The sequence below is a fragment of the Asparagus officinalis genome, chromosome 3 (genome assembly GCF_001876935.1).
Source record: "Asparagus officinalis chromosome 3, Aspof.V1, whole genome shotgun sequence".
In the NCBI taxonomy this organism is placed as follows: Eukaryota; Viridiplantae; Streptophyta; class Magnoliopsida; order Asparagales; family Asparagaceae; genus Asparagus; species Asparagus officinalis.
Window position 1 is genome coordinate 20,939,319 of NC_033796.1, and position 72,089 is coordinate 21,011,407.

At 36.6% G+C, this 72,089-nt stretch overlaps 3 protein-coding genes and 1 non-coding gene across 6 annotated transcripts; 2 read left to right on the forward strand and 2 right to left on the reverse strand.

The window, feature by feature from the left end:
* Positions 5,684-5,767, forward strand: TRNAL-CAA. The gene has a single exon. It is a non-coding gene; the product is annotated as a tRNA-Leu (tRNA).
* On the reverse strand, positions 6,421-17,721 carry LOC109833314 (formin-like protein 11). Of its 3 annotated transcripts, none has more exons than XM_020400943.1 (7): positions 17,181-17,721; positions 10,437-10,938; positions 9,750-10,362; positions 9,486-9,673; positions 8,888-9,120; positions 7,308-8,187; positions 6,421-6,813 (listed from the first exon to the last, which is right to left on the reverse strand). In XM_020400943.1, the coding sequence occupies exons 1-6, from the start codon at positions 17,313-17,315 to the stop codon at positions 7,327-7,329; spliced, it is 2,532 nt and encodes an 843-aa protein (XP_020256532.1). In that variant the 5' UTR covers positions 17,316-17,721; the 3' UTR covers positions 6,421-6,813; positions 7,308-7,326. The 3 variants fall into 3 exon arrangements, with proteins under 3 accessions (XP_020256532.1, XP_020256531.1, XP_020256533.1); XM_020400942.1 differs by having other exon boundaries at positions 10,437-11,022; XM_020400944.1 differs by having other exon boundaries at positions 10,437-11,022; positions 17,173-17,721.
* Positions 23,540-26,725, forward strand: LOC109833315. The gene is made up of 2 exons (XM_020400945.1): positions 23,540-25,044; positions 25,919-26,725. The coding sequence occupies exons 1-2, from the start codon at positions 24,327-24,329 to the stop codon at positions 26,539-26,541; spliced, it is 1,341 nt and encodes a 446-aa protein (XP_020256534.1). The 5' UTR covers positions 23,540-24,326; the 3' UTR covers positions 26,542-26,725.
* On the reverse strand, positions 34,170-40,982 carry LOC109833316 (50S ribosomal protein L24, chloroplastic-like). The gene is made up of 4 exons (XM_020400946.1): positions 40,804-40,982; positions 35,104-35,142; positions 34,746-34,976; positions 34,170-34,610 (listed from the first exon to the last, which is right to left on the reverse strand). The coding sequence occupies exons 1-4, from the start codon at positions 40,903-40,905 to the stop codon at positions 34,410-34,412; spliced, it is 573 nt and encodes a 190-aa protein (XP_020256535.1). The 5' UTR covers positions 40,906-40,982; the 3' UTR covers positions 34,170-34,409.

Below are 72,089 nucleotides of genomic sequence, written 5' to 3' on the forward strand. Positions count from 1 at the left end.
GCTCGTTCACTCAGATGTGTGGGGACCAACAACCACCGCGTCGATTGGTGGGAAACACTACTTCGTAACTTTTATCGATGATCACACTCGGAAAGTATGGGTCTACTTTCTGAAACATAAGTCAGAAGTGTTTGAGGCTTTCAGAAGATGGAAAGCCTACTTTCTGAAGCATAAGTCAGAAGTATTTGAGGCTTTCAGGAGATGGAAAGCTATGGTCGAAAATGAGACCGGTCTGAGAATAAAGAAGCTCAGGACCGACAATGGCGGTGAGTATGAAGACACCGGATTCAAGAAGTTCTGCTATGAGCACGGGATCAGAATGGAGAGAACCGTGCCCGGCACGCCTCAGCAAAATGGTGTAGCTGAGCGGATGAACCGAACGTTGACAGAGAGAGCCAGAAGCATTCGAGTACAATCAGGCCTACCGAAGCAGTTCTGGGCAGAAGCGGTCAACACAGCAGCTTACTTGATCAACCGAGGTCCATCGGTTCCATTGGAGCACAGAATACCAGAAGAGGTATGGTGCGGAAAGGAGGTAAACACAGCAGCTTACTTGATCAACCGAGGTCCATCGGTTCCATTGGAGCACAGAATACCAGAGGAGGTATGGTGCGGAAAGGAGGTAAAACTCTCACATCTTAAAGTTTTCGGTTGTGTAGCTTACGTGCATATTAGTGATCAAGGCAGGAATAAGCTTGATCCCAAGTCAAAGAAATGCACTTTCATCGGCTATGGTGAAGATGAGTTCGGCTACCGCATTTGGGACAACGAAAACAAGAAGGTGATCCGGAGCAGAGATGTGATATTCAACGAGAAGGTGATGTACAAGGACATGCACAAGACTGACGACTCAGAGAGCGAGTCCACATTTATAGATGCAGATGATGTCCCGAGTAACCTCTCGGAAGAACCCAATGCAGAGGGTCCTCAGCAAGAAGAGCCTGTTGGACAAGATGGTGCGCAGGAGCCCGACGCACCAGCTCCGATATTAAGAAGATCTTCTCGTCCTCCTGTACCCAACAGGAGATACATGAACTATCTGTTGTTGACAGATGGTGGGGAGCCTGAAAGCTTTGATGAAGCTTGTCAGTGTGGAGATGCGAGCAAGTGGGAGATTGTAATGAAAGATGAGATGAAGTCTCTCATATCAAACCAGACGTGGGAACTAGCTGAGTTGCCCACGGGTAAGAAGGCACTCCACAACAAATGGGTGTACCGGGTGAAAGAGGAGCAGGATGGTTCCAGAAGATATAAAGCCCGGCTAGTTGTCAAAGGTTTCCAGCAGAAGGAAGGAATTGACTACACCGATATTTTCGCTCCCGTGGTGAAGCTAAATACTATCAGGACCGTGATGAGTATTGTAGCAATTGAAGATCTTCATCTCGAGCAGTTAGACGTGAAGACGGCGTTTCTTCACGGAGATCTAGAAGAGGAGATATACATGCACCAGCCAGAAGGTTTCTCAGAAGAAAAGAAGAAGAACCTGGTGTGCAGACTCAAGAAGAGCTTGTATGGCCTGAAACAAGCCCCAAGACAGTGGTACAAGAAGTTTGACGGCTTCATGCACAAGGAAGGTTTCCAGAAGTGCAACGCCGACCACTGTTGCTACTTCAAAAGATATCAGTCCAGCTATATCATCCTACTGCTGTATGTTGATGATATGTTGGTTGCAGGAGCAGATATGGAGGATATCAAGAGTTTGAAGCAGCAGCTGTCAAAGGAGTTTGACATGAAGGACTTGGGTCCAGCGAAGAAGATCCTTGGAATGCAAATCACGAGAGATAAGAAGAGAGGTCTCTTGCAGTTATCTCAGACGGAGTACATCAACCGTGTTTTGCAGAGATTCAACATGGGCGACGCCAAGCCTGTGAGCACACCCTTGGCCAGCCATTTTCGTTTATCGAAGGATCAGTCTCCTCAGTCAGAAGAAGAGAAAGAGAGTATGGCTCAGGTTCCTTACGCCTCAGCTATCGGAAGTTTGATGTACGCAATGGTCTGTACGAGACCAGACATTGGCCATGCAGTGGGAGTGGTCAGCCGTTTTATGTCGAATCCAGGAAAAGCTCATTGGGAAGCGGTCAAGTGGATTCTGAGATATCTACGAGGCACCACACAGAAGTGTTTGCACTTTGGTAAGGGAGAGGTAGAAGTGCAAGGGTACGTAGATGCAGACTTCGGCGGCGAAGTTGATCACCGAAGAAGAAGCACCGACTATGTATTCACCGTTGGAACTACAGCTGTCAGTTGGATGTCACAGGTACAGAAGATCGTTACCCTATCCACTACAGAAGCTGAGTATGTTGCAGTGACTGAAGCCAGTAAAGAGATGATATGGCTTCAGGGTTTGTTAACAGAGCTGGGATTCAAACAGGAGAAGAATGTTTTGCACAGTGATAGCCAGAGTGCGATACACTTGGCGAAGAATTCAGCATTTCATTCTAGAATGAAGCATATTGCGCTTCGGTACCACTTCATCAGATCCCTGTTGGAAGATGACGTGTTGAAACTGGAAAAGATTCCAGGAAGTAAGAATCCAGCAGACATGTTAACAAAGACAGTGACTGTTCAGAAACTGGAGTTGTGCGCAACTTCAGTTGGCCTTCATGCATAGATGATGAGGGCGGAGCCACACAGGAGAGGAGCTTGATGGGATAGCCTGTTGACGTCGTTTTGGTCTCCAAGTGGGAGATTGTTAGAATTGGGGGTGGAAACCAAACCTCCGACGAGCTCCGACGAGCTCGAGAATGGCGGAGATGACGCAGGCGAAGTCGACGAACGCAACCCTTACAAATCCCCGTCTATAAAAGGAAACCCCATCCCTAGGGTTTCGCCTGCTGTGCTTCTCCTCCCCTCCTCCGATTTTCTTCCTCTGGCGGCGGCGGCTGCTCTAAAATCGCAGAAGCGATTTTTACATTTCCCAATCTTCAACAGTAGAAGAGGAGATTTAAAAAGAGAGAGAGGGAATTAAAAAGGGTTTTTTAATTGTGGGGTATTTATTCTCAAGTGAGAATTGAAAGGGTTCATACCCTTTAATTATTAACACTGTAGCTACAGTGTTTAATTGAGAGATCTCATTTTTGATCTGCTCTTATAATTGTAATTTCTTGTTTGATTAATAAGAAATTATCTGTGTGGCTCCCGAGGACGTAGGCAGTTGCCGAACCTCGTAAATCTTGGTGTACTTTTTCTATACTGCGTTTCTGTTGCATTAGGGGTTTAGGCGTTAAATTCCTAACACTCTCCGGAGACAATTTTCTTCTTATAGACTCTACATCTTGCTGAAGAAGCTTGAATTTAGTGATTGATCATACTTGATTGCATGAAAAGTTCCTTTATAAGAGCTTGCTTGTGTATTCCCATGAAATTTTTATCCTTCAAAATGCAATATAAGCTTGTTTACTTATTATCTACTGTTAAATAAGAAACAACTTGTTGGAAATACTGCTCAAACGTACACATAATGTTGTGTTCATGTTCTCGCTCATGCGCATGCACATTAGAAACTAAAATAAGTAGCCAACTCTTCGACGCTTTTGCAGCCACGACAAAAATATAAACCAACGCAAATACAAGGCTATAATGCATTAGCAATTTCAAGAACCTAACTCAAATTTTCCCATGATAAGATACTAGTTCTTACACAGGTAAGTAAAGCTAGTTGTTTCTCTGCCTTATGCTCTCATTTTGCTACCTAAGGGTGTAGAGAAAAATTAGCAATATGGTCATCAAACTTATCTGAAGGAAAATAATTTTGTTAATTAAATTAGTTTGCAGATAGATCAATTCCTAATGTGTTAACGTTTCTCAACATGAGAGGGAAGTTTGTAGCATGCTAGTGAAAACATGGATTGGAATGAAGAAGACGGAGGCTTAATGGAGTTATGTTAAGTTTGGTTGAGCTCACCAAAAGGGACTTATTTGAGAGAAATTAAAGATTTTGATACGTTAGATTTGTTTGCGCATGTGGCTAAATCTGGAATAAAACAGATATAAATCAGAGAGAACTGAAAGAAAGCTAAAGTGCTATATTTTAAAACCTTTTCAAGTTAGTTGTTGTGCGTTTATGAAACGTTATGCTTAAAGCAACATTTGTCCTACTTCGGTGCAAGGATCCCAAGGCCAAACTGTTTTCAGGAATAACAGTACAGTACAATGGTGTGCGCCAACCAAGTACTGTCAAAATCTCCTCGATCTATAAGACCTTTCGGTCAAGGCAACGATCTCCTCGATCTGTTAAAACCTTTCGGTTCAAAACCTTTCGGTTCAAACAAAGATTTTTTTATCTGTAATAACCTTTCGATTCATGCAAAGATCTTTCGATCTGTAATAACCTTATGGTTCAGAGCTATGTTCCTTCGGGCACAGACTAAAACTTGCACGCTTTTAAACTCTGCAGCAACAACATAACAGCTTAACAAATTCAATCTGTTCAAGTTGTACAACACTTCATTGTGTTTCCTTCTTTCGAGAGCTGCCTCAAGGGGTAATATTTATAAGCCTCTAAGGCCAGCTCAAGGGTCACCCATAGTCAATTTGACTGTTACAAATCATAATGAAAATTATGATTGTAACAGCAAATGACTTAATTGCTGTAACTGTTGCATGCAGTAACGCCTGAACGCGGAGATCGTATTTCTACGCAACGCGAGGGTCGCATCGTGCCTCGCGAACACGAGGCTCGTACCCTCGCGCAAACGCGAGGGTCACGTCACGCCTCGCGAGGGTCGCACCCTGGCGCGAGCGCAAGGGTCGCGTTCCCTCTCGCGAACGCGAAGGTCACCTACGAACATGACCACTGTGGTAGCCAACGTGGCGTCACGTAGCCCCGATGCATCCATGCGAAGTGCAAAGTGCGCCTTACAAAGCGTCACTTAGCGCCTCAGCCCGATTAGTACGGATCCCCTGCTCATTGGCCCACGGTCCACGGCCCACGACCCACGACTCACTAGTACTTATGAGGGATTAATTGATTTATTTAAGACAAAACAATTCTCGACTCGCGGTAACGAACTAAGGACCTTTTGAAATACCAAAACTTTTACTCCACTAAGCTACTAAGGATTTCTAAAAAATACCAGTAGTTAGTAACTATATAGTTTAAAAACTTATTATAGAAAGCAGTTTTGACCAAAAAATCCAACAAGATTTTAGGGACCAATACAAGAAAACCCCTCACAAATCACGATGAATTATTGTTTGTATTGGCTTTTGAGTACTTGCTAGAGTGTAATAAAGGAGTTTAGTACTTAATTCTCTTCCCATAAAGTGAGGTCAGTATACTAGCATTTTAAAACACTTGTGTTAGGGTTAGGGGGCGTTTGGTTCCATTTCTATAAACCATAGAAAAAGGAAAACACTCAAAATATAGATTTCCTTGTATTTCTTAAAAAAATATAGGCGAAGTTTTGAGAAATCAAACAATATAAATTTCCTATTTTCTTGTACTTTGTTTGTTTGATTCAAAACAAGAAAATAAGCCTATTGCTTTATAAAAATAGCAAGTTTTTTTCTTCTTTTGTTTGGTTACATATAAAAAATTTATAGAAAGGTGTCAACAATGTTGTTAATCACTTTACAAAGACTAGTTTAACAGCTAGTTGGAAGAAATTTGTTTCTGGGAAATTGAAAGCGGTGATGTCAGAAGGAATGATCATATAAAATAAATTAACCGCTTAAAGCAAAAGTCAGGATGGCCGAGTGGTCTAAGGCGCCAGACTCAAGTTCTGGTCCTCGTGAGAGGGCGTGGGTTCAAATCCCACTTCTGACATTTCGATTTTTTTTTCCTTTCGACATTTTTTAAAATTGAATAGTGGGAAATAGAGGAAATTGAATTGCATTCTTTTCCAATAATTTTTTTGTTAAAATTTACTAAAGCAAGTAATTATTTCTTTTATATCATAACATAGAGTCAAACCAGGTTTAAATGAATGTAAGAGATACAACTTCGTAGAGGAATATTGGAGCTTATAGCACTAAATTTAATTTAGTATATTGCCTCCATCTTTACATAGAAGTATGAGTTAAATTTAAATGTACTATAAAAACTTTCGTATATCTTATTTCATAATAAAGCATAATAGTTGTTCTTCCCATGTCTTACTGCTTATGCAGTACCTTGTGTTTTTGTCATTTAGAAATTTTACTAAGATAAAAGCAAAATGTTTGGCGCGGTCCAATGGGTCATATGACATGACAAAGTCGTATTGCTCCCCTGTAGGGGCGCCTAGATTTGATTCCCATATACGCCAAAGCCGTGGTTGTTGGTGTCAGTGTTGTTAGTTGTGGTTGTTGCTATTGTTGTTACGCGCGTCAAAAGATTATTTTCCTTCTTTTTAAAGCAAAATGTTTGGCAGCATTCGCGCGTTCATGAGTCTAGTGATTATAGACGTCCATTTGTTGTGCTGTATTCAAAACTCAATATGAAAGCATAATACACATTTTCCTCACAAAAATGGAACGCGTTTGTACAATAAATCAACCAATCTAACACTTCATTCACAAAATGGAGTCACTCTAAGAAAAAGAGTATTAACAAAATGGGTAATAAGACCCCACTGTTGACAACGTTAGATCTCTCAGCCAACAATTGTTCCCTTTCTGAATACTCCACCAAAAATGCTGGATTTGGTCCCGTGCCAATCTTTCCATGGCATCAAGAACCACAAACGTTAGTTCTTTTGGGTTATAAACAAGCAAATATATTGACAATGATGCGCAAAAGTAGCGCAAGATTGGTCTTTGATGCCATATATCACAGTTCCAAATAAAGGCGACCACAGGCTGATGGAAAGCTGCAGGAATCATTTAGTTTACCTGAAAATTTTCACCAAAAGATCATAAGAACAAGCATGTTTCAAACAGTAATGACCCTTATCAGCATTGACTCAAACTACAGCATGAACATCAAACTCAGATGATCCTTGCAATTCGCAGACAGAATATTGGTCATTAACACAGTTTTTATGCAAATAAAAAAATTCTCTTTTTGAGAGGAAGGGCATAGAAGAATATGACCTTGAAAACATGTCTTCAGTATTTGGTGAGCAACAGAAACATTGAAGACTCAAAGTGCTTCTAAAATATCAAGATAAACATATTTTCATAGAATAAATAATGTTCAATAATTTGGTAGCTTAGAGTAGTAAACGAAGGACAGAGAACGCTTTTCTACAATGGTATTAGAAAAATATTCTCCTCAACAAATTCATACAACTTAGTCCTCTAGTTACTATCAGCTGCAGTTCTAGATATCCGGATCAAACAAATGATGTCAATAAAATTTTCCACAAGTCAAAAGGAATATGTACCTCTTCAAGCTAATTTTCACTAGTCGTCATCATCATCAGAACCCGAATCATCCATTCGCCTATCCTTGATTGCAGGGAAAAGAAGCTGCCGTGGATCTCTAGCAGGCGACATTGCTGGCGACGTTGCTGGATTTTCTTTACTTCTCTGTGGTTTTGAATCTTTTGATGCTGGCTTCGGCAATAACTTCACTTCTCTGCATATTTTATCTATCATAGCCAGAAAATCCCTAACAATAACAAACAGCCTTAACCCCTCATCCTTCCCAGAATTCCCATGAAAATAGTCAGTAGTTTCCTTCACCAACAATCTCACCGTTCTCTCTTTCTCTAGTAAAGAAGTTACATCAGCCTCAGCATGTTCCACAAAACCTCTAAGCGACTGAGCAAACTGGTGCTCGTCGTGACAATTCTCCATTTTAGTCTTGAGAAACTCTCTTGTCCTTAAAAGTCTCTCACCAAGACTTGCCACTGTGTGTGTTAATTGATCAGCATCCAAACATGCAGCTTTTTTGACATTCTCAAGCTCACCGCTTAAGCCTGAGACGACTTTAAGGCCAAGGCTACGATAATTATCTCCAGAATCACTAGGGAGGTCTTCAAAAAGATCTTCAGAGGTTATGCTAGAAAAGCTGCATTGACTTTCTCGGGCTGCACGGACAGCACGAACACCTTCTGCCCGGATAATTTCTAGGACGACAAAGTGCAAAAGTGTTGTTTTTCCGTCGGTTCCTTTAACATCTGCCAGCTTTAGTAATGTATCAAGCTTAAATGCTTGTGCACCTCCACGATATGTACCATCATTCATACGATTGCCTGTTTTGAGAACAGCTTCTAATAGCTTTAAAAAAAGCCGGCTACTTCTTAACTCCTTGCATGCTATCTGGAAATAGATGAAGAGCAAGATAAGATTGTTTTCTGTCCTAACTTTGCTCAAAAAAATTAGGCACTTTAAACTAGAATGAAGTGGATTAAGCATACAATAGCTCAGGTTGAAGTTCCACAATAAAATAATATGGTTCCAAACAGATCGAAAATTTCCATAATATTCATATTGTAAGTGGTAAGAACTTTGGATCAAAGGTAAGTGTTTTCAATTGATTTGAATGAAAGACCCCTAGCGTCATCTATTTATGTACTTTCTTTTAGAAAAACTGCAGATAGGCCGCTTGTAGTGTAGTATCACTGTTTTGAAAATAATACCCCTGTTTTTGCAGATTGATAAACCGAGTGTATTCTTTTTTGATTCTATTTATGCAGTGTTCCTGTAGTTTCTTTTAGTGTGGTATCAAATGTCTTTGTTGACATTGATCTTCCTAAGTCAGAAAAATATTGCAATATATGGACACAACTGCCAGCTTACCCTATTTGAATGGCCATACATAATGTTAAAAATGTTACATCGTACTCTTACTTTTGCTTCAATCCAAATTCCAGAAGGCGAAATCCTGCTTCTTTAAACTCATTTTATTCATAAAATGGGAAGAAAGTAAAATCTAGTTCTAATTTTAGTTGTTCTATAAACTAAAAATAATAGAAAGGAATAAAAGAAAAAATAAATTGAGTCTGGGATGAATACTTGCCTCTAGAGTTGAAAAGGACTGCGAAATACTTGAGGCTTCCTCTGGCAGAGAACTCATAAAAAGCAAAGCTTCCATTCGTGGATAAGCAAACGGAATGTCCACTATGGCTCTTATAAATTGTTCTGCAGGGCCAAGCTGAGATGGCTCATTAAATGCCCGAATCTTCAGTTCTTCTTCAGTTGTAGGTGCCATTTTCAATAATATATGGAGTAACTCTGCTGGAAGCTCATTCCCTGGTACAAAAGAAAATATTAAAATTCTATATAAATTTTAGGATTAATTGTGTATAGACCCTCTGTTGTATTCCCAAACTAAACTTACTACCCCTGAACTTCTATTGCTGCAGATAAACCATGAGTGAAAATCTATTGTTGCATATAGACACCAAAAAAGGGTAAAAAAAAATTCATTCAGGAGGTCTATCTGCAATAGTAGAGCTACACAAGTAGTAAGTTCAGTTTCGCGATACTACAGAGGGTCTATCCACAAAAATCCTAAATTTTAATATCGGGAAGCAATTCCAAGATGTTCTCAAAAGGATTTTCTTGAACAAAAAATTATGTATACTATTTCATGAACACAATAAGATGAGAAATACCCTCCATAAGCGCATCACGAACCTCCTCTGATCTCACACTCATCGCCTTCAAAGAAATAGCCAAGTTCTGCGACTTTTTAGGATCAAGAATCCTAACAGGTGCAGCAGCATCCTTGTTTGACATAATCTTTTCCCCTCCTTTGTTATCAGTGTAACCAAATAGGCTTTCAATCATCTCCTCATTAAACCTAAATTCAAAAAACATCTATTTAACCGCCAAAATGAGATCTTAAGACCAATCCTAGTTCATGTAAAAAAGCTTACTGAAATGAACCAGCTTTTAGCTGATCCCAGACCATATCCTGATCAGGTTTTCCCTGAACCTTGTCCCAAAAGAATGGCTTAAGCTTTGTTTTTGTAGCATTTGCATTGTCTGTAGTTGCTCCTCCGAGGGCCTTTGGGGCAAGCGGTGGGCCCTTACCAGGTCTTGCGGGGCCTATTTTTGGTGGGGGTCGTGGAGCTGCACCCTTTGGTGGTGGTGGAGGTGGAGGACCTGATTGGGCCTTTGGTGGAGGTGGTGGTGGTGGGCCCGCTGGAGGATTAGCAGGTTTTCTCACAGGAGGAGGCGCTGAAGGAGGAGGAGGAGGTGGTCGTCGTTTAGGTGCAGGAGTTTCTTTAGTTATGCTACTTGGTTCAGGAGAAGAACTCAAATTTGAAGAATCAGAACTTGAAGAATTGGAATTTGAAGAGGCGGAATTTAAAGAAGCGGAATCTGAAGAAAGGGAACTTGAAAAATCGAACTTTTCTGGATTTACAGACTCAAGCTCAGCTGAATCATCCGAGCATGAAACGTGAATACTTTGGCTTGGATCAGTTTTAAGAGGCTTTGGTGGGGCTAATATACTGTTTGGAGTGCTAACAGATCTACGTGAAGAACCTGGATATAGAAGAAAAGAGATTAGTGAAAAACAAGCTTGAAACAACGATATCAAATAAAAAGAGTTTTTGTACCAGAGAAGCTTAGACTCAGACTCAGAAGTGGCCTGTCGTCCCTCATTGAATATCCTCCAGTGTAATACGTCTGACTTTGCCATCTAAAATAGCAGATAAATACAAGGGTGACGGTTACAGCAGTAACTGCTGCAGTTAGAGCAACAGCGATTATAACTGCATTATTATTGTTGCCTTGCGGAGGAGCTGGAAGTTGAGTTTCACTAGTATCATCAGATTTTTGTAGGGTAACTCTTCTATTAGGAGGTTGATCATCAGAAGGCTGGGCAGCTAAATCTCTACTTGAAGAACGGAGCTCACCGAGTAATGACTCAAGATAACTATGAAACCAAATTCTCAGGCTTTCTTCTGATGAATTAGGAAGGGGGAAGTTTTGCCTGATCAAACAATCGATAAAGCTACTATTAACTTCAGGTGGCAGAAGATTGAGGGCTTCTTGTATGCTCTCCTTCGCAAGTAATTCTGTTCTTAGGCTGTCCTCAGTGGAATCAGAAAGTGTTTCCTGTGAAAGGCAAGAAGCAGATTTTTGTACTTCTTCTTTGATAGGAACTAAATCAACACCACAATCTAGCCACATTTTCTCCACCTGTAGCCATCTTCTTGCATCAAATAAGTGATTGAAAAAGTTTTTTCCTTCTAACAAATTTAGTAGAAGTGCTGTTTCATCATCATGGAAATAATAAACACCGCAATTGCAAAAGGAGCTTTTGGGAAAAATGAGCAAGTCCTTAGTGTTAGAATGTGTCCTTCACCCAAAAAAATTACAACCTTAAGTATGTATTGAAAACTATGAAGTTTGCATCGAAGCTATAGTATTATAACCAAATTTAACTTTATATTGTGAAATTGGCAGCTCTAACACGACATCAGTTTTCTGTATGATTACTACACATCAAGGAATGAAAATGGCTATGATGATTGAAACTTGAGAAAATGACCGTGTGGGAGTAACCAAGTGATAACTGAGCAGCATATGTCAGCAAAAGCAAACTTCACCATTTATGTTGCAGCGGAGGGGCTTGACAGACACAAAAGATGTCTATACAAGACTGGACAAATAGAAAACAGCACACCAGTATTTAACGTGGTTCGGTCAGTATGACCTACGTCCACGGGCGAGAACAACAGAGAAATTTACTAACCACCAAAAGAGAATATTACAAAAGAGGAGACCACTCTCTAACCAGAGACTCTCACAAAGAAAGGGTCAAAACCTTTCTATCTCATTCTCTTCTCTCTCTATTTTCTTTTTCTGATTTCTTTTTCTCTCCGACTAATGCATTAAACCCTCTCCCCTCATCCCCCTTATATAGTCATAAGAAAATAATAAAATATACAAAGGGGTTGGTGAGGCTGACAAATGGGCTGTTAATTTTAAAAAGCAATCCCAAATTAGGCAGATGAAGACATTTTCAAAGTCACGTTTCTCACAAATCTACACATTGACTTTGAAAATGAAGATCTTCTCTTTACTCTTGCTGTCTCGCCAGAAGCCCCTTACGGGCTTAACCTCCGCTTTGTTGAACTCCAAGCAATTCGAGACAATGCTCGAACTTGCGCGAAGGTACGAGCTTCGTCATCATATCTGCTGGATTATCTGCAGTACCAATCTTCTCAATCTTGATGACTTTAATTTCTCTGATAAAATGATACCTGACATCTATATGTTTGGTTCTTTCATGATACATCTGATGCTTCGTCAAATGTATAGCACTCTGGCTATCACAAAATACTGTAGTAACACCTTGGTGTAATCCGAGATATTCAACCAAACCTCTCAACCAAATAGCTTCTTTCACTGCTTCTGTCATTGCCATATACTCTGCCTCTGTAATAGACAAAGCAACTGTCGACTGTAGAGTCGCCTTCTAACTAATGGCACTACCTGAAAGAGTGAATATATAACCTGTCAGGGATCGTCTCTTATCCAAATCACCCGCATAATCTGAATCAGAATAGCCAAGTATTCTGCAATCTGAGTCTGTGTTCCTGCCAAAATACAAACCAATATTAGCAGATCCTCTCAAATATCTAAGTATCCATTTCACAGCCTGCCAATGGTCCTTTCCAGGCTTATCCATGTACCGACTCACAACACTGACTGCATGTGAAATATCTGGACGGGTGCAAACCATCGCATACATAATGCTTCCAACCGCACTCGCATAAGGAACACAAGACATGTACTGCTCCTCCTCCTCAGTCTGAGGTGACAAATCTGCTGAAAGACGAAAATAAGCGGCAAACGGAGTCTTCACAGGCTTGGCATCAAGCATGCCAAATCTCTCCAACACCTTCTTGATGTATTTCTCTTGAGATAGGAATAAACTTCCTTCTCGCCTGTTCCTGTGGATCTCCATCCCTAAAATCTTCTTTGCTGCTCCTAAGTCCTTCATCTCAAACTCATGTTTGAGTTGAGATTTCAACTCGTTGATTTTTGACATATCTTTAGCTGCAATCAACATGTCATCAACATACAAAAGCAAATATACAAAAGAACCATCATTGAGCTTTTTATGATAAACACAACTATTATATTTACTCCTAAAATAACCATGCTCAATCATGAAAGTATCAAATCTCAAATACCACTGCCTCAGAGATTGTTTCAACCCATAAAGAGATTTCTTCAACCTGCACACATGATCTTCTTTACCTTCAACAATGAACCCCTCTGGTTGATGCATAAAGACCTGCTCCTCATGCTCGCCATGTAGAAAAGTTGTCTTCACATCAAGTTGCTCAAGCTCCAAATTAAAATGAGCAACCATGTCAAGCAACACGCGGATTGAGGTGTGTTTTACAACTAGAGAGAATACTTCATTGAAGTCCACATCTTCAGTCTGACTGTAGCCTTTAACTACCAAGCGTGCCTTGTACCTTACAGAATCTGTATCCGGAGCTCATTCTTTCTTCTTGAAGACCCATTTACAGCCAACGATCTTCTGTCCCCTTGGTGGCTTCACTAGCTCCCATGTCTGGTTCTTATGAAAAGACTCCATCTCTTCAGTCATTGCAACAGTCCAATTTGCAGCATCATTGCCACTAATAGCCTCCTTGTATGTAGAAGGCTCTGGAACCTCAATCAATTCTGCTACACTCAAAGCATAAGCAAGCATGTCTGTATAGCGTTGAGGCGGTCGGATCTGCCGTTTTGTTCTCCCGGTGGTAATATTATACTGTTGCTCTTGCGGTGTATCAGCATCTGAAGTTGAACCTTCCTCAGTATCAACTGGTTCAACATGAGTGCTCTCAAGCACTCTCTTTGAAGTTGAGCTCTCTAGCTCCACCTGCTTGCTAGACTCCTTTTCAGTGCCTGTAGTATCAATAACAAACTTCTTTCTCGGGTGAAGTATGAATTTTTTATCAAAAGTAACATCTCTACTAATAATAAACTTAGGTGACTTGGGATCAGAACACCACAATCTATATCCCTTCACCCCAGTAGCATATCTTAGAAAGATAGCTTTCTTTGCTCTGGGTTCAAGCTTACCATCATTAACATGAAAATAAGCAGAGCAACCAAATACTCTTAAATGAGAGTAATTAGCAGGGACAGCATACCATACCTCTTCTGGAGTCTTGAAATTAATTGCTGTAGAAGGAGATCTGTTTATTAAATAGCAAGCTGTATTGACTGCCTCGGCCCAAAAGTCTTTTGACAAACCAGCATTAGCATGCACCGAGCTCTCTCTAAAAGTGTTCTGTTCATCCTTTCTGCAACTCCATTTTACTGTGGTGTATGCCGAACTGTACGATGACGCACAATACCTTCATTCTTGCAGAACTGATCAAACTATGTAGAACAAAACTCCATCCCGTTATCGGTTCTGAGACGCTTCACTTTCTTTCCTGTTTGCTTCTCAATCATAACCTTCCATTGCTTGAAGGTTGCAAACACATCACTCTTATGCTCTAAAGGATACACCCAAACTTTTCTGGAATAATCATCAATCAATGTTAGCAGAAAACGAGCTTCACCTTTCGATGGAACCTGAGAGGGACCCCAAACATCTGAATGGATATAATCTAAAGTACCCTTGGTTCTATAGACACCGGTACTAAAGAATGCTCTATGGTGTTTACCGAAAACACAATGCTCACAAAAGTCTAATTTGCTGGTTTTCTGACCACAAAGCAGACATTGTTTGCTCAATATATCCAGTCTTCTCTCACTCATATGGCCTAACCGCATATGCCACAAATGTGTAGTGTCTGAATCTGAATCCTCTGAGGATGATACTACTGCAGCACCTGTCACTGTACTACCTTCAATGATATAGAGGGTATTTACCTTCTTTCCTTTCATCACAATAAGAGAGCCTTTACTTACTCTCAAAACTCCTCCTTCAGCCGAAAACTTAAAACCATTTGAGTCAAGGGTGCCTAAAGAAATAAGGTTCTTCTTTAACTCTGGAATATGACTAACATTGCTCAATGTTCTAACAATACCATCATGAGTTCTAATCTTAATTGATCCGATACTAATAGTCTTGTAAGGCATGTTATTTCCCAACAAGACATTCGCACCATCGATAGACTGATATGTGACAAACCAATTCCTATGTGGACACATATGGTAGGAACAACCCGAATCAAGAACCCACTCATTTTGTGAATGAGTATTAACACTAACTAAAAGAACTTCATGTGAACTAGAAGACTCTTCAGTTACAGTGGCAACTGAAGGTTTCACCTCCTCAGATTTCGACTGTGAATTATCCTTTGCTTTGAGCGCTGGACAATTAGGTTTTATATGCCCATATTTGTGACAGTAATAACATTCAACATTTTTTCTTGGCCTGGACGTTGATCTAGACATGTTTCTAGATTTGCCTCTACCACCAACACCCTTTTCAGGACGACCACGAGCGAACAAGCCTTCAGCTTGATCCTCTCCTCCTAAGACAGACACTTTCTGCCTTAACTCTTTTGAATGTAAGGCTGGTTTGACATCCTCTAAAGAAAGTGTATCTCTACCGTATAACATGCTATTGACAAAATTTTCATAGGAATGAGGTAATGAACATAACAAGATGAGTGCTTGATCTTCTTCATCAATTTTAACATCAATATTCTTTAAATCCATAAGAATAGTGTTAAGTTCATCTAAGTGGTCTTTAATTCGCATACCTTCTTTTATGCGAAGGGTGAAGAGGCGTTGCTTCAAATAAAGCTTGTTCGTCAGAGATTTCGTCATGTACAAGCTCTCCAACTTGAGCCACAAGCCGCCGGCGGTATCTTCATCGGCAACCTCCCGCAGGACCTCATCGGCCAAACAGAGCTGTATGGTACTATGCGCCTTCATCTCCAGCTCTTCTTTCTCATCATCGGACATAGATTCCGACAACTTAGCCTTTCCGGACAAGACATTGAACAGTCCTTGTTGTACTAGGAGAGCCCTCATTTTTACTCTCCACAAACTGAAGCTGTTTTTCCCAGAGAGCCCTCATTTTTACTCTCCACAAACTGAAGCTGTTTTTCCCATCGAATTTCTCCACTTTGTACTTCGCAGAAGACATCTTGAAGCCAATTGGAACAGTAACTGTATTTATGAACAGTAATCGTATTTGCGAACAGTAACCGTACGTATGAATAGTGACCGTACGTATGAATGATGACCTTACGTATGAATAGTAGCATTATTTTTTAACAGTACCGTACACGTGAATAGTATCTAATGCCTTTAAAGAGTAAATGATAATCTAGCTTATTTTCTAATGTGGAGGATCCACTTTTAGTGGCAGGCACAGAGCATACGATAAGCAGATACACGTACTCTAAGCAGGCTCTGATACCAGTTTGTTACACCGGAGGGGCTTGACAGACACAAAAGATGTCTATACAAGACTGGACAAATAGAAAACAGCACACCATTATTTAACGTGATTCAGTCAGTATGACCTACGTCCACGGGCGAGAACAGCAGAGAAATTTACTAACCACCAAAAGAGAATATTACAAAAGAGGAGACCACTCTCTAACCAGAGACTCTCACAAAGAAAGGGACAAAACCTTTCTATCTCATTCTCTTCTCTCTCTATTTTCTTTTTCTGATTTCTTTTTTTCTCCGACTGATGCATTAAATCCTCTCCCCTCATCCCCCTTATATAGTCATAAGAAAATAATAAAATATACAAAGGGGTTGGTGAGGCTGACAAATGGGCTGTTAATTTTGAAAAGCAATCCCAAATTAGGCAGATGAAGACATTTTCAAAGTCACGTTTCTCACAATTTACAAAGAATTTTTTTAAAAATAAACTAAAACTATCATTACACCGATGGATATAAAATGAATGAATTAGCCATTTACAAACATTAGCACGAACTTGCAGCAAAATAACAATATGACAGTACAATCTTCCATGGATATGGTTTCTGATGCATGCATAGACAATTTTGGGGAGATAGAATGAACCCAAAAAAAAGATGCACATTGTTTTCGTTCTTTACGAGAGAGATATCATACCACAAAATGAAGAAATAATTTTTATTTTATTTTTTTGCGCCCCCCCGGGGGTTGGTTGGTGTAGAAACTTGAGGGCGCATCGTTGTAGATATGGTATATAATTCAGCCAAGAAGGCAAGAACTCCACAATGCAATATCCAATTTAGTAAGCAGGCACATTCAACAATTTCATTGCCAAAAATCAATGTTAAGGCCAATAAATTAAATAAAAAGAAATGATAATATACCATAATAATGAAATTACAGAGGAGTAAAAAAGATGAAAACCTTATTACCGTCTGCTCATCAAAATTCGATCCCAAGAACGAACGAACATCCATACCGTGCCTTCCCGCCAAAACTCTCAAGGTCGCCAAATGCAATAACATCATAAATAGCCCCAAAAATCCACTTATTTTCAAACCCATCATCTCTCGAATCAGCCCTCCTATTCATTTCACCAAAAAGTTCCAATCTTCGGGATCATGAGAACATTACCCTTCGGAAAAATTTGAACCAAATTGGGATTTTCTCCAGATAGCGGATAAATTCAAATGAAAACGCCAGCTGAATAATTAGAACATAACGGTTCGATTTTTTTGGGAGAAACGTGAAGAAACCAGAGAGATTTCTTAGGTTTCTCCCTCTTAGGCCGGTCCAACTCAAATGGGGCAAAGAGATAGGAGGGCGCCGCCTTGCGACCAAATTTGGGAATTTAGGGTTTCTATTTTTTTTTTTTAATTGGGGGAAATTTTGTTGAACAGAGATGTAACGAAACGCGGGAGAAATTGGTGCAAATGGGACGGACCGTTGAGTCTCCCCGCATTGGTGTAGAGATTCTTGTGCTATTTTTGAGATAAAAGGATATGAAAATGATACTTGGGTCTATAACTCTATAATTAGCATCAAATGTTGTGGCACTAAGATTTATTTTTTCCTCTTACTTTTTAACTCCTTTTCCCTCCTCTTTGTTGCTGAAAATATAAAAAAAAAACAAAAGATTCTTAAAAGCATTCATTTTCTAGTCTAATCTGGATTTAATGTATAAAATTCCATGCTATTGTTATTACTATTCCAATGGTAAAATCATAGCATCTTAATAAGTGATACATGAATCACTTTCCCCACCCTTAAATCAGAGGAGAGAAGGGTGCAACTTATATGGTCAATAATTTGAAATACGGAGGTAATAAAGTTCTCCATGCTATCTTATCAAATGGAATTGATACATGAATGCGAGTTGTAAAAAAAAATACACACATTTTTTACCTCTGCTTCAAACTTGACAAAATATAAACTCGTCCACATCAACGACACACATTAAAAAACATGCACAAATGTTTTACCTCCCTATTTTAAACTTGACAAAATATAAACTTATCTCCTCCAACAACTCGCATTTGTGCATCGATTTCATTTGACAATATAACATCTGCAGTTGTACATGTTATGTCATTCATAAATGTATTTACTTTAAATTTGAATTCACAATTTTTCCAGACAAGTTTGTGTTTTGTCAACATAATACTAAGGTAGGCTGGCTGTGCCAATGCCTGGATCCAGCTGACTACCGCAACCTAAAAGCCACTGTAAAACCAAGAGGGATTAACAATATGTCAAGAAAAAAAATAAAAGAAATTCCGTTCATCTTCAAGAACAATTTCATCATTTATAAACTAGGACAGCAGTGCATGAAGTTTCGGACAACAAATTATTTTCTTATTCTATTTTTGGGAGTGAAATCACATTATAAATTGGTTATTAGCACGTTGATGCTGGCACATCTCTGCTAATTACAATAATAAACTTTACCAATGAACCGGATTTTTTGGTACATAATTGGGACCGATGCAGCTCCGATATCTAGATGACCTAATAATTGGGCTCCTGCTGCAGTGAGTCCATTCATAACAAAATTAGACAAAGATTTGACCATTGAAGTGAGCGATTAATTGACACTTGCTTAGAGACACCAATTTAATTCGGGTCTAATAATGCTGTGTTATTTACGTTTTAAATTCAACCCAGCGCCTCGTAATCTGCTCAACTCACCTCATGACCTCGGTCTTTGGCATGAGAGGTTAACAAAGTAATTTCATTTTAGCTGGCCCTTTGCCCAAACGAGGATCTAGAGGGCTGATGAACGGAGAAATGAGCTTATTAGCTCCCATCACATATAATAAGGAAAATAAGCAAGAATTGATGATTGTGATGATAAATGTCAGTAAGACCGTCTCATTGTAACTCTATAATTTTTATTTTTAACCTTTTTATGTTATTTTTATTTTTATTTTTTTGGAAAGTTAAAAGGACATGGATGAATAATTTTCAAATATTTCCTAGTTTATTTGGCCATGAGCGGAGGTTAAGAGAGCTAACCAGAGTAGAACGACTCATGTAAAAGATTTTAATTTTAATTTTTAAAACAAATGTCTTCAATTTTTTTACCCACCTATTTTAAGTTATAAAGATGATCGTATCCCAAATGATGTATGGTACTGAGGGAGATATATGGAATATTCTCACCATGACATAATCTCATGTTGCAAAGAGCTATAATAATGGACTTTAGCCCATATTGCTTCTCCGTAAATAGCTGATGACGTAATGAAAATATATGGTTAGGCATTAAGTGAAACATGGTTTTTTTTTTCTTCTTCCCTTTATTGTTTGTTTTCACCCTCTCAGATGAACCATTGAAGACAGAACTGTTAAGAGTGGATTTTGTTCGTCATGTGAGAGTTTTTGATTTGTCCCGTGAGAGTAAAAAGGATAAAGATGTAATAAAGATTATCCAGCATAAAAGAATGAAAAATACCTTAGGGATCCCAAAAAAGGAGACCCTGAGTGGGACAGGTGAGGTGTCGCCTCCCTGTCCTGTGATGCACTGTCATGAACAGTGCATCACGGGATAGGGAGGCGACACCTTACCTGTCCCACTCAGGGTCCCCTATTTTTGGGGTCCCTGTAGCAGCACTCTAAGGGCCTGTTTGTTTCACCAATTTTATGGAATAGGAATGGTATTTGGACCTGACAATGGCATTTTCGTAATTAATGGATTCCAAATGAATCCTAATCTTGAGTTTGGTTCAAAAAAAATTTATAGAATTGCTAATCTATAAAGTGGCTCAAACAGTGTATATTTCAGGAAATCCAAATCCAGTGCATTTGCTAGGAATTGGGTGGAATTTCTGACACCTCTCCTCTTTTTTATTCTGATTCCTAATCTTATTCCTAATTCTTTGGGTGAAACAAACATAGAATACAAAAAAAATGGGATTCCATAAAACTAAAATTTGTCTATAAATTTTTTATGGATTATGTTGGAATCCATAAATAAAATAGGATTCCTAATCCTATTCCTACCCTCTATTGAACCAAATAGGCCCTAAAAGAATAGATGAATAAAAGGATTAAATTAATTATTCATTATCTACAAACTTGGGGAAACTTAAGAAAGGTCAATAAAGTGGTAGTTATGGTCAAGTGTTGAAAATTTGCAATTATTTATGAAAGGTCAAAGATGGATTAGGAAGCGGAATGAGTTTAGAATTGGAAAAACAAATCACTTAAGGGCCTGTTTGGTTCGCTATTTTGAGCCGTGGAAATGTTTTTCTCCTCCTGACACCCGCTCCACATTGACAAAACCCATTCTAGGGTTTTCGTTTCCTAGCTTTGGTTCGCTTCTCCCTCTCGTCCCTCCAGCCCCGGAAATCCCCTCTACATCAGACTTTTTTTTCCGCCCCATTTCCTTCGAAAAGGAGAGGAAATCGCCCCCGATCTGTACTATTGTCAGATCTCGGGTTTTTGGGGGGAAACGGAGCTGAGGGCTAGGGTCACCTCCTCTTTTCCTCGCTTTTTCACTCTTCGCGCCTTGGTTTCTCTTCGTGGCTTGCGGGAGTTTTATACTGTTGATTTTATGCTTGATTTCTATAGAAGAAGGTCCTAGTTCCTATTTGTTGGTGTTTTTGCTGGATTTTGCTAAAAAATCAGCGCCTTTATTGGGAAAAATTTCGGGTTTTTTGCCGACTTTGATCTTCCTGGAAACTGATTTTAGACCAAAGGTATGATTCTCAACTCAGAATTGATTTGTTGAAAATTTTGTATGATTTGAATTATTATGATAAAATTTTGCTATGATTCTCAACTCAGAATTGATTTGTTGAAAATTTTGTATGATTTGAATTATTATGATAAAATTTTGCATTTTCTATAGTTATCTAAAAATTAACTTGAAAATTTTGTATGATTTGAATTATTATGATAAAATTTTGCATTTTCTATAGTTATCTAAAAATTAACAGAAATTTATCTGAAAATATAATTGTAATTAACTAAAAATATTACTGTAATTAACTAAAAATTATATTAATCATTATAAATATAATTGAAAATATTACAGAAATGAACTGAGAATTATCTTAAATGGTCTTAAAGTAACTGAAAATATTAACTGAAAATTAACTTTAGATCTTGCTATGCGTCATTTAAGTTTTGATTATTGACTTGCATATGAATGCTTGGTAGGTATATTAATTATTTCAATTTGATTTTTGCATCGTAGATGGATGGTGATGCTTGGTAGGTATATTAATTATTTCAATTTGATTTTTGCATCGTAGATGGATGGTGATGGGGATTGTACTGATGAACAAAGTGTTGTTAATGTGGAGATGGATGGTGATGGGGATTGTACTGATGAACAAAGTGTTGTTAATGTGGTTCAATGTGCTGCACTATCCGTTCTTGTTATAATAATTACATTCATAAGGAGAATGCAAACCAAACACAAGAAAAGTAAATACATTGGTTTCCCACCATTTTTTTGTGCGAACCAAACCAAAACAATCTATTTTTTGGAAAAGTTTAGAAAACTAAAAACTTGTGTTTCTTTACATGAAATTACAATTCCCTATATCTAGGAAACGAACCAAATAGCCCCTAAATTAGGTTGTACTGTGTATCTTAGTAATAGGTCTATACTGTGTATCTTTTTTTAGTGAAAATAGGGATTTCCCTATCAATATATAACTGAAACCCAGAGTCAGGAGAGATTACAAAAGAAGATATCTACTGCTGATTATGGCGACGTCTCCGAGGTGGAGAAAATGCCAAATCAGTAGTAGATGTCTTGGAAAGAAAACAGAAAACAATTATATAACTGCAGTGGTTAGCCCTCTAAAAACAAAAAAGAAGCTAGGAGGCTATCCACGGCCCAAAAAGGAGACCAAAAAGATCCAAGAGAAGGAACAGTGACCAGCTGGAAGTCATCTTCGGCTCATGTCGTCGAGTTGCTGTCCTTACTCGATTCTAGGATATCTGAGATACCCACGGCTTGAATCAGCTTCTTAATCTTGATCGACTTCTTGGAGGTGGATGCCCCTGCCCACAGGAGAATGAAGTTAACAGACTTCTTGATAATGCTATGAGGAGAAGACGAGATGTTGGAGAAGATAAGGTTGTTGCGCTCTTGCCACAGTACCCAACTGATGGTAGGGAAGCAAACACCCCATAATAGGCGGACAAATGCTTGGACTGAAGTATCTGAGCATAGAGCTAGACACTGTTCTGTGCTTGCTGGAAGAGAGGCAATACCTAATTTAAGAAGAAAAGGGGACCAGATTAATTGAGTCCCGTGGCAAGAGGAGAAAAGGTGGTCGTGTGATTCTTGCTCTGAACAGTAATTGCAACTTGAGTCTGCTAGCCACCCTTGAGAGACGAGTCTATCTTTGGTCTTCAGTCTAAGGGAACTAAGAAGCCAGAAGAAGATCTGAACTTTACTCGGCAAAAAGTTGTTCCATATAATTTGGAGGAAATTGGATCTCAATCCTCCATCAACTAGAGTGAGGCGAAGGGAATTAACTGAAAAGGATCTGGAGGTGGTTAGCAACTTGAGTCTATACTGTGTATCTTAGTAATTAAATTATCAAATATTGTACTCTTTTGTACTCCAGCTAAACTAGGCCACTCCAAACCTATACCAAGATTTCCTAGCTAGTTACGCCTTTACTAACTCATGTACATACCTATCATTTTCATGTAAATATAAAGCAAAGTTAGTAACTTTAACTGCTACATTTTGTTCTACAGACAATAAAAGAGCCCAGTGTGTGTTGGGCGGTCCTAGTACACGAGTTGCAAAAGTGGGTATCCTTTCAATGTGTGGGCCTAGCCTAAATTTGGGCCTCTGATCTGACACAGGGAGCTAATTTCCAATTTAGGCTCATCAAATTGGACCATCTTAATCAATAGACCCTAAACAAGAGGAGAGCTACAAAAATTGTGCATCATAATAACTCCAGTGCACCTATCAAAGATATGCATTTATTCACATGTGGACCTTAGATGGGGTCTGAATCAAACTAATGGGTCCAATCCTCCTCCTCCCCTCTCTCTCTCTCTCTCTCTCTCTTCAACAGCAAAGGTGGGTTCACCATAACTCTATATTTTAAATGCAGAAGGGCATTCTGGGTATTTTAAAAGAGCAGATATGCTCGGTATTCTTCACATTGAGAAGGTCATTGGATATTTGGATGATGGAGACGCAGCTCTGAAGTAAGTAGGTAATTCAATGCAATTTATTGACTGAATTAAGGGTGTAATAACTTCACATTTCCCCCTTTTTTTCTGTTTAATAATAATCAGGTCAATGTAAAAAGGCAAGAATAATCAGATGAAATAGAGGAAAAGGAAAAGCATGGAATGGGTGATAGTGTAATTTAAGTTGCTAGCTCAAGATAATAACAATATGCCACCTGGCGTTACTCTTTTGTTGAGACCTCCTTAGATTTCTGCTACAAAAGCTCCTATAATTTGCATGCAGCCCCTCTCTCCCCCTCTCTCATATGGCGACAGGGTCAGAGTGCAACCATTAATTAATGCGTATGGCCAATGTTTTCTTGTAGGTTCTCATGGCTCAAAGAGCAAAAGATTCCATCATTTGAATGCCCATTAGTCTTTTCTTTTTTATTGAGTTTAAAATCAATGATAATATATTTGGCTTCCTTCTCCCTTTGCTTGTTGTATTTGGTTTTTGCTCTTTCTGGGTCTCTTTGGCCTCTTCCTTTGAAGCCAAAGCTTGTCTCTTTTCTATCCTGAAAACCTTCGTTTAAAATCCTTCCTCCTACATTTGATTTTGCTCCCTGTAGGCTCTTCTCTGAGTTGGATTTACCTTCCAAGATAGGATTTTTCTGAACGTTTTAATCCTAGTCCCCTGTTTCTCCTCGTATGGGTGGCTTGTATGGAGTTTTCAAAAGAAAAATCTTCCTAATGACGGAAGGGTGTCAAAGGTGAAGCTTTTAATGGTGGCTAGCATGGATTTGGCAATGGAGAGTGATTGTGCTACCAGAAATTGAAAGACTTGTAACAGAGAGAAGAGTGAAGAAATAAAAGAAGATAAAGGGCCACACAAAGAGAGCAAAAGAGATAAGAGGAGGAGAAAAATGCCAACAGTTTGGATCTCTTTGAAGAAATCTCTCCACTGCAAATCTGAGCCCTCAGATGTAGTTGATCCAAAGTCCAGAGCCCATCATCATCATCAACCTCATCATCATCATCCTCATCTTAGCTCTATCTTAACAAGGAAAGCCCCAAGGTCTGGTTGCTCAAGATCCATAGCCAACCTCAAGGATGTAGTCATTCATGGGAGCAAGAGACACTTAGAGAGGCCTGCAAGTTGCAGTCCAAGATCCATTGGTAGCAGTGATTTCTTAAATCCGATAACCCATGAAGTTATCCTTAGTGGAAACTCAAAGTGTGAGCTCAAAATCACTGGATTTGGAGCTTCTTGCCATGAGAATGATGAAAACGGTGGCAATGGGCTTTTGGGCTCTACATTTGTGGGGACATTGAGGCCAGGTACTCCTGGGCCTGGAGCCCATCTTGGGCTTCAGTATAATCCTTCTGTTCGAGGAGCAAGCTCTGGCCATGCTTCTTCTCAGAGGAAGTCTCCTCTGTCTGGGGAGAGAGTGGGTTCTTCTCTCTCTAATGCAGTTTTCGGTAATGGAGTTGTGAAGAGTCAGCAGAGCTATGTAATGGCCAGGGCATCCCTCGAGGGTGGTGCTAATGGAGGTGGCTCTGCTAATGTGAGCTGTCATAGGTGTGGGGAGCAGTTTAGCAAGTGGCAGGCCTTGGAGTCTCATCATCTCTCCAAACATGCAGGTAACGATTATTCAGTGTTTGTTCCTAATTATAGTTACTAAGCTTTTACTTAGGTTTTGTTGGGTGATCATGTGGGTGGTCTCTGATATCAGTTTTTGCTCCTTGGGTATTTCTTTTTTTTTTTGTGAATTTTGTTTCTCTGTTTATTTAGTTCTGTATTAGAAGATCGTGTGTTTTATCATTGAATTGGGAGTGTCTTTTATCTATCGGAAATGTGTTCAATGGATTCATCTATATAGTTCCTACCCAGATTTTTATTTATCTGCTTATTTTATAAAATCTGCCAATAATTGATAAGGGAGTGAAGTACTCATTTTATAATATAACATCCTATGATTGCTAATGTTTCTAATGACTTGCCCCTTTGGTTAAAGCTAGGAGATTTTAGGAACCATTCTTTTACTGAAGGAATATCCATCAACACAATTGCTTGAGTTAGCAATAGAGCTAAACTTGAACAAGGGTAAATGGTTAACAAGTGATACTTGACTAGAGGAACTATGGTGTTCTAAAGTATTGTCTATCGGGTCCTCAATAATTGGGCAAATCATCCAAATCCCCTTTGTTCTTCAACTAAATGGTTTAGTTGCACTTTTTGTAAACAATTCAAAATATAGTTCTGTTTGACTCTTTGCTTGTCCTGAATCAAGTTATCATCAATTGAAGACTGGTAGAATTTGATTGTAAACAATTTAGGATTGATTGTAAAAATACTACCATTCTTCCTTTCTATCCTGCTTGAATCAAATTATACCAAGGTTTCAAATTGACATCCACATAATATTTTCTGTGACTGCAATATGTTTGCTCCTTTAGCACGTAATTCACACGCAGACATTGTTGTTAACATACTAGTTCTTGTTCATCTCCACAGTTACTGAGCTCGCCGAAGGTGACTCCTCCAGAAAGATAGTAGAGATAATATGCAGAACAAGCTGGCTAAAATCTGAAAGCAACTGTGGACGGATTGAAAGGGTCCTAAAGGTCCATAACATGCAGAAAACCCTAGCCAGGTTTGAAGAACATCGAGAAACTGTCAAAATCAAAGCCAGCAAACTCTCAAAGAAGCACCCTCGTTGTCTTGCCGATGGCAATGAGCTCTTAAGATTCTACGGCACGACAATTGCTTGCTCTCTAGGCATGAACGGCTCCTCAAGCCTTTGCCTATCGGAGAAATGCAACGTCTGCAGAGTCATAAGGCAAGGGTTTTTGATAAAGAAAGGAGAGGTCGGAGTTTTCACAACTTCAACCAGTGGAAGGGCATTTGATACAATTGAAGTTTATGAAGAAAACCCTTCTGTAAAAAAGGCTTTGATGGTCTGTAGAGTGATTGCTGGAAGAGTTCACAAGCCTCTGGATAACTTTCAAGAATTCACCGGCCAGTCCGGGTTCGATTCGTTAGCAGGCAAAGTTGGTTTATATTCCAACATTGAGGAACTCTACTTGCTTAATCCTAAGGCTCTTCTACCATGTTTTGTGGTAATATGTAAACCCTGAAGAAAGTTTATCCAGTTTGCCTTCTTCTGTAATTTTTTTTGTTTAGGACTGGATTCTTCATGACATACAGTCTAAAAGATTTTGATGTCTTATGTAACAACTACAAATTGTTTTGATGTCTTCATGGTTTGTACTGTTCATCTTATCAACTACCGTAACCAAACGCAAGCAATATCCGTGTTCATAGAGAAGCCTGTCCCATCTCTATCCTCATTAAATGATGGCATGTGTATTGGTGTCAGCAGATTTGAACTAAAGTGAGAAGCTTGTGCGCTGGCTTCTTGGATTCCTTACTGTTCTACAACTGTTCAATTTAGGGCTACACCCACCTCTCTGAAGAAAAAATTTATAACTTCAGTGATGTGGGGGAGCTTGAGTTTTTACAGTCAACTGTTCAATTTATTACTGCAGTAATTTGGTTCTCGGGCAAGTCTCTGACTGAAGGAACAATAGAGACGTCTAAAGGTATGAAGAATGAGGATGGCAAGTTATGGTCAAGTTTGTTAAGGCATCAATTTTTCTCAAAATTTATATTTATTACGTATGCTCTGGTTTTTGGTGGGAGATCTCTTTGGCATGTTATGCTAATTATTGGGCTTAACAGTCTTGTTTTTCTAGAAGCCAGCTAATGTGCTCACTAGTAGAGATAATGAGTAGTCTTTGATTAGCAAAATCAATATCTTAATGTCTAATTAAATATTATGGTCATACATTTCTCTCAAAAAATATTATGGTCATACATAAATGTGAACTAATGGAACTTGTACAATCATAGCTACCGCCTGCACTATTTTTTGGCTAAGTTGCACAAAGTTTCCCGTTTTTGGTACAAAAAATTACCATAAAGTTTATAAAATTTTAATGTTACTGCCATCGATCATGCAAAGGTAAAAACTTTCACCCTGAATGTTTCTCTATAATACTTACATGCTGATTTTAGAGCTTTTTAACTAATAATATTTGTTAAATCTGCTATTAAATCAACAAATTTTCTTTTTCAAACTTACGTTAGTTCTACTTCAAATAGAGTTAGGATATTTCTAATAATTTTTTTAACAAATGTTAATTGTTAAAACTCTAAAATTTGTATGTACATAGAGAAACATCCGAGTAAATTTTTTTTAGTTTGCATGATCAATGGTAATAATGTGTAAATTTTAGAAATTTTATGGTATTTCCTTTTTACCAAAATGCAACTTGTGGTTGTCTTTTTTCCAGGAATTTTTCCTTAAAAAGGAAACTTTATCACATTGTTGTGCAATTTGGCCCTATATTTCCCCCCTAGATTCTGAGATAGAGAGGAGACAAGACTGAAAACGAGGGACTTTAGAACTCATCAATGCAAATTTGAATTCAGTGTTGAGATGGCCACGAGCATTTGTTTAGAGCTAAATCTTAAACTCAGGGTTCCCTACATGCACTTGAATTCCCTGGGAATTGAGTGAAAAAATGTTTCAGTTCAGGAAGTGCAGAAATGAGGTAATTGTGGGGTCAGGTGTACATTAAGATAATATAAATATGACAAGATGACACTTTCTCTATCTCTCAATGAATATGGTATAGATATTTCTTGGTTTCTTCTGTATAAGTTAATACAAAATGAATTGTGTCACTTTGTTTTTCCCCTCTCTTTTTTATTATTTTTCTTTTAAGAATAGAACATTGGTGTTTGTTGTGCGCGGCGGAAGCTTTCTAGGGCAACACGAACAATAACTTGAACTAAACCACAAACAATATGCAAACCACAATCACAGCAAGAACAAGAATTTACGTGGTTCGGCAAGTTGCCTACGTCCACGGGGCAGTGGCGGAGCCACGTTGTGTTTGCCCTGGGCAGCTGCCCAGGGCAAGAAAGTGCAAAGCTTGTTACTAAGAGCAAGAAAGAAGCTGGATTGGGAGTTGTAGATTTGAAGGAGTTCAACATTGATCTAAATGGCTATGGAAAGCAAATGAGCATGGACTCTTTGGTAGGATCCGTTCCATCTTCTCTACATTCAAATCAGCTTTCTACTATCCAGTCTAGCATTGAAGCGCATCTCAGTCAATGCTTTGGAATGATTTTTTTATCAATTAAGGATGTTTTTCTTAATTTCTACTACTAGAAGCTTTGCACTTTCGCCCAATCGCCGATGTGTTCCCTCCGCATGCACAAATTTCTCGACAATGTGTTCCTCAAACATAGCTTGACGGTGCTCGACACAATTGCCAACATCGACCTCCTCTACTTCCTCTTGCTCGATACAATCCCTTTATTTTTCGCCCAGGGCAAAAAATAATCCTGGCTACGCCACTGCCACGGGGCAAGGAGGGGGGGAGTTCTTTCTACTAGAAATTAAGAGAATACAAATAGGGTTACAAATCTCTCAGACCAAACCCTAAAACAAATCTCTAGATCTCTCAAAGCTCTCTCACAATTGGATGCAATGATTCTCTCTCTTTGGCTGCTCAAATTCGTCCAACCTCTACCCTAAACAAACAGGTTTAGGTATATATAGAACTTACAAAACGAATCGGGTCGAAAACCTGAAAGCCCAGCCCAAAACAGCGTCGGTCGACCGGACCGGTCGACCGCGATCAATTCTGGTCGACCGGCGGCGAATGTTTCCATCAAAACTGAGCCGACACCAAACCATCCAATAGTTCCTCAACAAGTCCAGGAACAATACTCGAGCTGAAACACGATCTCCCCCCATCTTGATCAACTGATCAAACCGGCTGCATCTAAAGACTGCCTACGTATCCTCTTGCCCAAGGAATCAAGCCGAACGTAGTTCATACTAATGGCCTCCAAAGGCCTCAGCACTGAAGGATGTTCAAAAGCTTCAAACAATGACCAAATTTCACTCCTGAAACAACTTTGGTCAACATATCTGCAGGGTTGTCATTTGTGTGGACCTTCTCCAATATGACATCTCCATCATCCAAGACGTCCCGTACAAAGTGGAATCTGACGTCGATGTGCTTCGTGCGCGCATGATAAACCTGGTTCTTCGCCAAATAGATAGCCGACATACTATCACAATATATCCGAATAGTCTCTTGAGTGATCCCCATGTCCTCCAATAATCCACGCAACCATAAAGCCTCCTTAATAGCTTCAGTAACTGCCATATACTCTGCCTCTGTAGTAGAGAGAGCCACTGTGGACTAAAGCGTGCAACGCCAACATACAGGTGCACCTGCCAATGTGAAAGCATAACCTGACGTAGACCGGCGTTTGTCAAGATCTCCAGCATAATCTGAATCCACATAACCAATACAAGCCTGCCCGTCCTTCTCATCCTTCTGAAACACTAAACCAACATCCACGGTGCCTCGAACATACCGTAGAATCCACTTCATGGCCTCCCAGTGACCCTTCCCGGGGTCATGCATGTATCTCGATACCATGCTCACGGCTTGTGACAAATCTGGCCTCGTACACACCATCGCATACATCAAGCTACCTACTGCACTGGCATATGGGACCTTCGACATATAATCTCTGTCCTCAACTGAAACAGGTGATATCAACGCTGAAAGCTTGAAGTGGGGAGCTAATGGTGTGCTAACTGCTTTTGCATTGTCATCAAAGCTGAATTTCTTCAACATCTTCTGCAAGTAACTCTTCTGTGTTAGCTTTAATTTCCCCTTCACCCTGTCTCGCTCGATCTCCATACCCAATATCTTCTTTGTCTCTCCAAGATCCTTCATCTCAAACTCGGATGATAACTCCTCTTTTAGCTTTCGAATAGCCGAAGAATTCCTGGAAGCAATAAGCATATCATCAACATATAAAAGCAAATATATGAGCTCACCATCCTGTAGCTTGTGCATATAAACACATGGGTCATATGGGCTCCTCGTGTACCCTCGGCCAATCATAAAGCCGTCGAATCTCTTATACCACTGTCTTGGTGACTGCTTCAAACCATAAAGAGACTTCTTTAGCTTACAAACCAAATCTTCCTTTCCTGCAGCTTTAAAACCCTGTGGTTGTGTCATGTAGATCTCCTCATCTAAATCACCATGTAGAAAGGCTGTCTTCACATCCATCTGGACCAAGTCCAAATCCAACTGTGCCACCAACGCCAATAAAATCCGAATCGACGAATGCTTCACAACGGGTGAAAATACCTCGTTGTAATCAATGCCCTCAAGCTGTGCATATCCCTTGGCAACTAATCTGGCTTTGAACCGAATGTCCCCAATAGAGGATCCCTCCTTCTTCGCATATACCCACTTGCAACCAATAGCTTTCTTACCCTTAGGTAGCTGTGCAAGTGCCCAAGTGTCGTTCTTCTGAAGAGACCGCATCTCCTCCTTCATAGCTTCCCTCCACCTGATCGAATCGGGGCTAGACTCTGCCTCCCTGAATGTGGCTGGAACCATATCATCAACGACCTCCACTGATAATGCATATGCGACCATGACATCATTATACCTAGCTGGCCGACGAATCTCTCTCCTCGGTCTATCTGCTGCAATGGTCCTCTGAACATGACCCTGTTCCTGAGTCCCATGATCTACTGTATCCTGTATCTGCCCATCTGTCATCTCATCTCCTCCCAGTGTCACCTCTGTAGGAGCCTCAATGGATACAGTGTTCTCTGGAGTGGGTGGAGTCACATCATCCTCCACCTGCTGCGATATCTCTCCTGTCTGGTCTCCCTCCACCTGCTGAGGGGCTCGAGGCCTCATCATGTACGCCTCGTCAAATGTGACATCTCTGCTAATAACTATCTTCTTGTCCTGTGGATCCCATAACTTGAAGCCTTTGACTCCATCCCTAAATCCCACAAAGACTGCTTTCCTCGCTCTCGGATTTAATTTGCCATCACTGACATGATAATAAGCTGGACACCCGAATATCCGAAGCGACTCATAGTCACTAGCCACCGAACCAAACCAACGCTCCAAAGGAGTCTTCCCGTCTATCGCAGTGCACGGCAACCTGTTCACAAGATGGCTCGCATAAACCAACGCCTCGGCCCAAAAAGATCTAGGCAATCCACTCTGCGTCATCATACACCGCACCTTCTCCAGCAAGGTACGGTTCAATACGGCAACCTATTCACAAGATGGCTCGCATAAACCAACGCCTCGGCCCAAAAAGATCTAGGCAATCCACTTTGCGTCATCATACACCGCACCTTCTCCAGCAAGGTACGGTTCAATCTCTCAGCCACCCCGTTTTGTTGCGGTGTCTCTCGAACTGTGAAGTGTCTTCTAATGCCGTGATCCCGGCAAAACTGCAGAAACGGATCACTCTTGTACTCTCCACCGTTATCTGAACGTAGAGTCTTCACCTTTCTACCTGTCTGCAGCTCCACTTTCTTTTTCCACTCCACAAAAATATCCAGGACCTGATGTTTATGCTTCATCGGGTATACCCAATTCCTCCTGGAATAATCATCAATGAAAGTGACAAAATAGTTGGCCCCACCAAGAGATGTGTTCTTGGAAGGACCCCAAACGTCCGTGTGAATATAATCCAATGTACCTTGGGTGTTATGAACAGCGGTGCCGAACTTCACTCTAGTCTTCTTCCCAAGTACACAGTCGACCGATCTCCTTGTGCACGAATGCGGTCGACCGGACCGGTCGACCGCCGCCTGGTTTGCCTGATTCTTCTGAGTTTCTGTAATTTCTTCAGTGTTCTTGTTTTCCCATAAAGAGTCCATCCATGCTTGGAGGATTTAATTTTTTTTTTCCCTAGCTGCTCAAGATAATTAGAAATGAGTACAATACAATTAAACATTTACAACTGATATTTTCCTATGGAACTGGAAACTAAAACTCACGGCTTCATAACATTTTTTTCTTTAAACATCATATACAATTCCTCAAGTCGCAGAATTCAATCATTTCCAAACATTACTATAATAATACATAATACCATAAATCTTTGATTACAGTCGGTAGAGAAGCCAACTTGATATAAACCCAGTCATAAATCTACGAAATTCAACCGAGTATTTTATTGGAAATATTAGACAACATGACAAAATTATTTTCTCTACACAAACTTTCAATAGAAGGTAACCAAACAGCGTTGACATAATATGTTCAGTGGTACATGATGCCTTGTCCTACCAAACTTAGAAACAGACTTCAATGTTGTTTTCTTCTCTTTTCTAAATAAATAGAACTCATGGGATGTTTGATTTCAATGATTAGCGTTAGATTTTCCTTCTTTTGTTTGACGTTTAACATTTGGGTTTTTTAAAAGGCAAAAAACAACCCGAATAATATTGAATGTTGCTTGCTGTTTACCAACAACCATATGTCAGTGAAGTCAAATCTTCTACAAGTGTATATTAATTAAGAAAGATGCGAAGGACATCTTGTCTTATTACTACTTCTGAATCCTCACAGTTGTTGAGCAGAGAAGAGCCCAAACCAATCAGAAATATAACAAAACAGTGTTTTTGTGAGTGTGTATGAGAGAGAGAGAGAGAGAGAGAGAGAGAGAGAGAGAGAGAGAGGAGTAAACCAGATTAATGTTAATATAGTTGTACTTGGTCTATAGATAATTAAGTATAAATTGATTTTCATAGGATTAGTTTTAAGTTAAACCTAGTTTGGTTACTGTTAACTAAAACTGGTTCAGAACTAATATATATGACCTTTTTTTATTTGATTCAAGTTTGTGTTAAATTCAGTTTGGCTGTTTTTTTCCCCTTTCCTTTTTTCTCTTTCTCGCAATATTTTTCAGACTAGACATAATCCTGTTTATTTTAGACCAGCACCCCAAATTAATTCTGGTCTAATTATCGGCCAAAATCAGACTAGGTTTAAATTAGGTCCAAGAGTAGAAATTGCAAAATTAAATTAAAATTGATTTCAGGAAATTGGTTCCACTGCAGTTGCAGAACTTGACCCTTTTGATTCTCAAATTTCTCCAACATTCATGTCATTGTTGGGGAACATTCACTTGTGAAGGGAAATCAGTAGGCTATTGAATCCTTCTACTTGGTTAATGCTTTCCTCTTCCTTTTTTCTTTTTCCTTTTTCGGTTGTTTGGGTTTTTTTTTCTTTTTTTCTTTTTTTTTACTTTGTATGTTTGTAAACATGGTGATCTACATTCAAATGTTACCACCAAAAAAACTCAATATCCATAGCAGCAAAAGAAATCAGTAATAAGAACCCTCATTAGTCCTCTACCAGTGTAATAAGCCTACAAGGGGAATTCTTAGGGTATGAAATTATAATCATGATGAATCAACACTTACGCCAAATTAGTAAGAGAGACAACGAAACAGCCTTTACCACCTACAAATATAGCAGCTCTAGAAAGCATATTGAAGAAACTTCAGGCATCAAAAAGAAAACAATAGCCTGTTGTATATTGTAATGTTTGATTTAGCTATCCATGCCGATTTACTCTTCACCAAACAGTCATTACACTAATCATACTAGAGTTTCATTTTTGCATACTAAGCTTGCAATCTTCAAGTCATCATTATCCCTCTTTCAAGTATCATTCTCTCAAATTTTCAATCAATGTTAGCAATAGAACCATATAACGAAGTAAGTTATAACGAACTTAAGTCTGAAAACTGAATTCGAGTTGCATATTCTTTGAATGTGCACAAAAATTATGTCTATAGAGATCAGAAAGTTATGGCTTGTATGCTACAATAATATTCAAAAGGATAAAAATCGGTATGATATAATTTAAAAAATATAAGACTTTAGCGAGCATCGACATTAGTAAGATTTCAAACATGAGCTGAAGCAGTAGAAAATGCATGCTCTGGGCAAAAGCTACAGTAGAAAACAAATCTTACGACGTGAAGCCAAAATTGAAACAAAGAACGACAACACAGATATCGTCCAGAAGGGATTAGATGTTACATACATTAAAGCGATGAGTCCAGTTGAGTTCAGGTTGTTTTTCCTTCTTTCTCTTCCTCTTTTTCTTTGTGGACCTTCTTCCAGTTCTCTGCACTATCAATTATTTCACCAGTCTTGATGAGGTACCGCACCCTGCTTCCGTTATCTAGGATTTTATGGCCTACTCGACTTGCTACGTCTTGTTCTTTTGAATACAGCATCACGTTTGAACTGTGAATGGCAGCTTCAATCTGTCATTAAGGTGATATCTTGTAAGCACTAAAAGCACTGGAAATCAAAGATATTCAATAATGAATTTCATGACATTAAAAAAATATTGAATAAATATTTAAAAGAACAAATTTGACGATGGTGATGATACCCACCTTGACAATCTGTCCTGGTACATCGTCCTCTCTACTCTTCATATGCTTTGTCTTCAAGTTTATGTCTTTCACGATTACACTACTATTATGTTTGAAAAGCCGAGTAATTTCACCAATTTTACCTTTATCACGGCCTGAGATAACTTTCACTGTGTCTCCGAGCTTGACGTGCATCTTGTGCAGCACAGGCAGACTGTTTGGTTTACATTCCTTTCTCTCCCATCGTTTAAGCTGCATTAGAAGATTATATTGATACTCTCAGTATTATTCAGCAGAAGTCTGTAAATATTCTGCAATAAAGAAAAAAAACGACCATAAATGTTTTCTGGGGTGCTTAAAAGGAAACTGGCAGACGAACCTTCATGACTATAGGACATGGCTTATCCACAATTGTGACCTGCAAGATAATCAGGAAAGAACTCAATAGTTTCTCCCTTAGAAAACGAAGTGTTAAATGAAGACAATGAGGAATGCTAACTAATGAGCAGATTGAAATTTATGATGTGTATGGTGCTTAATCATCTTTAAACACAATCTGTTACTGAAACCCTCAGTCAAACCTCAAACTGTCAAACTTATGCACAACTTCCATCATGATTTTATAAACATGGAAATATTATCTAGGAGAAACTACTACCTTCAGTAAAATAAGCACAAGCACAAACCATATGTTTGCTCACTAGTTGACAATCGATTACATCCAATTACATTTTAAAAATCACATAATAACACCATGAATTTAAGTGAATTTAGTCACACTTATATATTAGTGATATAATCGATCTTTACATACGATTTTTTTTACATTCTAAAGATGCACTACTAGTTGCATGCATTATTAGAAGCTTCAACTCTAGTTGGTTGTTTCCACCTTAACTGGCATGAAGCTTCTACTACCCATAGCTTCTAGTACCAATTTAAGAAAAGTTATCTGTCCAATGTAAAAAAAAAAAAAAAAGATGTACTCGGTTATAATGAGGTACATCTATACAGTAGTTGAGATAAACTAACTAAAAAACATAGTAAAACAGATTATGACAAAAAGGAAAAAAATGAACGAAACAAAATCCTAGGCGTCATGATAGAGCTCAAAGCATTCTCTACCTACGAGATGCTTCATGCCTTCCAATCAAGGTAGAAACAACATAACTAGAATTGAAGCTTCTAAAAATGCATAAAATTTATAGTGCAACAAATTCTTTACGAACCCTTTGAACCCCCAAACCGCTAGTTTCTTGTCGTTCTAAATTTGAGGTCCCAATGACCAATGGCAAATGACCATCATGAGTTTATAAGAAATCTCTAACCATGCATTCAATCTCCAAATTATGTTAACATCGTCTGACTGAATTTACAAGGAATCCCAAAACATATATACAAGCAAGAAATTTCTTGTTAGACGTCCATTGGCACTGAGTTCCACCTTATTCATTCAGTGTTATCCACATAGTATATAATAATAAATCAACCCTCCTCTTATTTGCAGAAAATTAACAACGGCATTTACTTCCTGGCCTTAAGTTGATGATATAAACCACAAAGGAAGAAAACATTGATATCAATTAGCCTGCTAGAGTTCATATCCCCATTATAGAAATCACAGGCAAAAGGGTTGAACAAACCTCTCATAAGTAAACACCCAACTGTGTTTCTTGTTGGTGGTACCAACAAGTTAGTAGACCCTTACAAGAAGTAGAGGCAATAACCTGCATATACAAAGAAGACTAGTACTTCGAAACTGTTGTGCGCGGCGGAACAAACACAAACGTCGTGAGAGAAAGACCAAACAATCCAAATATAACGACACCAACTCAAACACAAAAGTTTAACGTGGTTCGGTAAATTGCCTATGTCCACGGGGCAAGAAGGGATGGGTTTCCACTATAGAGAAAGAGAGTACAAAGTAGATATTACAAGATCACTCAACTAACCTCTCAAACAAATCTCTTAAATTTCTCAAAAATAAACCCTCAAACAATTGCTCGGAAATATCTCTTTTTTCTGTGCTCAAAATCACCTTCAAGCTACCCAATCAATCAATATAAAACCTTAAAAAACATGGTTGCTATTTATATCAAATAGCAAACCCAATCAGAACAGGAAACCAAGCTCAGGCCCAAAACCGCATCGTGGTCAACCGCCGCGACAGTCACAGTCGACCGTGAAAATGACAGAAACCAAAATTGCATTACAGGGTCTCGCGGTCGACCGCACATGTTGCCGCGGTCGACCAGCTCGAACTGAAATCTTCCCTTCGCTGTTTCTTGAACTTCGCTGTTTCCTCTTCAATTCTCCACCTTGGTGAAGTTTTTCCAAAACTGAGCCGACACCAACCAAATCAAATGTCTCACTTGTTGTGTCCAGTACGAAATGAAACAAAATCACGATAACGGACTCCATCCATAACAAGTCAAGACCCAAATGAGAATGCGAACAAACTCCAAAACGTCGGTATCAACCCATCAAATCGGTTGTATCAAAACTGACTGCCTACGTATTCTCTTGTCAAAGGAATCAAGCATTCATGTAGTTCTCCAAAATGACCTCCAAAGACCCTCAATCAAATAGAAAAATTATCAACTCTTCACCAACAAATATGCGGCTGATAGCTCTCCAATTGGCCCCAAAGTGAAACAAATCAAACACTTCCACCAGAGGTAAACCAATGGTCGTATTCAAATCATATCCACCAGCTGTATTCGAATCAACCAACTCATCATCTGCACCCAAATCCAAATTATCCCCTTACTGTGTCACCTCAGCTGGAATCTCAAACGATACAATATGATCTAGAGTATGTAGAGTAATCTTCACCCAATATGGAGTAGCATCACTCTCCACCTGCTGCGATACATCTAAGGTCTGTCCAAAACTCTCCACCTGCTGAGAGTCAATTAGCTCCCTCATCGAAGCCTCAACCAAGTGACACTACCAGACCAAACATCCAATGGAGTTTTACCTCCAATCGCAGTAGTCGACAACCTATGTCCAAGATAACCTAAATATGTCGAAACCTTAACACCAGAATCAATGCTCGACATCAAACGTCGGTCCTCCTCCAGCAATGAACAGCTTTACCAAATCTACCATCTCATCTCGTTATCTTAAGATTTTCTTTTCACCAAAGTGTCTCAAAATACCGTGAGCTCGGCTCAAATGCAGAAACAGGTCCCTCTTGTATCTCCCACCAAAATCAGAATAAAATACCTTCACCTTTCTGTCAATCTCACACTTCTTCAATCCGTTGGAGACTACTAGGACTTTATCCAAAGGGGATTTGATTGCAATCCAAACATCCCTAGAACAGCCACCAACAAAGTAAACCAAACATCTATTTCCTCCCAACGATACTTCTTTGGAAGGCCCCCAAACATTCATGTGAACTCCATCTGAAAGATCCTCTGTGCGGTAAATAGAGATGTCAAACTTTACCACGGTCTTCTCACTCACATCAAAGTGTTCACTGGATTTCAAGTTGCAGGTTGATGCACCCATCTCCAAATCAATACTGGAATGACAAAGCCCCAAATGCTTTAGCCTAGACGAATTAACAGAAGTCGTCATCTCTCCACTTGTCACCGAACTTCTAATCAAATAGTACAGGTTATTCCTCCTGACATCATTCATCACAATCAAAGAATCTTCCACGATCTCGAGAACCATGTCCTCAACATGAACCTTCAGACCCTCTCCAACCAAAGCTCCAATTGAGATCAAGTTCTTCCTCAAGAAAGGAACATATCTCATACCATATAACTCTCTAACAGTCCCATCAAACATCTTGATGCGAATTCTTCCTATCCCAAGGATCTGACATGCACAGTTGTCTCCCATGTATACCACACTATTTTTCAGTTTCTCAAAACTAATGAATCATTCCCTTCTAGGGCACACATGATAGGTCGCACCACTATCCAACATCCACTCGGATTCCTCCGAATAGCTATCTGTAGGACTGATAGAAAGCGAATAAATAGAAGAATCAGAAATATTACCATCCGATATAACGATGTTTGCTTCTGATGATGGTTGCTTTCCTTTTCCCTTCTGCTTATTCTTCATTCATTCATCGAGCTTTGGACAATCTTTCTTTCAATGACCAGTCTCATTACACTAAGCACACTGATCTTTTTCAACTATAGGATACCCTACTCTAGACTGTGACTTCCAATTCTTTCGGTTTGGATTCTTCCCTCTTGCGACTAATACCTCCGCTACTGTCTCATTCGAAATCTCCTTATCATTCTTTCGAAGCTGATAATTCACAAGTGCAGCGGTGACCTCACTATACGAAAAAGATAACTTCCCATTAATAAGAGTAAGGACGAAGGTCTCATATTCCTCGTCGGGTAAGGAACTCAACAATAACAATACATTATCCTCATCTTCAATCATCACATCTACATTCGTCAAATCTGTAAGAAGCTTCGTGTAGTGGTTCATGTGATCACCAATGGAGGTTCCTTTCTTTAATTGGAAGCGATAAAGCCTCATCTTCAAATGCAAGCGATTCTCTACATTCTTGGTCAAATACTTGCTCTCAAAGATCTTCCAAATCTTCTTAGCTAAAGTCTCATTGATCACATCATACTTCAAATCTTGTGTCAAATAAGACCTAATCACACTACACGTCGTTCTGTTCATCTTTTTCTAAATCTTCTCATCAATATCATCTGACTTGCCATCCAATTCTAAAATATCTTCTAAATTTTGCGCGTTTAGCGCATCCAATACTTCACATCGTCAAAGTCCAAAATTGTTAGTGTCATTAAACTTCTCCACGTTTATCTTCATAGAGTGGATATTCAAACTTTGGACGGTCTTCACACCTGAAGTACCCTCTACAACTCCTCTTTTCCCGATCATAATTCCTCAAAGCACCAACAACCAAAGCGGAACAAACGAAGAATAGATCCAAAACTTAAAAAAATAGAATTTTTACCAAAAAGATCACACATTTAACTCCAAAACGAAGCCCTAGCCGAACTTCCAAAGTGATCTACTCCTCCAAATTGTCCAAACATAGCCCGAGTTCTGATACCACTTGTTGTGCGCGGCAGAACAAACACAAACGTCGTGAGAGAAAGACCAAACAATCCAAATATAACGACATCAACTCAAACACAAAATTTTAACGTGGTTCGACAAATTGTCTACGTCCACGGGGTAAGAAGGGATGAGTTTTCACTATAGAGAAAGAGAGTACAAAGTAAAGATTACAAGATCACTCAACTAACCTTTCAAACAAATCTCTCAAATCTCTCAAAATTAAACCCTCAAACAATTGCTCAGAAAGATCTCGTTTTTCTGTGCTCAAAATCACCTTCAAGCTACCCACTCAATCAATATAAAACCCTAAAAAACGTGATTGCTATTTATATCAAACAGTAAACCCAATCAGAACAGGAAACCAAGCCCAGACCCAAAACCGTATCGCGGTCGACCGTCGCGACAATCGCGGTCGACCGTGAAAATGACAGAAACCAAAATTGCACTACAGGGACTCGCGGTTGACCGCCGCGTCACTCGCGGTCGACCGTAAAAAGTCCAGAGACTTTTCCAGGCTACGTGCACTTTCGCGGTCGATCGCACATGTTGTCGCGGTCGACCGGCCGGAACTCAAATCTGCCCTTCGCTGTTTCTTGAACTTCGCTGTTTCCTCTTCAGAAACACCACGGCGTGCAGACTCTATATGGAATTTTTAAATATGATGTACAGGATAAGAGCTCTAGACAAACCCTCTTTTGATTAGAACTAAACCTTACTACATACTAAATAAAGTATCAAAAATTTCCAAGAAATCAACAAGAATTGAATTGTGATGCTGAATATGGAACTAAAAGGAGCCATTCAGTTCAATCCGAAAAAAAAAATCAGAAGGGTTTCCATAGCCCAATTGGAGATTACAAGAATATGCACTCCTCTTACACTCATCTGCAACTTACCCCTCTTACATCAATAAGCAACCGAATACAAACACATTTTTACCTAATTAAAGAATATTAGGATAACCCACTAAAAATTTATTCAGCATAAAATGAGAATTGAAGGCACTAACCAATGGTGAGGCCAGAGGACGGAGAAAGGGCTGGCCCAATAACGAAGACGAGGAGAGAGAAAGGCCCGCCATTGAGCTCTGAAGCGCCAGCATTGCTGCCATTCCCCCCTTCAAAAGCTCTTGCTTCGCTTTTGCGCTTTCTCGGATAAACTACAAACTGAAGAAGACTGGCCTTATCTTCATGAAATTGGGGTTTTGCCATTTGGTCTTTGGAGGGCTTATAGACGTGTACCCGACCCATTTAGCTATCGGTTCACGTGACAAAATAGCTAACCTTATTAGGAGTTAGATGCATGTAGTAGCGGATCTATATGTTTTTTTTTTGTTTTTTTTTCGGTGGTGCTGGTGGTCAATATCAAAATTACATCGTAAGATCTTTCCAAAGTTGCAATATGCCCCCATACTTTAACAAAATTTGCACTGCAATAGAAGATATATATTAAACTTTTATTTAAAGTGTTAGCCCTTATGTTTTGATGATGTTCTTACAACCACCATTATCGGTACTAATGGCTTATTGAGTGTAAATGTAGTAAATTCATTTATCAAGCTCGTTAGTGCCATAAATGGAGGATGGATGGAATATATGCTACAACGATGATATCCAAAGGAGGAGGAGGCCAAGAGATGAAGCAACGTTATTTTAAGAACGACAAATTCGAATACAAGCTTCATCCGATTCAAGCTATATCAAAGCTCAAGTATTGTTCTTTATATATGAGGATATTAGCTTTCTTTTGTTTCTCTCTCTAGTGCTAGAATGTAGGCAAAGAGTTACTGATTTTACTTGAAGCTATTGGGAATCACACACACGTTTTCATACTTGTGTTTTTAAGCGTTTTTCAAAAAATACTAATTTTCATAAGTATGAGGACCTATCTGCAAAATTCTTTTTCCAAGCAGTTTGTTTTTAGTATCAAAAACATTTTACAAAGTTTCAGAATTTTCAGAGGTCAAATAAATATTTTTACAAATATTTCAGTCTAGTCAAAAACCTGTTTTCTGCAATATATCAGAAAGCGGTCGACCGGTCCGGTCGACCGCTCTCATGGCCACTCGAACCGGTACGGTCGACCGAAATCTCGACTTTCAAATCGGTCGACCGCGCCGGTCGACCGACGATGTCTCTGCTTGATTTCCAAGTTTTCAAGGTTGTTAGCGGTCAACCAAAATTTTCGGTCGGTCGACCGAAGCATTTTTTCGGACGACCGAAATTCCCTTCGGTCAACCGATTTGTGTCTTTGGTCAGCCGCGACTTTTTTAAACGATCGGTTTTTGCCTCGTTCGCTGTGCTTTCACTTAATAGTGTTTGGCACAGTCTGAGCTGAGAGTCTGAAAGTCTTTGGTCAGCCGCGACTTTTTTAAACGGTCGGTTTTTGCCTCGTTCGCTGTGCTTTCACTTAATAGTGTTTGGCACAGTCTGAGCTGAGAGTCTGAAAAGAAGATTATCTTCCTAAATAGGAAGATTGGGTTTTTGTTTTTAATTGGTTTAAACTCTTTTATAAAACCCCCCCAGACTTCTTCTTCTTCCTCAGCCCTAACGTTTGCAAAAACCAGAGAGAGCTTTCTGTTTCCTGAGAAAAATTTTCAAAGCCTGTTTTCTCTCTGTTTTAAGTGTGATTCACTTCCCAGCTTCAGTAAACCTACTCTTTGCTATAGGGGCTGTGTAAAGAGAGGTTCTTGCATCTTTTCTTCTGCTGTGTGAGTGAGATCTGTGTAGATCAACTGTGAGGGAATGTGATCTGTTGAGATCAAACTGTGTAGTGAGAGAGATCGTGTGGGATCGCTGTGTAGACGAAGTTCCGGCTTCCAAACCGGGTGTGTAGTGGATTTCTCCTCGAGAGTGGGGAGCGGGGACGTAGGCCAGAGGGCCGAACCTCGTTAACACATCGCGCGTCAAGGATAACGAACTCCTAACTCTATTTCTCTTACTTTAATTGCTTTACTGTTTTGTGGTTTGCTTGTGTTTGATTTTTATTGCATATTAGAGCCTCTTGACCCTAATCACCCCCCCTCTAGGGTCCAACAATTGGTATCAGAGCTTGGTCTCTATATCAGTTTTTGGTTTAACAACCTTAGAGAAAAGATCTAATGGAGGCCTCTTTGAATATGCATATGTTGGAAGGACAATCCACAACTAGACCACCTCTCTTCACCGGCACTAATTTTGCTTATTGGAAAGCTAGGATGAGAATTTACCTTCGTTGCATAGACCTTGACATTCTAGAGCTCATAGAAGAGAAATATGAAGAAAAGTCCAAAGTCGGGAACATGACCGATGGAGAAAGGCACCTAGCTAATCTCAACGCTAAGGCTATGAACGCCTTAATTTGTGGTCTTTCCCCTAATGAATATAATAGAGTTTCCACGTGTGCAACCGCATACGAAATTTGGGTAAAATTATGTGTCACACATGAAGGAACCCCCCAAGTTAAGGAATCTAAGATTAGTGGACTTATGCATGATTATGAGCTATTTAAAATGCTTCCAAATGAATCCATTGATGCTATGTTTTCTCGTTTTACTAATATCATCAATGAATTACATGGTCTAGATAAGCAATTATCCATTCAAGAGATGAATTACAAGATACTTCGCTCCTTGACTCCGACATGGGAACCCAAGGCTACGGCCATTGAGGAAGCTCATGACCTCACTACCTTAGCTCTTGATAGCCTCATCGGAAAGCTCAAAGTGCATGAGAAGAAGCTCAAGGGGAAGGAAAAGGAGGAAGTGTCATCACGCGAAGTTGAGGAGCCGTCACCAAAATTGAAGACCATAGCTCTCAAGGGAGCTAGTGACAACTCATCTTCGTCGTCGGAGAGTGAAGTTGATTTTTCTAGAGAAGTGGCTCATCTCTCTAGAAGAATCTCTAGACTTATCAAAATGAACAAAAAATTTAATCCCCGATCTAACAACAAGTTTTCATCTCGTGTAGGAAAATGCTTTGAATGCAACGAACCGGGTCACATCGCTAAGGATTGCCCCAAGCTCAAGGAAAAGTACATGAAGTACAAAAAGAAGAAGGCTATGTATGCCGGATGGGAAGAATCCGAACCAAGTGACTCGGATAGTGATGAAGAAGGAGCCAAATTTGCTCTTCATGACCCAAATGTTTGTTTCATGGCAAATGAACAAGAGGTAATATCCGAGGCCGAAAGTGAATCTTTCTATATGCAATGTGACATAGCTATGGCATTAGAAGAGTTGAACTTTGAATTTAAAAGAATGTCTAAAGAATACTCTTCTTTCAAAAAATTGCATACCTCTTGTGATATTAAGCTAGAGCAACTAACAACCTCTCTTGCTCTAAAAGATGAATTGCTAGGAGATCTCGATTTCGAGAACAAGCAATTAAGATCAAAGATTGAAAAATTAGAAATTGAGGGTTGTAGAACTAGACCCACTCATGCTTATGACAACTACAATCACCATGGTAGAAATAGGTTTCATAGTTCCAACATTCGTACATACAAAAGAAATTTTGTATGCACCTATTGTATGAGACATGGACACATTTCTACTCATTGTAGAATTAAAGACAATGAAGATTTTTATGGTTTGATATGGGTACCCAAAGGTACCAACACTACTAACCACCAAGGACCCAAGACATGGGTACCTAAAGCTACTACACCTTCATCTTCTTCTTTTGTAGGGAACGTCACGGCAACGACGTAAGGAGATGTGGTACCTTGATAGTGGTTGCTCACATCATATGACGGGCAACAAAGAGTTATTTGCAACCCTATCAAGGATTGAAGGAGGCAATGTCTCCTTCGGTGGTGGTGAGAAAGGTAAAATCATTGGTATCGGGTCTATTGGTAAGAAACCCTCACCCACAATTGAAGATGTTTATTTAGTAAGTGGTTTGAATCATAATCTTCTTAGCATTAGCCAATTAAGTGATAAAGGTTTTGATATTTCCTTTAAACCGGATAAATGCATCATTAGTATGGATGGAAATATTGTTTTTATTGCAAATCGCAAGTCTAATGTTTATATTTTTGAGATGAATGAGTTAGTTAATCAAGATGTGAAGTGTCTTGCGGCTATTGATGAAAACCCTTGGATTTGGCACAAGAGACTTGGACATGCAAATATGGAGTTAATATCAAAATTGTCTAAGAAGAATCTTGTGAAAGGGCTACCTAACTTACACTTCATAAAAGATACAATTTGTGAGGATTGTGCCAAAGGTAAACAAACGAAATCTTCTTTCAAATCCATTCATGAGGTATCAACTTCTAAACCTTTGCAATTACTTCATCTTGATTTATTTGGTCCTATGCGTGTTACCTCTCTTGGAGGCAAACACTATGTTTTTGTGATTATTGATGATTTTTCTCGTTTTACATGGACAATATTTCTTGCTAAGAAAAATGATTGTTTTGAAGAATTTGCAAATCATGTTAAAAGAATTGAAAATGAAAAAGATTTGAAAGTTGTTAAGATAAGAAGTGATCATGGTGGTGAATTTCAAAATGAATTTTTCTATGATTTTTGTGCTCATCATGGTATAACTCATATGTTTTCCGCTCCTAGAACACCACAACAAAATGGTGTTGTTGAACGGAAAAATCGCACCATACAAGAGATGGCACGTACTATGTTAAATTCTTTTGATTTACCAAAATACTTTTGGGCGGAAGCCGTCAATACGGCTTGCCATGTTTTAAATCGTGTTTTGATTAGACCAAGGCTTAAGAAAACCCCTTATGAACTTTATCATGGAAAAACTCCTTTCATTGGTTATTTTCGTGTTTTTGGTTGCAAATGTTTTATCTTAAATACAAAAGATCACCATGATAAATTTGATTCCAAAATTGATGTTGGTATTTTCTTGGGTTATGCACCTCGAAGTAAGGCTTATAGGGTCTTCAATAAACGAAGCCTCGTTGTTGAAGAGTCTATAAACGTTACTTTTGATGAGACTAATGTTGGCTCTCAAGTTGTGTTGCCTAGGAAAGATGATGATGATGATATTGAGGGAGGATTGGACTTGTTGCAAATCAATGACACTCCCTCTATAGAAGTTCAAAAGGATGTGGATAGCACAAACGCTCAAGATCAAGTTGAACCACCTAAAGCTTGGAAATTCACATCAAACCATCCAAAGGAACAAATCATTGGGAGCCCTTCAAAAGGAGTTATAACTCGCTCAAAAGCCTTGAGTGAATGTGGTAATGTTGCATTTCTATCTCAACTAGAACCTAAAAAGGTTAATGATGCTTTAAATGATGAGTTTTGGGTTTTGGCTATGCATGAAGAATTAAACAATTTTCAAAGAAATGAAGTTTGGAAGTTAGTTCCTAGACCTAACAATGCTAGTGTTATTGGTACAAAATGGGTTTTTAGAAACAAACTTGATGAACATGGCATTGTAACTAGAAATAAAGCTCGTTTGGTTGCCCAAGGATACAATCAAGAGGAGGGCATAGACTATGATGAAACCTTTGCACCGGTTGCAAGGTTGGAATCTATTAGGATGTTTTTGGCATTTGCTAGTTTTAAAAATTTCAAACTATTTCAAATGGATGTCAAAAGTGCTTTCTTAAATGGTTTTATAGAAGAGGAAGTGTATGTTGAGCAACCCCCCGGTTTTATAGATCATGCTTTTCCTAATCATGTTTACCGGGTACAAAAAGCTTTATATGGGTTGAAACAAGCTCCTAGGGCTTGGTATGCTCGCCTCTCTAGTTTTCTTATTGAAAATAGTTTTTCAAAAGGAACAATTGATAACACACTTTTTGTGAGAAAAAGGAAAAATGATTTCATTTTAGTTCAAATATATGTGGATGACATCATTTTCGGTGCTACTAATGAATCCTTGTGCAAGGAATTTTCTAAAGTAATGCAGGATCACTTTGAGATGAGTATGATGGGAGAGCTTACATTCTTTCTCGGGCTCCAAGTCAAGCAAACTAAGGATGGGATCTTCATTTCACAAAGCAAGTATGCGAAGGAATTGGTGAAGAAATTCAAGTTGGAGAATTCTAAGCATGCGCCTACTCCCATGAGTACTAGTGTTAAGCTTGATGCGGATGAGAGTGGTGAAGATGTGGACCAAAAACTATACCGAGGTATGATAGGTAGTCTTCTTTATCTCACCGCTAGTAGACCCGACATCATGTTTAGTGTGTGTGCATGTGCACGTTTTCAAGCATCTCCAAAAGCATCTCATTTAATTGCGGTTAAAAGAATCATTAAGTATGTTAATGGAACTTTTAACCTTGGCTTATTTTATCCAAGAAGCACCTCTTTTGATTTATATGGTTTTTGTGATGCCGACTTTACCGGATGTAAGGTAGATCGCAAGAGTACTAGTGAAACATGCCAATTCTTAGGAAATTCCCTTGTTTCTTGGGCTTCCAAGAAACAAAATTGTGTTGCATTGTCCACTACGGAAGAGGAATACATTACTGCCGGCTTATGTTGTGCTCAAGTCTTATGGATGAAACAGAGCTTAGTTGACTATGATTTGAATTTTCAAAATATTAAAATCTTTTGTGATAACACAAGTCCTATAAATATTTCCAAAAATTCGGTTTTGCATTCTAGAACTAAACATATTGATGTACGCCATCATTTCTTACGCGATCATGTAGAGCGACAAGATGTATCCCTAGTATTTGTTGACACAAAATCTCAACTAGCGGATATATTTACTAAGCCTCTTGGAGAGGATGATTTTTGTCGCATAAGAAATGGTTTGGGCTTATGCACTATGTGAAAGTTCTACATTGCTTGCTTGTTTAGTTGCATTTTGCATTTCGTACTTCTCTTTACCCCATTTTTTATGGTGACAAAGGGGGAGAGAAATCTCCTCAATTGTTGCATATACTTAGGGGGAGCTCATAGATAGGGGGAGCACCTATCTATAAGCTATTTTATTTTTGCTCCTATATAATGCTTGGTTGTCATCGTCAAAAAGGGGGAGATTGTTAGCCCTTATGTTTTGATGATGTTCTTACAACCACCATTATCGGTACTAATGGCTTATTGAGTGTAAATGTAGTAAATTCATTTATCAAGCTCGTTAGTGCCATAAATAGAGGATGGATGGAATATATGCTACAACGATGATATCCAAAGGAGGAGGAGGCCAAGAGATGAAGCAACGTTATTTTAAGAACGACAAATTCGAATACAAGCTTCATCCGATTCAAGCTATATCAAAGCTCAAGTATTGTTCTTTATATATGAGGATATTAGCTTTCTTTTGTTTCTCTCTCTAGTGCTAGAATGTAGGCAAAGAGTTACTGATTTTACTTGAAGCTATTGGGAATCACACACACGTTTTCTTACTTGTGTTTTTAAGCGTTTTTCAAAAAATACTAATTTTCACAAGTATGAGGACCTATCTACAAAATTCTTTTTCCAAGCAGTTTGTTTTTAGTATCAAAAATATTTTACAAAGTTTCAGAATTTTCAGAGGTCAAATAAATATTTTACAAATATTTTAGTTAAGTCAAAAATCAGTTTCTGCAATGTATCAGAATGCGGTCGACCTTCAAATCGGTCGACCGCGCCGGTCGACCGACGATGACTCTGCTTGTTTTCCAAGTTTTCAAGGTTGTTAGCGGTCGACCGAAATTTTCGGTCGGTCGACCGAAATTTGATTTCCAAGTTTTCAAGGTTGTTAGCGGTCGACCGAAATTTTCGGTCGGTCGACCGAAGCATTTTTCCGGTCGACCGAAATTCCCTTCGGTCAACCGATTTGTGTCTTTGGTCAGCCACGACTTTTTTAAACGGTCGGTTTTTGCCTCGTTCGCTGTGCTTTCACTTAATAGTGTTTGGCACAGTCTGAGCTGAGAGTCTGAAAAGAAGATTATCTTCCTAAATAGGAAGATTGGGTTTTTGTTTTTAATTGGTTTAAACTCTTTTATAAAAACCCCCAGACTTCTTCTTCTTCTTTAGCCCTAACGTTTGCAAAAACCAGAGAGAGCTTTCTGTTTCCTAAGAAAAATTTTCAAAGCCTGTTTTCTCTCTGTTTTAAGTGTGATTCACTTCCCAACTTTAGTAAACCTACTTTTTGCTATAGGGGCTGTGTAAAGAGAGGCTCTTGCATCTTTTCTTCTGTTGTGTGAGTGAGATCTGTGTAGATCAACTATGAGGGAGTGTGATCTGTTGAGATCAAACTGTGTAGTGAGAGAGATCGTGTGTAGACGAAGTTCCGGCTTCCAAACCGGGTGTGTAGTGGATTTCTCCTCGAGAGTGGGGAGCGGGGACGTAGGCCAGAGGGCCGAACCTCGTTAACACATCGCGCGTCAAGGATAACGAACTCCTAACTCTATTTCTCTTACTTTAATTGCTTTACTGTTTTGGTTTGCTTGTGTTTGATTTTTATTGCATATTAGAGCCCCTTGACCCTAATCACCCCCCCTCTAGGGTCCAACATAAAGGTCAATTGATATTTATCACCGCTCCCTTAGAAAAATTTTCAAGGTCCGCCATTGGATCCGTAATCGCTTCCAAAACAAGGGGTGGACCCAGGTGGGGCCTAAGAGGGCCTTGGCCAATACAAAAGTGGAGATATTAATTAATTTGTAAAAATTAAGATGACTTTTTTTTAGGGGGGGGGGTGTAGATTGTAAAGCTTTTATAATAAAACGTTAAACTCTGGTGAGTTTTTTCTCATGAATAAGGAAACTCTCCTGAGTTTCTTCTCAAAATTAACTTAAAAATTACATTTCTTATGTAGCTATTTATTTATGTTTTTTGGAAATTTAAGAAATCAATGAACTTGCTAAAAAGTTGGTTGAATAAAAAACAAATACTTTTATCTTCTAGTTTAAAAATTGGTGAAGTTAGCATTAACCTTTTGATGTGTTATGAAAATAATGTCAAAATTACAAGTGCATAATCAAGTTATAGTTTAGTATAATATCGATTCCACAAGAAAGATGTATAGAAAAAAAATTCTAATAATGATTCTAGATGTGTGTGTAGACAAATAGAAGTGAAAGTAAAAGTGATATAAAGAGTGTGTGATTATTTACAAATAAAAGAAAACTAGAACAAGAAGGGAGAAAGAGGTGAACAAATAAAAGAAACTAAAGACTAAACAAGGAGGAGAAAAAAAAAGTATAAATTCAAGAAGAGAAAAAAATAATCAAAAAGGGAAAAATTAAATAAGAAAAAGATGGAGGAAATTAAGTAGAGAAGATATGAATCTATAATTGTATTTACTACTTAATTTTCATTTATGCTTTATGAACAACTCTCTTTTTATCATACTAATTCTTGTGCACGTGCAATGCACGTGGTTAGATATTAAAATTATTTTTTAAAATTTATTTTCTTACTATCAAATAAGTCAGATTCATTTTGAATTAAAATCTATAAACATGGATTATTACTTTTGCCATAAATTTTATTTAAACATTTTAAAAAATTTTATGAAATAGATTTGTGTGTAAAACTAGGATCAATATACTTTTATATACTTGCATACACAACATTATTATTTTTTAATTTGTATATATCAAACTTCATGTAACATATTTTTTATCAGATTAAATCATCGATGTCCAATTTGTTTATCCTAGTCATTAAATATAGTGTTAAGTTTGAAAAAAATACAATAATATATTGTTGATGTGTTAATAAAAATATAAACAAATACTTAATATTAAGATGGCTTGTATAAACTCGGCACAGAGCACATACTTTTCACAAAACTAGAAGACATCTTAATTATTGATAAACTTAAAATAAAAAATAAATACTAAAGATTAATGATGACTCTAGTATAATTATATATGATAAAATCATTCACATAAGCATATTAAAATTTTGCATGAAAATCTCTTCTAAATGTTCCTAATTTTACTCAAAAATTAAGTTTTACTATAAAATATTTAAAAAATATTATCTTTTATTCGTTCTGTTTAAGTGGGAGCGCATGGGACATGTACCAATTTTATGAGAAACGGAAAACCGAAATAAAACTGACAAGCTAAATATGGTAGTTAAATAAAATATTTAAAAACTCTTATTTATGTTTGTCATGATGCATGTTCAGATGTATATTAATACTAGTTGAGATGTACGTGCAATGCACGAGGTTAAATATCATGATTATTTAAATTGATAAAAATAGAATAAAAAAAATAAAGTTGACTCATATTCACATTAACTTTTAGTTGTGATTTGACTTATATTTATATTATCTAATATTCTTATTCAATTTTATAGCTCGTTCTCTAAAAGTAAAACTAAAAGTATGAAGAATTACTTTCTTACGAAATTAGAACAGAGAGATTATGATACATTTCGTCATGTGTTCTAAATATAATTTTTTTTTCTTTAATGTAAGGTCCCTATCAAACCTTGCTCTAAACGATGTGAATGAAAAATGCTATTATAAATCACTTGCCTATGGTAATTATTTTGTATATAGGACATATAACTCATCTGAAATATCCATATCTTCTAAATGAATTTTGCTATTGTGAGAGCAAAATGTTAAAGGCTCGTATTCAAACTTTTTGGCTCTATAAAACACACAAGAATTTAAAGTGTATAGCTTATATATCGTAAAGAACATATTGGTTCATGAATTTGTTTTCCTAATAACGATATTATTACAACGATATTACTATTCAGTATTAAATCAATTTTATTATATAAGATTATATGACCCTTTTTAATAAATTTTAAAGTATATATATAGAAACATTAATGCTCATAGCCAGTAGTTGGGCTCCACAAAATAGGTTAACTTTACATTGTAGTTTGTTATTGGTAGTACTATTGGCAATGTCATTATTTTTTTCTTTATTTTATTATTCACGTTTTTCTGGTATAAGTTCTCTTTTGATAATCACTCAATTGGCTATATTTAGTTTTTATATTATCAGATGTTATAATTTTCTCTTCTGTTTAAAAAGTTTTGACATGACTTTTAAAAAAAATATATACACATAGTAGCGATACTTTATACTTCAGTTCAACTTAAACATTGACTTGAATCCATTTGAGAGTGAGGTCCTTGCTACGTTAGAATTGTGATACAGTGATTACACAATTCAAAAGTCAAAGAAGAATTTTTTACAAAGAAAAAGTAATTTAATATGTCAAATTAACAACTAATTTATAAAATATACATGGATCGCGTAGATAGCTACAATAAGTCAGGTGCATATCTTCATGAAAATTCTATAGTGAGTGACCAACTATAATCATCATAATTTAAGAATAAATAATTATTATTTTAGTTACTAATTTGATACGCGTAACTATAAAATAAATCTATGGTAGTTAAATAAAATATTTAAAAACTCTTATTTATGTTTGTCATGATGCATGTTCAGATGTATATTAATACTAGTTGAGATGTACGTGCAATGCACGAGGTTAAATATCATGATTATTTAAATTGATAAAAATAGAATAAAAAAAATAAAGTTGACTCATATTCACATTAACTTTTAGTTGTGATTTGACTTATATTTATATTATCTAATATTCTTATTCAATTTTATAGCTCGTTCTCTAAAAGTAAAACTAAAAGTATGAAGAATTACTTTCTTACGAAATTAGAACAGAGAGATTATGATACATTTCGTCATGTGTTCTAAATATAATTTTTTTTTCTTTAATGTAAGGTCCCTATCAAACCTTGCTCTAAACGATGTGAATGAAAAATGCTATTATAAATCACTTGCCTATGGTAATTATTTTGTATATAGGACATATAACTCATCTGAAATATCCATATCTTCTAAATGAATTTTGCTATTGTGAGAGCAAAATGTTAAAGGCTCGTATTCAAACTTTTTGGCTCTATAAAACACACAAGAATTTAAAGTGTATAGCTTATATATCGTAAAGAACATATTGGTTCATGAATTTGTTTTCCTAATAACGATATTATTACAACGATATTACTATTCAGTATTAAATCAATTTTATTATATAAGATTATATGACCCTTTTTAATAAATTTTAAAGTATATATATAGAAACATTAATGCTCATAGCCAGTAGTTGGGCTCCACAAAATAGGTTAACTTTACATTGTAGTTTGTTATTGGTAGTACTATTGGCAATGTCATTATTTTTTTCTTTATTTTATTATTCACGTTTTTCTGGTATAAGTTCTCTTTTGATAATCACTCAATTGGCTATATTTAGTTTTTATATTATCAGATGTTATAATTTTCTCTTCTGTTTAAAAAGTTTTGACATGACTTTTAAAAAAAATATATACACATAGTAGCGATACTTTATACTTCAGTTCAACTTAAACATTGACTTGAATCCATTTGAGAGTGAGGTCCTTGCTACGTTAGAATTGTGATACAGTGATTACACAATTCAAAAGTCAAAGAAGAATTTTTTACAAAGAAAAAGTAATTTAATATGTCAAATTAACAACTAATTTATAAAATATACATGGATCGCGTAGATAGCTACAATAAGTCAGGTGCATATCTTCATGAAAATTCTATAGTGAGTGACCAACTATAATCATCATAATTTAAGAATAAATAATTATTATTTTAGTTACTAATTTGATACGCGTAACTATAAAATAAATCTCAAGCTAAAAAAAGGAATTGAGATTGTTTTAAAATAATAATTTAAATTAAATTTAAAATTATTATTAGAGATCCTATTTATATTAAATTTAAAATAAATAAATATTATTAGAGATTTTATTTATATTAAATTTAAAATAATAATTTAAATTATCAAGCACCAAATATTATTTCATGTGAGAAAGTAAAGTAATCTATGGTCTATATACATATTTAGTCAATCAATTAAACATATTAAAATTATGATGACCACAGTCAGAATCAAATGGTGGATTCATATTAAATATAATTTATAAAAAATAGTACACTAAAGTCAAAATAACCACTATATAGATTGTTTAAATTTTTTTGCATATATAAACTATACTATAAAAGAATAGTGATGTGCACACTTAACTATAGCTTAATACATCTTAAGAACACTTACTCTTCAATATCATCATTAATTAACGTATCTATGTATTACACTAAAAACACAATAAAATTTAGAAAACTACAAAAGAAACACCTTCAAAAGTTTTAAATTTTTTTAAAAAACCCTAAAATTTGTAATTTATAAATACACAAAACTATTAAACATTACATTGAAATTAAGGAATTACAAAAAATTATTGAAAATTTTCAAACTTTAGAGGGGTAATTTGTAATGTACTAAACTTTACGAGTGTTTTTTTGTAAATTTTAAATTTAATAGATTTTCAGTTAGTTATGTTCTTTTTAAAGAAGTTATGGGTAATATTGACCGTGAAAAGTTTTTCCTAAACCTATACTTTTAAAGAGAGTATGATATTTTTTATAAAATTTTAATTTTCTAGGGATTGATAGTAATTTTGTATATTCATTGTAGTGTCTAGAGGTTAGAAATTCTCATGATAGGTTTTTTTTTGAATTTTTTAAAACTTATAGGTCTTTTCTACAGGTTGTAAACTGTTTATAGACTATTTATAATTCCTATGTTTTTAATTTACTAACAAGTTTGAAATTCTCAGGGTGTTTTTTGTGAGATTTAAACTTTGAGTTTTTATTTATAATTTTTGAAACTTTAAGGGTGTTTCTACAAATTATAAATTATATAGGGGATATTTACAATTTCTATATTTTTAATATACCGTTAGATTAGAAATGATCAGAATTTTTATAAATTTTATAATTTTAAGTGTTTTATTTTGTAATTTATAAAAAGTTTAGAGTGTTTATTGTAAATTTTATAAATTTTCTAAGGTTGTTTGTGTTATGTGTACATTTTTAGTGTGTTTATACGTTTAAAATTTTCAAGGTGTTTTTTTATAAATTTTGAATTTTTAGGGGTACTTTTGCAATTTCCAAAAATTACAAGATATTTTCTCCAAGTCAAAAAACTTTCAGTTTTTAGCTAGCATATATTTTTCAGATTTCTCATTAAATTTAAATAAGTAAATTTTATAATTTTTAAGATGTTTTAATAAAAATTTGAATTTGTAGGGGTATTTTTGTAATTTAAAAAATTTGAAAGATATTTTTCACAAAGTCCAAAAATTTTTAGGTGTTGCCTAGCATATAATTTTTAGATTTCTTTACGAATTGAAATAAGTAAATAATTTAAATTATATCGAATGTATCTTCTTTATCCAATAACATGTTAAGTCTCATTATGAATAGGATAAATTATTTAATTACCAATTCAAAGAAGATAGAATAATTAGAATATAGGGTAGGATAACAATATAACATTTAAAAATTAAGGGTAATATTAACCATAGAAAGATTTTTCCGAACTCGTGCTTTTAAAGGGCGTATGATATACAAATATATTTTCAAGCGAGAGATTTTAAGTAGAGGTGTAACTATCTAATCTAATCTATCTTTAACAAATCTAATATTCTATTTTTAAAATTTTATAATTTATAATGATTTTAAAAATTATATTTTTAAATAATATAGTTAGGGCCCTAGGCCTTCTTCTCTCTCTTTGGATTGCAATTTTATTATCAATATAAAAGGTTTGATGAGATGCAATATTCATTCTGGGAAGAACACTACTCCACGTAAATGCCAATAAACTTAATGTGTCTGTTAATTGAGTGTCTAGATCCTTCTCATATAGAGGTACTAAAATAATATTCCAACTTCAGTTTGGGACTGATGAGTTGTAAATACTTCTATTAAAAGAAACATTTTCTCCTAAGAGAGGGAAATTTTAGAGAGGACTGAAACGATAATGTCAGACTTGGAACATGACTCAACTCAGACTTAAAGATATGAGACCAATTAGTAAAAGGTCTAGAAATTGAGAGATTTTTCAAATGGTTCACTGGGTGGACTACAATAAAGAAGGATCTTATCTGGGAGTTTTGAGAATTATTCGAATGCGAAGGGTTTTGAGGATGTTCTTAATGCAAGATTTGAATATGTCTCTCCACTGAGATATCGAGTTTATATTATTAAGTTGGACTCAAATAATATATCTACTATACAGAACATGAAATTCACTATTAGATGATAACCTTTATTATTAGGGATTATGAGAATATCAGGACTTTATATAACACTTGGAAAGACATATGCTATTTTTATCGCATGTTGCAGATGCCACAACATTTAAAAATATGGAAATAAAAGTGAGGTTGTAGGCTAAACACTGGGATGTGTTCAAAGCTAAGCATGTCAACTTTAGCTTTGGTAGCTAAATACCCATTGCACAAGTCTAAGAGCCTAGTTGCAGCGGATACGCCGAAGATTTTTTGAATGGATTTTAAAATAAAAGAATTCAATTAAAAGATAAAAAGGTAAAAACTTAGGACTCGTGGGCTACACTCGCAGAGCAGAGACATGTTCGTTAGTTCTAGAAGATTTTGAATGGGAGTAGAAGGATCTAGAAGGGGAATATGTAGCAGTGTTGGGCACAAAAGTATATAACTTTATCTCTGAGTTCAGAAAATAAATAGATCTTTTAACGCTCCCACTATGGTGGGGAACAATCTCTCAGTAGTTAGGCTTATAAGATTTATGTTAGTTTCTCATATGTGGGTGACTTACATAATCTTCTAGAATTCTCTACTTTTTATAAGACATCAAGCTATCGCTTAGTTGATTTAGAATGTGACTCTTTATTAGATAACCAGGTATATATTCTACTTTGTCTTATACCATGAATTAAGATTGGATATGAATTATGACATTTATAGAATAAGTGACATTGGAGGATACATGTAGGCTCGCCAGTAGCAACCTCCTAGGTACATGTGCCAATGTGTATCTATCCAACTACGAGTAGTCTCCTTGGTAAAATTATCCAGTAGTCTTTTGGGAAGGCCAAGAGTAGACCAATTGCAATTAATACACTCTGATATATACAGATGGACATTTATGAATGTACAAAGTGGAGCATCTTAATTCCTCATAGATATAGGCTATTACTCTATTTGAGATGATGTTATTTGATTTCACACCTAATTGAGAACTTGTATTTATTTTAAGTGCTAAATCAACAAGATGGATAAACAATTAGGCAAAAGCATTAGATTTCTACACGCTAGTTGTGAGATAGAGTAGATATCTGACTAGTTCAGAAAACTATGTCAAAAAAAGAGAAAATTCAAATAGCTGATAAATAACCATATTCTGCAGCAAATCGGTGTTGTAAAAGTTAGGAATATGACTCTACTAGAAATGGTTTAGAATATCTCCCCATTTGGTTTTTGGGAGATACGCTATTAATAGCGACATATATTCTAACTCGTGTACCTTCTAGATCCGTACAGTCTCACCCTACAAGTCATGGATAGCCAAGGGTCAATGATTGAGTCACCTATATCCATGTAGGTGTGTTGCTTACCCACATGCATATTGCTTCTCGTTGGTATCAAAAGTTGGACTCCAGAGAGAAGAAGTGTATGTCTATATACTAATTCCGAACACTATATGAGATATATTTACATGTGAGCACTACAATGAGACTTGACCGAGATAGTTATGGGATATTGAGTCCCGCAGGGAGGATTTTTGGCATCAAGATTTGAGAGCTTACGAAATCGAGAAAGTTGTCATGGAGCCAGCAATGGAAGAAGATGGTTCCTCTACTAGTTGGGGACAGTGGGAGATACTTTAGATGATTTGGAGCCATCTACAAGATATCACCAGCCTCAGGGATTATTCTATGGACTAGCATCTAGATAATGTTTTAAGATCGCTAGAGAAATGTCCACTGTAGCACCGCAAGTTATTGCAAAGCCCAAGTCATGTGACAATACTATTTCTAGGTCTACAGTGAAGATTGGTAGCTTGAGTTCATGAGGCAGAATCAAGTCAGGGACTTGGTGTATCTTCCAGTTGAATAGAAGACCATTAGAAACAAACGAGATTTCAAGGTCAAGCGGGAAGGGAAATTCAAGCCATTCAGGGCACACTTGATGATGGGGAAAGGATGCACCAGAAGTTGTAGTGTGAACTATAAAAGATATGTTTTCTCTAGTGGTGAGAAATGACTGTTTGCATAAAATTGACTCCTATAGCACATTGATCTTGAACTAGTCTAGATGGATCCTAAAACAACTTTTCTCTATAAAAACTGGAATAGGATAGTAATATGGACTGACTTGTGTGTTTCAAAGTCAAGGGACTTGAGCACAGGATGTCCAAGTTAAAGAGCTCTATCTATAACTTGAAAAAGTATTTATTTTGTTCTATTAGACTGCATTGGGCTATGGTTTCTTAATGATCGTTGAAGACAATTGTGTTTATTTACACATAGCTAGTAAGAGTTTGAGATCTTGTTATCATATATCGATGGCATATTGTTAGCTGAGCACATCGGTAAGAGTCATACCTTAAATATAGAGCAATGTGCTAACGCTAATGCAAAGAATAAGTGCATGTTGATTATCCATTATAAGAGTGTAGTCATAGCTATGTATGTGTACAAGACCCAATACATCCTTTGCAATAGGATTGATGAGAATGCATTGGTCCAATCCTGGTAACTTGCTAGGATGAGTCAAGAGGGTCCTCAAATATTTGATTCACGCTACACTTTATGTATTGTGCTATGACAGAATGGACACTTGCCTACGGAGATTCAGATGCTGACTGTGTTGTAAGTGTCAACTTCTAGTTACTTTTTTTGCTGAATGGTAGAGCCGTTTTACGGAGCCTACTTTTACCAAGGGCAAACAAGTGTAGCGATAGACACGATAACACTTAAGACAATCTTATTGTGTAGATTCTTGAAGAATCTAGCTGTAGCACCATGTGCAGAGAATGATGTGATTCTCTATTATGATAAACATTGTCATTATTCAATAGACCCAAATTAATTTGAAAAATAAAAAAAATTCAGACCATGTACCATTTCACTAAAAACTAAAGAAAAGAAGAGGTTGTGTTGAGTGTATCCCTATGAGTCAGATGATCAGAGATCTATTTGTAGGGTCACAAATCTCACCCTAAAAGGAGTATTCCCTTTAAGATGAATGGATAAACAAATAACATTTAAATTAAGATATATCCTAGGATTCTCTCTACAGAGATAGAGGTTTATTAATAGTGGGGGTTAAATAACTCCAATAGACTCTAGAGCCTATTGTTAATTATCCTTTGAAGTGAACCAAAGGGACCTTCAATTAACGGGTTATAAATTTTACATGGGCTAGAATAAATTCTATATGTTCGAATAGAATAACATTTTGGCTATTTGATTTGGATTGGATTTACTTTAGTTTAGGGACATTTCGGTCCATAATTTAAATTTGAATTTAGTTTAGGGACATCTCGGTCCATAATTTCGATTTGATTTTAGTTTAAGGACATTTCGGTCCATAATTTGAATTTGATTTTTAGTTTAGGGACGTTCCGGTCCATAACTTGGGCTTGTTTTTAGTTTAGGGACATCTCGGTCCATATTTGGATTTGATTTTAGTTTATGGACATTCCGGTCCATAATTTGGACTTGATTTTAGTTTAGGGACATTTCGGTCCATATTTGGATTTAATTTTAGTTTAGGGACATTATGGTCCATAATTTGGACTTGATTTTAGTTTAGGAACATTCCAGTCCATATTTGGACTTGATTTTAGTTTAGGGACGTTCCGGTCCGTAATTTGGACTTGATTTTAGTTTAGGGACATTCCGGTCCATAATTTAGATTTGATTCTAGTTTAGGGACATCTCGGACCATAATTTGAATTTGATTTTAGTTTAGCGACATTCTGGTCTATAATTTGGATTTGATTCTAGTTTAGGGACATTCCGGTCCATATTTGGACTTGATTTTAGTTTAGGGACATCTCAGTCCATATTTTAGATTTTTTTGGACTGATTGGCAAATTTCAGCTTTTTAGCCTGTTGGGGAATGATTTGCAACTTTACCCATTCTTGGGTACTGATTTGCTAGTTTTAGCTCTTTTAGGGGTTGGTTTGGAATTTTCAGTCTTTTTGTGGACTGGTTTGTAATTTTCAACCTTTTTGGGACTGATTTACAAATTAAATTTAGCATTTCTTGGGACTGATTTTTTTCTTTGTGCAATTTTCAGTCTTTTTTGGATTGATTTGCAGTTTTTGGCTTTTATTTGGAGGTGATTTCGTAAGTTGAGAATTTGTTTTGGACCCCTTAGTAATAATTTTCACTTTTATGTGCTTTGTTCCCATTCCCCAAGCAATTGATGTCGTTACGATGCTTGCGACTCCATTGCATTCTTTCTTGTACTCGTATTTGTAGACAACCTGTAGACAACCGTGCCATTCTATCATCTGAATAAGCATATTCACGTATGATACTTGTATAATTGAATTTACCCTCGATTTGTTTTGGCAGTAGTCCCTTCAATGCATGCACCTTAATAGTATCCTGTAAAAATTGAGTTCTCGCAAATATTTAGTTTGTAGCCTAAGAGCTCCTATATGTAAGCTTTAAGATGGATTTAGAGAGTTCGAGGACTCATATTATATTTGATAATTGCACATATTAATTTAATAATTCATATAAATATTATACATTAATGTGATATTAATATATATTATAATTATCATACATTAACCATTATACTCAAATAGTAGATTAATAGCAGAAAACTAATAATTAATAGAGAAAATTAATAATTAATACTCTTAAAATTGTAGTAGTAATCCCTTCTATAAGCATCCTCAGGAACAACTAACGACATCATTTTCTAAATTCATCTTCCCGCACTTTCTATTTGTTCTTTATAACCCAATAATAGCAATATATTACCTTAGTGACCATAGAACGAAAATTAACCCATTTACACATATAGAGTGTGTAGGCGTCAAAAAATGCTGAAAGATATCCAAATACAGCTCAAGAGGAAATCATCCAAAAAGGCTCTTTGAATTTATTGTAATCGACCGAAGATATAATGAATTCGATAACAAATTCGACTTTTGGCGAAAACAGAGTGAAAGCAATTACACTTATAATACATTGAAAGCAGTTACACTTATAATGCATTGTCATGGACAAAGCTTTCTTTATTCCTAGAATAAGCATAGTGCATTAAGAGATTCAACCAGACTATACAAATAATTTAGCAGATATTTACAAACATGCCTAGGAGCTGAAAACTAATTTACATGCTAAGGCAAAAACATATAGGAAGATGGAAGGGGAAAAAACCAATTAGTTTATGACTGAAACAGCTGCAGATTTTGATAAAATACAGGACCATATTCTTTGTCATCTTCACCGATTTTTTCTCTGCTCTCTAAATTGTTACACCGATGCTTCCATTACCATCTTCTCATTCAATTCGATCGTATTTCACCAATGATGATATCATTGACGCACTCACACTTTTTGTGGTTTGTAAGTGTTGTAGTTGTGTCTCCTTACTTTTCCATCTGAATAAATTTTGATTAGGAGTTAAAATTTTGGTTAGATAAATTTGATAAGATTCTATAGTAATTTATAGAAGAGGAATAATTGTAACGTTTTTCATTATTAGTGTGTAATGTCAAGACTTTGTAGGGGAATGTTATAAGTGGGTGGTTAAATAAAAATTTGATGGTAATAAATAGGGAGGTTATGAAAAATTAAGTACGTATATATCTTAATGTATGCATGTATGGATGTGCTAGAGATGTATGCATGTATGTGTTTTGGAGGGCATTTTTGAAAAAAATATTTTATCATCCAACACACTTTTATAAGTACTAGTTGAGATGCACATGCAATGCACGTGGTTGAATATCATGAGTTGAGATGCACGTGGTTAAATATCATGATTATTTAAATTGATAAAATAGAGTAAAAATAATAAAAAACAAAGTTTTTTATGGGATTGATCATCAACTTAATAATCTCTCTCTCAAATAAAATATTATCATTGTTTCCTTCAACTCACGCTGTGGCTACGTGATCTACTATTTGTGAGTTATAAGCACATTAATTTAGTATAATATCTCTATTTATTAGTATCTTGAAGTCTTCAAAAGATGAGTGATCATTCAATTCGCAAAAGAACTTTGCATATGAATTTACTTGCAATATGTCCATTAAACTTTTAGTTGTGATTTGACTCACATTCATATTAACTTTTAGTTGTTGTTTTATTCATATTTATATTATCTAATATTCTTATTTAATTTTATAGCTTATTCTCTGTATCATAGAAGTAAAATTGAAAGTATGAAGAATTATTTTCTTACGAAATTAGAACATAGAGATTATGATATATTTCACCATGTGCTCTAAATATAATTTTTTTTTATGTAAGGTCCCTATCAAATATTACCCTAAACAATGTGAATGAAAAATGCTATTATAACTCACTTACCTAGGACAATTGTATTATATATAGGATACATAACTCTTCTAGAATATCCATATCTCCTAAGTTTATTTTTCTGTTGTGAGAGCAACATGTTAGAGGCTCGTATTCAAACTTTTTGGCTCTATAAAAGACACAAGAATTTAGAGTGCATAACTTATATATCGTAAAAGGCATATCGATTCATGAAGAATTTTTTCTAATAATGATATTATTACAATGATATTAATATTTAATATTAAATCAATTTTATTATATAAGATTATATGATGCTTTTTAATAAATTATAAAGTATATATATGGAAACATCGATGCTTATAGCCAGTAGTTGGGCTCCACAAAATAGGTAAACATTATAGTTTACTATTTGTAGTACTGTTTGCAATGCCATTACCTTTTCTCTTTATCTTATTATTCATACTTTTCTGATGTAAGTTCTCTTTTGCTAAACATTCAATTGGCTATATTTAATTTTTATAATATCAGATGTTAGAATGTTTTCTTCTTTCTAAAAAGTGTTGACATGATTTTCTTAAAAAATATATACACATAGTAACAATAGTATATACTTTAGTGAAACTTAAACATTGGCTTGAAGCCATTTAGAGTGAGATCCTTTCTATGCTAGAATGGTGATATAGTGATTACACAGTTTAAAAGTCAAAGAAGAAATTTTTACAAAGAAAAAGTAATTTAATATGTCAAATTAAGAACTAATTTATAAAATTTACATGGGCAATGCAGATAGCTATAGAAAGTAAGGTATATATTTTTCATAAAAATTTCATAGTGAGTGATCAACTATAATCATCCTAATTTAAGAAAAAATAATTATTATTTTAGTTACTAATTTTATACGCGTAACTATGGAATAAATCTCCAGCAAAAAATAGGAACTGAGATTGTATTATGCTGTAGATAAATAAATAAATATTATTAGGGATCCTCTTTATATTGAATTTAAAAGTAATAATTTAAATTATTAAGCATCAAATGTTAGCTCATGTGAGAAAGTAAAGTAATATATGGTTTATATACGTATATAGTCAATCAATCAAACGTATAGAAATTATAATGACCACAGTCAAAATTATATGGTGGGTTCACATTAAATATTATTTGTAAAAAATAGTACATTAAAGTCAAAATCTTTTTAACCACTACATAGATTGTCTGAATTTTTTTTTCATATATAAACTATACTATTTAGGAATAGTGATGTGCATATTTAACTATGGTATAATAATATTAAGAACGACTTATTTTTCAGTATCATCATTAGTTAATGTATATGTGCATTACACTGAAAACACACTAAAAATTTAGAAAACTACAAAATAGACACCCTCAAAAGTTTTAAAAAGTGTAAAAACACTCTAAAATTTATAATTTATAAATACACAAAACTATTAGACATTACATTAGAATCAAGAAATTATAAAAAACATTAAAAAATTTCAAACTTTGGAGGGGTAATGTTCAATGTACTAAACTTTAAGGGTATTTTTTATAAATTTTAAATTTAATAAATTTTCAATTAGTTATGTTCTTTTTAAAAAAGTTATGGGTAATATTTACCATGAAAAGTTTTTCCTAAACATATACTTTTAAAATATGTATGACATTTTTTGTAAAATTTTAATTTTTTAGGGGTTGTTAGTAATTTTGCATATTCATTTTAGTGTCTATATGTTAGAAATTCTCATGAAGTTTTTTTTTGTAAATTATGAATTTTAAGGAATTTTCATAATTTTTAAACTTATAGGCATTTTTTACAGATCGTAAATTGTTTATAGACTATTAATACTTCATATGCTTTCAATTTACTAATAAATTGAAAATTTTTAGGATGTTTTTTGTAAATTTTGAATTTTAAATGTTTGTTTCTAATTTTTAAAACTTTAAGGGTGTTTTCTATAATAAATTTTGAATTTTAAATGTTTGTTTCTAATTTTTAAAACTTTAAGGGTGTTTTCTATAAATTATAAATTATGTAGGGAATATTTATAATTAAAACTTTAAGGGTGTTTTCTATAAATTATAAATTATGTAGGGAATATTTATAATTCCTATATTTTTAAAGTACTGTTAGATCAGAAATTATTAGGATTTTTATAAATTTTATAATTTTGAGGGTTTTATTTTACAAATTATGAAAAATTTAGAGTGTGTATTACAAATTCCATAAAATTTTGGGCGTTGTTTGTGTTATTTGTAGGTTTTTAGTATGTTTATAAGTTTTATATTTTTAAAGTCAAAAAACTTTTAGTTTCTAGTTAGCATATATTTTTTAGATTTCTCACAGAATTGAGATAAGTAAAATTTATAATTTTCAAGATGCTTTAATAAAATTTTTAATTTGTAGGTGTGTTTTTGTAATTTAAAAAATTTGAAGAATATTTTTTACAAAGTCAAAAAACTTTTAGGTTTGGCTAGCATTGTTTTTAGATTTCTCTACAAACTAAAATAAGTAAATGATTTGAATTATATGAAACATATCTATTTTATCCAATAACATGTTAAGTTTCATTATGAAAAGAATAAATTATTTGGTTACCAATTCAAAAAAGATAAGATAATTAGAATAGATTAGGATATTAATGTAATATTCAAAAAAACCTAAGGGTAATATTGGCCATAGAAAGATTTTTCCAAACTCGTACTTTTAAAGGAGTATATATATATATATAAAGATGAGGTGGGATTTATTTTTATTTTTCTTTTTTTCAAACTTATTTCATGAACCGGCCCATATATCCTTTTATGGAATGGGCTTGGTTGGTCTCATCTATCACTTATTCTTTTTATTCTTTTGTTGGGCTTGTTGGATGCGCACAGGAGAAAAGTTGGTTAAGAGTTTGATTTGGTTTTGATTGCACGGGAAATTAGGTTACTTCGGGAATTTTTTTACGGGATAGATTTGGTCGATTTGTTTCTCCCTTTTTTTGCGGTATTCGATTCTTCACAGGACCTCTCTCATTGAAGAAAATTCGCCTCAAACATTATTGATAAAGAAAATAGTTGAAGAGAGGTTAGTGTAACATACTTGAGCCTGCAGGGCTATGTCTTTAGTGATAAAGTTTGAGACCTCAGGTACTTAGGATATTATGGATGACTGCTTTATAAGATATTATATTTATCTTTTCTTATCTATATGCATATTTAGGATAGCTTATGTCTTATTATTGTTTGATTATTCCATCGTAGAGTATCTTCGTATATATGATGTGTACAAGGTACACATAATACTAGGGGCATTATTAGAAAGTCACATTAGCAGGTAAGAACTCTTATGACACAAGAGATTCTCTTCAGAGCTATGGCAGTTACTGAAGTTGAGACCGAGTGATGAATATCATTTGGCGGGGAGCAATAACAATACAGTTGTATTACTGGGTACAACAACGGTAGGAGCACTTTATTGGTTGCCTTGATTGGACCAAGATGAGATTGATGTATACTTATATGTGGAAGCGACCAAAGTGAAAAACCTCATGTCCACTTTCCGATTTACTATTAGACAAACTAGAGGTCTAATTTGGCTCACGAGGTGCGGGCATGTCCGTAGATTCGAGGCATATTGTGGGGTGGTATGACGAGAAAAGTTTATCAAAGAGTGATTAAAATTGGGTCTATGTAGTATTCATTTGTTGATGTATGCTCTTAGAAGAGAGGAGCGATACAGTAGCACATTGCCGTACGACTGTGCGTAGATTGCATATAAGGAGGTTGAGGGATGGATCTCTACTCCCTTGCTATGTGAGCCTTATAGACGAGCACTAGTTATAGAGGACAGTCATTTTACCTTTAGAGACACTGGGCTATCTAAAAAGACTATTATAAGTGTCCACTACTTTGGTTGCTGTTTCCTATTATGATGAGACAATATCGCACATACGGTGCATTGTTAGAAAAGTGGGTGATTAAGATGCTCAACTGTATAGGGCCAAAGAATGATTGATTGACATGTCTCTTGATTGCATCGCTTGACCAACTCTTATTTATATCGAGTATATGATCTAAGAGTGCGATGAATTGAGGGTATATTGCGGTGTTCTAGGGGATCGATAGTAGTTGAACTGACATGCTTGATTAGATATTGGGTACGAGATATCACATACTTACACTATCTGTTATGTGTTTTTTTAGAGAGATTCTTATGTCAGTCCTAATAGATTTGACTGCAAGGCTATTTGCTTAAAAGGTCTCAATGGTCCATGCTACACTAAGGATGTATTTATGGATATGGATTTAAAAAGGAATGTGATTTTCACTGAGACTTTGACTCAGGGAGTTAACAAATCAAGAAGAGTACATATTGGCTATGTTTATGAGGTAGACACCCAAGTAAGTAGGTATTTGATGCTTATCTTAGAGATAAGAGATATATAATTCTAGCGAGTGTAAGATTTTATCTCTAAGTCCTTTTATATAGATTCATGAATTTTCATAAAAATAGAGGGGATAAACACCATAATCCTTTATATAACCATCTTCTCCTTCTCTGTTTGAATTCGTGCTTTATGCGGTAGTCATGGGGTGATATGTTGGGCTTCTCGCCAGTTGCACTGTAAAATCGCCCTCTGGTCATTGATCAAGAAAGGCATGACAATCTTACAGAAATAATGTTGGATTGTAGGTTATTAGGCCAAATAGGATTCCTTGTCCGTTTTGGTTTTGGTTTTAGAATTATTGGGATTCTTAGTCTGTTTTGGTTTTAGTTTTAGAATTGTTGGATTCCTAGTATGTTTTGGTTTTAGGGTTTATATATATATATATATATATTGTTTTGATGATTACAAACAATTCCTAATATTGTTTGTCTAGTATTTATGTTTTCTTATTAGGTATTCAAGATAAATAATATGTTGGCGGATGGATGGACTAGCGCTTCAACTATCATATCAAATAGAGGTTGGCGGAATATCGATATGAAGCCATTGCACATCAAGTCATATTCAAGATCAAGCTTCATCCGCAACCAAGTCAAGCATATTGAAGATCTATCAAGTTTGGGTAAATTAGTTTAGGATTTATACTTTATGTGTTAATACCTTAAGCTCGATATTATACACACACACAATTTAATGGTTTATGTGTTATATCCACAAAAGTTTTTACAAACAAATAGATATATAATACTTATTTATTTTCTATATGGATAAGTTGTTTTGGTTTAGCTATATAGATATGAAGCAATATATATCTTCATTTTCACATTTATATGCTTCATATTATATTGAATTTATAAAATATTATGTTTATGGATTGAAGACTTATTTACACTATTTTTATATCTTGTATAAGTCTATAAATCCATTCTAAATTATTTCAAAGTTTTGTTTAAGTCATTTTGGCAAAATCAAGTTTTCAATATGTTCATACTTATGTGATTTTGCAAAATGATGAGATTTTATAAATGGAGAATGCAAATTGAAAAATTCTTTTTGTAACATGTTCATTATCATGTTTACAATCATTTTCCAAAGTTTTATATTTTTATGAATTTATTTGATATTTTTAAAAGAGATTTGAATTTCGTTTTTACTATTCAATCCAGACTGATAACATGTTATCAGTTGACTGATGGTGTGTATCAGTCGACTGATGAAACTGCTTATAATCATCAAAAGTTTCTGTTTCGTTTTGATCGACTGATGAAGTCATCAGTAGACTGACCATGCTCATCAGTCGACCGATGAGCTATTAGCTACCTATAACGGTCAGCTCATAAGTCGACTGATCCAATCCGTCAGTCGACTGATGGCCTGTAACGACTATATTTCTAGTTTTTATTTTTTATCTTTTTGCTTGATTTCACTTTGAGTTTTGGGTTTTGTTTCTTCATCCTATATATACCCCATTCTATTTCATTTCTGAACTAAGAAAAAGAGAATTAAAAAAAAAACAAATTTTAAGGGTGGTTTAAGTTTGTTTAAGTGTTTACAAAAGTAGTTTTGTGAAGATTGTTTCACAAGAAGAGGAGATCATCTTTGGTTTGAGCTTTCCATTTCACATCTCCATCTCTCTTGTTCTAGAGAAGTTTTCTCAACTCATTTATCTAGCTTATTTATATTTATATTTGTTTGCAGTGAAAGTTGATTTCTTCATTGTTTTCATTGCTACCGAATCTATTACAACTTTAGTCGTTACAATAAACTCGAATAAAATAAAAAGTTGATCTTTTTATAAGATCTCCTTACACAATGAAAATAAAAAAAAGTTTACAACTTTATCAAACAAACGCAAAGATCGTTTATCGGTCTTCTGCTTGCGTGGAATCTTTGCCTGTGCCGGGGTTTATCCGTGGACCACCGCCGATCAGATCTACTTGCTGAAAAATTAGGCAGAGCTTCGTCTATCCGCGAAGGGATCGAGAAACTGTAGCTCTTATCTCGGCGAAGCGAGATAATCACTCTTCTTAAGATTACCGCAACGGGATAATCCTAAGGAACGAACCACGCTACAGATCTAACTCCTCCTCCTCTCTGAAATCTGTGCACTTTAAGTCTTCAATCTGGCAGGGCTTCGCCGAGGCACGAGAATTCCAGATATGAAAAAACGAGGCTCCGGGGCTTCTATTTATAGGCATGGGACAAAAACTACTTAGAGACACCTCAGGGTGTCTCAAACTTGGCCGAGACACCCTAGGGTGTCTCAAACTGCTCCGAGACACCCTAGGGTGTCTCAAACTGCTTCGAGACACCCTAGGGTGTCTCAACTTGGGCCGAGACACCACGTGGTGTCTCACCTAAGGTTGTGACGTATTTTCACCTCCTCGTCCGTTCCCGCCGTAATTTCTTCGTCCGAACTCGGATTTGAGCGATTCAAAGTGCGTTGGAAAGACGACGAGGGGTTCTATAAGCTCCAATGATTAAATCATCCGCGGAATAAATGAGACACGAAGGGTATTTTGCCGTTTGTGAACGATACGAGGTCCCCGATCAGTTCGTATCCTCGTTATTCTGAAACTCTGTTGTTTCACGTAGTTCGTCGGTTTACTTCAAGCGTTCACCGACATCAACCAAGCTTCTATGAATCAGATGGTGACGTTCATCGTCATTTCTTAACACTGAGCTATTCGTGAAGACCTATAGGCAATTTTCGATGCCTACAGATACCCCCTCCAAAGCATTCCAGACTCGTTTCTTTTGTAGAAGAGGCTGGAATACTTTGGATGTGATTGGTTCAGCCTTCAGTCGGCGTAAAGGACCTGTAATTAGCTTCGATTCTTGACTCCTTCGATTTTCAGTCTACTTGATGCTTTGATGAATAGCTGAAATCCTTCCGGCGCTGCGTTTATCGTCTGGCCGTCGTCGAAGTCTCAAATCTACAACTGATGAGTTGAGTTTGGCTCATGTCATTGAGTTGACTTTTTGATCAAGTCTCAAATCTACAACTGATGAGTTGAGTTTGGCTCATGTCATTGAGTTGACTTTTTGATCGTAACGAGTTGACTGGCGTTGACCTAGGGTTACGCGTTGACCGGCGTTGACCCTAGGATTTCGAACGTCGAACGCTGACTTTTGATCGCAACGCGTTGACTGGCGTTAACCTAGGGTTACGCGTTGACCGGCGTTGACCTTAGGGTTTTGAACATCGAACGTTGACTTTTGATTGCAACGCGTTGACTGGCGTTAACCTAGGATTACGCGTTGACCGGCGTTGACCTTAGGGTTTTGAACGTCGAATGTTGACTTTTGATCGCAACGCGTTGACTGGCGTTAACCTAGGATTACGCGTTGACCGGTGTTGACCTAGGGTTACGGATTGCTCGGTGTTGACTTTGGGTTTCAGACCGCCCGACGTTGACACAGTTTACACTTGTACGTTTACTGGAGTATACATAGTTTAAGCTCTTAAGGTATTGGAGCACGGCGGTCCCAAGTGTCGGGGCTGCAGGACCAACTGTTAAAGCTGATTCATCTGCATTTGTGGATCTTATCTTAATGTTGTTGGATAATCGAGTCACGAGACCAACTAACGGAGCTGATGCATCAATGACTCGCACTTATAGAATTTTTGGCAAATTCTCAGCCATCAACGGGTTTGATTAGCCTTTACCGACTACCGTTTGAGTCGGGCTAGCATGCAGATTGTTTAGATCCGTTCTGCACATAACGTTGTGCTAAAAGAGTTAACTCTTTTAGTGCTACGACATTGAATACGTAGACTTCGCCATTGTTACGGGAGCAGGCTACCCGACAACGCGTGTTAGGCGCTGACTTATCCTTACTTAGGATTCAGGATAAAAGTCTCCAGACTCGGATTCTGGTGTCTTCTTCAATCGGTAAAAGACTAAACCGGCAACGCGTATTAGGCGTTGGCTTATCCCTGATTAGGCTTCGGGATAAAATTCCCCGTGCGTGTGAAGCACGGATTTTGGCGTTATTAATAACAACCTGTCACAATATTGAATATGTGGGCTTTTGTCCTTTTTACGGTCAAAGACTAACCGGCAATGCATGTTAGACATAGACTTTGGGATTTTTGGCAAACCCCCAGCCATCAACGGGTTTGACGTGCCTTTACCGATTACCGTTTGAATCGGGCTAGCATGTGAATTATTAAAACCCGTTTCACATGTAACGTTGTGCTAAGAGAATTGCTTCTCTTAGACTTAATGCTATGATTTTGAATACATAGACTTCGCCATTTCTTACGGGAATATGGCATTCGGCAACGCGTATTAGGCGTTGACTCATCCCTACTTAGGATTCGGGATGAAGGTCCCCAGAATTGTACTCTGGTGTCTTTTTCAATCGGTGAAAGACTAAACCGACAACGCGCGTTAGGCGTAGGCTTATCTCTATTTAGGAGTTGAGATAAAATTCCCCGTGCATAGGATGTACGGATTTGAAGTTAAGAATTGTGTCTTTTCTCAGGGTAAAGACGAACCCAAAATGGAAGAGGAAGAATTTTATATTCTATCTCCCAGCACCGAAGAGGAAGAATTTTATATTCTGTCTTCAGTTGGAAAGGAAACTCGAAGTGGGATCTCCACCCCTAGAATCCGAAAAGATGAAACTAGGAGTGGGATCTCCACTCTGAGAATCAGAAAGATTCAAGTAACCCTAACTTTTATAGGATTGGTTGCTTGATCCAAGAAAAGAGTTCCTCATTTATTGAGGGGAAATTACGATTTCGACCCTAACTTTTATAGGTTTGGCTGAAAAAGGAAAAGATGGAAGTCTTTCGTTTATCGAAAAGGATAACTCAATCTTAGTCCTAACTATCTGCAGGTTTGACTAAGTAAAGTTGGAGACATTGATTGCTCAATTTTTGAAAGTGGACCTCTCGTTCATGGAAGGAATCGAGAGGGGACTTTGGTTGTGGTCCTAACTATAAGAATGTTTGACCAGGTAGACAGTGAGAGTGTGAATACAAATCACAGTGAGGGTTTAGTGTTTATCACTTTGTTCGTAATTATTTCGTTATCCCTAAGAAAATTACATATAGCATTCTTCTGGGAACTTCCCATTACATAAATCATCCACCCCCAGCTTCCTTCTTGGAATTGGGTTTGACTTTGTACTCCGTTACATACCCGGGTTATCCTTAAGAATATTAGCGTAACATTCTCCAGGAAATTCCCATTAACAGTAGGAAACAGTTTAGACTCATATACCTATTGGAGTATCAGGGAGCAGTTTAACCTCATATATCGATTGGAGGATTGAGAAGCAGTTTATACTCGTATACTCTTTGGAGTATTGCCGTTCTTATTTGGCTTATCCTAGCGTTATGACGCCGGCTTCAACCAAGGTTTGGATGCTATTCTTTAAAGTAAAGCAAGCCTTGGTGGGATGAAGGATCCTCCTGTGGTATGCGCAGTACTTCGGATCTGCAGTATTGTCAGCTTCCTCCTGATTCATGATGGGTGGTAGCTTGATCTTGTTGTTTTCAAGAAGGGTTTCGAAGATGGCTGGAACGTCTTCGTCTTTGAATGAGTACTCTTTTTGGAGCCTTGGATCCGAA

Bases quoted from the DNA above. Each gene is read 5' to 3' on its own strand.
- LOC109833316 (XM_020400946.1), bottom strand. From the start codon at position 40,905: ATGGCAGCAATGCTGGCGCTTCAGAGCTCAATGGCGGGCCTTTCTCTC. The intron at 35,143-40,803 runs GTTAGTGCCTTC...ATTATCTTGCAG, and splicing joins GTCCTCTGGCCTCACCATTG to GTCACAATTGTGGATAAGCC. The intron at 34,977-35,103 runs GTTCGTCTGCCA...CTTCTAATGCAG, and splicing joins CATGTCCTATAGTCATGAAG to CTTAAACGATGGGAGAGAAA.
- LOC109833315 (XM_020400945.1), top strand. From the start codon at position 24,327: ATGCCAACAGTTTGGATCTCTTTGAAGAAATCTCTCCACTGCAAATCT. The intron at 25,045-25,918 runs GTAACGATTATT...TCATCTCCACAG, and splicing joins TCATCTCTCCAAACATGCAG to TTACTGAGCTCGCCGAAGGT.
- LOC109833314 (XM_020400942.1), bottom strand. From the start codon at position 17,315: ATGATGGGTTTGAAAATAAGTGGATTTTTGGGGCTATTTATGATGTTA. The intron at 11,023-17,180 runs GTAATAAGGTTT...AGATGGCTACAG, and splicing joins CGAATTTTGATGAGCAGACG to GTGGAGAAAATGTGGCTAGA. The intron at 10,363-10,436 runs GTACAAAAACTC...TTCTATATCCAG, and splicing joins TCTGAGTCTAAGCTTCTCTG to GTTCTTCACGTAGATCTGTT.